Source organism: Saccopteryx bilineata, chromosome 10 (assembly GCF_036850765.1).
Source record: "Saccopteryx bilineata isolate mSacBil1 chromosome 10, mSacBil1_pri_phased_curated, whole genome shotgun sequence".
In the NCBI taxonomy this organism is placed as follows: domain Eukaryota; kingdom Metazoa; phylum Chordata; class Mammalia; order Chiroptera; family Emballonuridae; genus Saccopteryx; species Saccopteryx bilineata.
In genome coordinates this window covers 63,855,019-63,919,243 of record NC_089499.1, presented here as the reverse complement: position 1 = coordinate 63,919,243, position 64,225 = coordinate 63,855,019, and the positions used below count along the sequence as shown (strand labels likewise).

Here is a 64,225-nt window from a genome sequence, read left to right as displayed (position 1 = left end):
TTTTCAGACTTCTAACCAGGCCTAGGAGATGACATAAACCATGGAAAATGGTCTGAACTAGAACCTAGGAGACAATGCTGGTGGTGATGGTGATGTTAACACCTACTATTTAAGCACCTCTCCTGACCCAGCACTTAGACTGACTTCATCTTCCACACAGCCCCGTGCTGAAGTGCAGGTGTGACTATCATGAGCACTTTGCGGAAGAGAAAACCAAGGCTGAGGAGTGAGTCTGTAGCGAATGTCACAATTAGTAGTAATAGCTAATGTGCATTGATTGGGCACATGTCTGAGAGCCAGGCACCTTTGTACTAAGTACTTTTACATGTATTTTCTCATTTAATTCTCCTCACCACAATTACATGAGGTAGGTACTATAACCATCCTATTTCACAGAGGGGAAAACTGAGGCATAGAGAAATTAAGTAATTTGCTTGAAGTTACACACTAGTAACCAGAGAAGCCAGGATTCAAATCCAGGCCATATGACTCTAGAACTTGCACTATATTATGGTTAAGTAAATTGTTCTCATGGAATGGTCCCCTCAGATGAATGATACAGAGGGTACTCAAATAGAGCAATGACCAAAAAGTGTTTTTTCAAACTGTAAAGTACTTCAGTGGGAATAATCTAAACCTTACTACCCTCCCCAGGCCTCACATCTCAAGAAACCTTACTGGAGCCTCTCACTGATCCCTGCCAGGTTCATTCGAGCCATGAGCACCTCGAGGTTTTGAAGGACTGAGCAGTTGGGGTGCAACAGAGACAAGAGGCCAGACTACTTCACAGATCTGCGCAGTGCACTCGACTATTCGAGACTACACATCCTAGGCCCCACCACCCCACTGACCCTGCAGGTGGCAGTCCACGCAAACAGAAGGCTGCCCTCCCTATTCCAGGGCTCAACAAAGTCATTTCCTGTTGGTCCTAAGAAGGAGCCATAGCCCAGATCATAGGCCAGTAGAACTCAGGGATGGGTGGAAGAGAGGCCAGGGCTGGAGCAGGAAGACATACACCCTCCTCCCAGGAAACATCATCTTTGGCTTAGAGGTGATGGTGAGCTTGGCAAGAGCCTGGGCTGCCTTTATTTGCCCCACACCAGAGCCTTCCAGGGCTAGTGGGAGCAGAGCCTGTGGGCATAAGCCACTTGGTGATCAAGACGTGCCCAGGAGCCTAAGGCCCCGGCACCCTGATTGTGCCACCTTCATTTTCTCCTCTCTCCCCAGACTTGCTGATCAGGGAGGCACAGACCCTCATCACCTCTCTGAGGTTTCCAGTTAAGCTACCCAAACACTTTCTGAAGCATCATTTACAGGCAAGACGTGGGCTGTGCTGGGCACTGAGGCTATGGAAGTCAATGACACAGAGAAAGAACTCCAGACTTTAACAGAAACCTACCTCCTTCAGCATCACTCAGCAGAAAGACATTCCTCCAGCCATTAATAATGCTTTTTTGTTCCACATCTAACACTTATTGCTGTTGTAGAAGCCACTGAGTCATGTTTTATAAACCACCAGAAAGGAGTCGGTACACCAGCTCACCTAGCCCCTCCCTGAACAACCACAGTGCTGTGGTCCTCCATCTTTTCTGCCAAATCCAGGGAAACCATGCAGGGAGAAGGTGAAGGTGGTAGGTGGTCCTTACCACCTACCAGGGCTCTGGCGGGGAAACATTCCACTTCCGGGCTCAGTAAAGGAAGGCCGCCAAGCAGTGGTTTCCCTGCTTCAAGAGACCCAGAAAACCTGGACTGCTCCCTCTGGAGTTACAGTGGAAACCTCGAGGCTTGATGCAGGTTCAACTGGACAGCAGCTCTCTGCAGAAATTTTATCTGCTCAGGACTCTGATATTGACATATGTGGTAGGTGGCCTCATTGTTAAACATGAATGCACAATCATGGTGCTTCATCGTGTAGGTGATGAGCGTGGAGTTACAGGGCTCAACTACAGCTATAGAAACATGGGGGGATGAGTAAACAGAAAACTGCCACGACCAGCACAGGGAAGTGAAGACCTGAGTGGGGGCGATGGAGGATAAAAAAAACCCACAAAGACATAGATAGAGTTTGGGCAAGGTGGGACATTGTGCTCTGATGGAGACACAATGACACTGAGCCTGGAAAACCCATTTATTTTATACGTTTAAACAAGAGGCTATTGTGCTAGGGGAGTAGGGCTGATAACTATCTAACACTCTATCCCACAAGCATATGAGGACATCTTGAGTCTGTGGTAGCACTGTGTGCCTGCTGCCCTGCTTTTGGTGTCAATACCTCGAATAGCCTTCAAGTTGTTTAAGTGACCTTGCCCTGCCAGGTCACTCAAGGGTGAGCAGGGCCCTTCCTCTGCTCCCAGCTGCACATAGGCCGGAAGAATCCAGAGGCAGGGGCTCTGTCCAGAGAACCACAGGTTAGGCTTCCTGCCACAATGGACAGAGACACCCTCCATCAGCAGGTAGGCTGAGAACCAGTGCCCCCACCAAGCTGTGAAAAACTAAAAAGCAATGAAGAGCTGCATTTTAGTAAGCCCGGAAAAAATTATAGCTTTAAGATTTTTGAAAGAAACAATAACTTCTTTGACTCCATAATTAACACATTGACCAAGATTTTTTTTAATATTTAAATATTTTCTAAGAAACAAGATACTAAAAGCTTCTAAAATGTTAGGTGATTCTGAAAAAGTTTTCACAAAACCTGGCAGAGGAGGAAAGATTCTAAAAAATTATTTTCAAACTCTGCAGAAAGAAGAATCATGAGGTCAGGAATTGATGAAGGCCCCAAGTTGAAAGGGCAACGTCTGCTGCACCTGCTGCAATTGCAAAACAAAAAGAAACTTCTGAGGAAAGAAAGATGGGAATGGAGTAGGCGGACATTCCAGCTGCCACCTCCCAGGACCAAATTGGATTACAACTTAATTTAAGAACAATCATCCTGAAAAACCAACTTTGGACTAAACTAAGAGGACTCTTTAACAAGGAACACCAAAGAAGCCACACCGAGACTGGTAGGAAGGGCGGAGATGCGGAAAGGGCTGCCCTGCCTAGTAACAACAGCGGCTGAGGGTCTGGAGGGACTCTCATGGCGGGGTGGGATGCCCTGAGAGTTGTAAGTCCTCAGACCCAGGCCTGGAGCCCCAGCCTAGAGCCCGAGAGTCGAGAAGAGGCACCCAGGCAGCATTTAGCTGTGAAAAGAGCCAGGTTTCTGTCCGCAAGAAAGAGACACAGCTCTAGGATGCAGGTTTTATTTTATCCATTTTTTTTTTTTGTATTTTTCTGAAGCTGGAAACGAGGAGAGACAGTCAGACAGACTCCCGCATGCGCCCGACCAGGATCCACCCGGCACACCCACCAGGAGCGACGCTCTGCCCACCAGGGGGCGATGCTCTGCCCCTCCGGGGCATCACTCTGCCATGACCAGAGCCACTCTAGCGCCTGGGGCAGAGGCCAAGGAGCCATCCCCAGCGCCCGGGCCGTCTTTGCTCCAATGGAGCCTCGGCTACGGGAGGGGAAGAGAGAGACAGAGAGGAAGGAGAGGGGGAGGGGTGGAGAAGCAAATGGGTGCCCCTCCTGTGTGCCCTGGCCGGGAATCGAACCCGGGACTTCCGCACGGCAGGCCGACGCTCTACCACTGAGCCAAACGGCCAGGGCCTATGCAGGTTTTATTTTAAAAGGGTCATGCAGAAAACCTCGCTCACAGCCACTTCCCTGGGGCTCTGGTGGGGGAGAGCTAAGAGGACTGAGTTGTGAGAGGAGGGTGTAAAGTTGGAGGCCCAGGGAGAGACACTGTGGGGGATGGTCACTGGAAACCCCTGTGCTGAGTAGCTATTCAGTACCGCAGTCGCCATCTTTTTTGGGTGGGTCAGTCCCTTCTGAGTGGCATCAGCCTGGGGAAAAGCAACTGCTTTGCCCTCGGGAGTCATGGCAATGGGTTGTTCTGAGAGGCCAGGAAGAAGGGGGTGCCTCAGTGACTCAGTTTTCTGGTGTTGAGACCAGAGTTCCACCCCACACTCTCCTGAGTCTATGACTAGTGCTTCCCCCTCACAAGAAACTCAGTTGAAGCTGTGGGTGGGCAGGGCAGACCACACCTCAGGGTCTCAGAGGCCACACCCACCAGATTCCTGGGGCCATACCCTACTAAAGTCTGTGAAAAAAGTCTGGACAAACTGACACCCGGGGCAAAGGGGCAGAGGACACCCACAACCTTCCTAATTGCCAAATTGCCTCAGGCTCTAGACTCCAGCAGAGGTTTTTTTCAGTGGATGAGTCCACCAAGCAGCCAGCAGATAGGTTATAGGAGGTGAAACTCAGAGAAACTTGGCCATTTGAGCAACCAGAGTGGACCAGAGTTGGTAGAAGCCAGCTTAGGAGTGTAGCTAGGTATTTCCATGTACATCTGGGCCTATCAGAGGCAACCACAAACTCTGAATTGCTTGTAGCTCCAAAAAGGTGGCTGAGGGCCAGTCACAGGCACTGTATCCCACTGGTCCGCGCTGGGTTCCCACTTGGGAGGCCCAGGGCTGGCACATCCAGGGGTCAGATGCAGAAAGCATTGGGTCAGGACCTAACAACTTTTGCTAGAGTGGTATTCTAATGAAAATCTCCTCACACCTAGCCCAGATGTGGTGGTGAAAAAGAAGGAAATCTTACTTTTTGTGACAGCATGGATGGACCTGGAGATTATTATGCTATGTGAAATAAGCCAAGTAAAAACAGAAAAATATCATATGATCTCATATATATGTGGAATCTAATGAACAAAGTGAACTGAGGAACGTAATAGAAGCAGAGGAGGGGTCACAGGGACCAGAAGGACAGCAGTCAGAGGAAGGAGGATGAAGGGATGGGATCAGAGAGGGTAGAGGGATTGGTGCAACTATATATACATAACACAGAGATACATAGCAGAACAGCAAGTCCTAGAGGGAAGGGGGGAGGGAGTTGGAGGGAAGGAGGTATAAAAAAGGACACGGGTGGGGTGAGAGAGTTATGTTCAGTGGGACACATGAATCCATGTAAACAATAAATTAAAAATTAATAAAAATTAAAAAATTTCATGAGGGATTACACAGCAGAATCTATATTAAAGGCCTAGAATTAAAAAATTTTAAAAAAACTTATTTTTGTTTTCATATTCTTTCCATTTTTTATTCAATTTAGAAAGGAAAGACAAAGAAAGAGACAGAAAGAGGGAGATGCAGAAAGAAGCCAATGCTTAAGCCACCAATCACCCACTCAACCCGATGAGAAAAGCCTGGCCTGGAGGTTCCTGAACACCCACACCGTTAATGCCTGGGCACCAGGCCCCGTTAGGCACACGCACAAGCTCCGCGTGCCATCCGTTTCGTCCCTGTTGCAAGGGCCAGTGTCAGGCGCCTGGGCAGCAGTGCAGGGTCGCGTCCCCAGGACTCCTCCGCTTGCCTGGTAATGAGTGGCCTAAGCAGTGGCGCTGGGAGCCCCCAACTCTACGTGGAGGCGGAAGAGACGCCCCCCCGGCCCCAGGTGAAGGCGCGCTCCCTGAAATGCGGGAGTTCCTCCTCTCCCTGCTGCGCGGCCAAGGTCGCGCTGCAAGGACCAGTTTGCTGAGGAGCCTGGCGCCCGGTGATACCGGGGAGTGGCGGGACCGGCTCCTGGGCAGCGGTGTGCCCTGGGCGTGGCGGAGAGGAGAGGCAGCTCAGCACGCGCACCTGTAGGCGACAGCCCCGGCAGGGGTGGACTATCTATCAGGTTGGGGCAGTGGCCAGGGCCACCTCGAAGTGCTATACCTGCCTCGACCAGCGCGGGGAACTGAAGACCTGAGTGGGGGCGACGAAAGATGAGGTAAAACACAGAAACATTGATCAAGTTTGCTCCAGGAGTGCCATTGTGCTCTGATAGAGACACAGTGACTCCAAGCCTGTTCTCGGCCTGGCGATCTCTTGGGGCTTTGAACCTGGGTCCTTTCTTATCTGCTGTGTCCACGCTGACTCTGCTTTTGAGGTCAATGCCACAAACAGCCTTTCAGTTTTTTCAGTGAGGGGCCTGGCACTCAAGGCAGAGGAGGGCCCCTCCTTGGCTCTCAGCTGCGAGTAGGCTGGACGCATCCGGTGCAATGGCTCTCTCCGTGTGCCCCTGCATGTGTGGGGGCATGCGACCCTGGGGCCAAGGCAAAAACAAACAAACAAACAAACAAACAAACAAACCAAAAACTCCTCCCAAAAAACCAGAAAGAAAGAAAAGACGGGTGGAGGCGAAAGCCTACAACGCCCCATATTCCCAGGCGGTCCCCCGTCCAGGTACTAAAGGGGTCGCCCCTGCGTCCCTTTAGGAAATCCCGCGAGGTCGGGTGTTCAGGGCAGTGTGGCCGCAGACACCTGACGGCGGCCTCCCAGCGGCCCAGGAAGAAACGCCCGGCCTCCAGGTCTCCTCACAGCTCTGCACCTCGTGTGGGTGGCTACGTCCAGGCCCCCTGTGTCGCCCGCACTCGCACAAGCTCTGCACGGCACCGGTTTCTTCCCTCCGCCCCTCAGGCGGGCGGCTGAGGTCCGGCCTCAGGGACTGGATCTGTTTGAAGAGGAGCCTGGAGTTAGCTGCACAGGAATGGAGGGGAGTGGCAGGACCCGGCTCCCGGGCGGCTAGTGTGCAGATGGGGCCGTGGAGGAAGGAAGCAGCTCAGGCCCGGTGCTTGTGGGCGACCAGCACACACCTGAGTAGACTGCCAGGCTCCGCGGAGTGGCCAGGGCCACCTCGAAGTGCTGTGCCCCAGGCGTGTGTGGGGTACGCGACCCTGTGGCCAAGGGGGGAGTGAAGGGGGGAAGCGAAAACCTACAGCACCCGGTGTTCCCAGGCGGTCTCCCATCCAGGCACTAACCAGGCCGACCCTGCTTAGCTTCTGAGATCAGAAGACATCTAGTGCGTTCAGGGTGGTATGGCCATAGACATGTGAAAACCGCCTCCGGTGGCCTGGCCTTCAGGTCTCACTGCTTTGCGCACTAGGTGTCTGTGCACGCCAGGCCCCCTGTTAGGCACTCCTACAAGCTCCACTGCCATCTGTTTCATCCCTGCCGTTTTCTGTGGGCTGCCAAGAGAACCTCCTCAGTGCCCTGCCATTATTCCCGGGGCTGAAGGTGTGCCCATCCACCCAGACGGTGGGAACTGGAGCGAGGGTCAGAGGTCTCAGTGGCACAGCGACTTGCAGAAGTGTGGTCAGGGGAGAGCTGGGGATGGAACTAGGAGGGCCAGCCCAGGACTCCTCTGCTTGCCGGTAAGGAGTCTACTAAGCGCAGCGCTGGGTCGTGCTGCAAGGACCGGTTTGCAGAGGAGTCTGGAGTTAGTTGTATACCTGGCGCCCAGTGATAAAGAGGAGTGACAGGACCCTGCTCCTGGACAGCTGGTGTGCTTGGTGGTGTGGAGGAGTGGGGAGGCAACTCAGCATGCGCACTGTAGGCAACAGCCCAGGTCCAGGCACCTTTGTGCTCAGCCTGCATCTCACACTGTAGCTCTTGAGAGAAATCAACCCCCATCTCCAGCATTCATTCCAATTCAAGCTATCACTGGTTCTCAGCCTCTAGCCTGACCAGTAGTTCTTGAATCTGAAACTCTTTCTCCAGTGACCGTTCTAGCTCATGCTGTTGTTGGCATTCAGCCTGCAGCTCATACTAGAGTTTTTTTACCTCAGGCAGCCTCTCACACAGAGCTCTCATTTTCTTTTTCCAGGGCTGTAAAAAGCACCCAGCTGATGTCACCCAAAAATACAGCCATGGAGAGCCATATGCTAGAGAACAAAGACCACTCCTCTACCCCACCCTTCCACAGTGTTGGAATCTCCATACTGATCTGATTCAAATCTTGCCCACTATGCCAAATGTAAGGCTGTTTGTTGAAGCCAAGCAGGTTCGTACTGAATTCAGGCAGATGGTAGAGAAACTGTGGACTCGACAAGTGTCAGGCCATACCCATTTATTGGAGGCCTACAGAGACAGGAGAGCAAATAAACAAAAAAAATCCTTTTTCAGTGGAGGGGAAGGGATCAGGAAAACTGCTCCTCGTGGTGACAGCTGAAGGAATCAGGGAACCAAACCTCACAGTGGTGGGAAAGCAATCTAGCCGAATCACCCCTGATGGAAGGCACGCATACCTTTTTATAGACACACACATGGCTTTCTTCCACATGCTCATGCAATAATTGTGCAAAGTGCTTGCAGCCAGGAAACCAGGGAGCAAGCCTAACACACTAGTTTTTCCCACATCTCTGTGGGTTAAAGCATTGTTCTAAAATTAGAAGTTTGCCAGTTTGATCCCCTGTCAGGGCAACAAACGGGAAGCAACCAATTAATGAATGATTAAGTGGCACAACAAAGTTTGCTTACCCCTCCCCTCTCTCTCCCTTTCTCTTTCTGTCTCTATAAAATAAATAAATAAATAAGAACTGGACAGATAGCTGGAATGATTAGAACATCGTACAAAATTGCAGAGGTTGTTGGTTTGATCCCCAGTAAGGGCATATACAGAAACAGCTTGATGTTGTTTCCTGTTTTAACCTCACTGTCTCTTTCTAAGAGAAAGGAAGAAAAGAAAAGGAAAGGAAGAAAAGAAAAGAAAGTGTATGGCCAATATCCACAGCCACCATCACAGCCGCCTGACCAATGCAGGTTCACATTGGATTCGGACAAACGGTAATGAAACAACAGAGCCACGAACTGGTGGGCCATTTTCTTTAATCCTAGCTTGCACCCGGCAGGCAAGAAATACACACACTGGGCTCCAAAACCCACTCATTCAGTGCTCACAAAGCTACTGACTTATACAAGTTTCCTAGAATCAAAGGTTTCTAGCTCACTAGCCTCATTCACCTCTGTTCCCCATCTCCTTCTTTCTACACAATCTCTGCACTAACTGGCTTCTCACTCAGCACTCTGCCATCTTGGCTACTTCTCCTGGCCTCCTCCACATGGCCTCTCTCTGCTCTCCTCTCTGCTCTCTCCTCTAATGCTAATCTCAGGAACCAAGAGAACAAGCTCCCGGTCCGCCCCACTTCATAGTGCAGAAATCAAAACCTTTAATCTAATATACAAAATAGGGAAGTCTCTGATACAAAGTCCACCCCACATCAAAAAGGGTAGGAAAGGCTTAGTCCTAAAACCAAGCCCCAGGCTACAAGGATCCTGCCTGCCCACAGCCCACCTCAACACACATTAATATAATTATGCCCAATCCAAGCATAAGGGCAACTAATATCATCTGGGAGACAGGCTTCCATGTGGGCAGCACTATCTTTAACAAAGTGAGCATAATATATTTTATCTGCCCAACAGAAAGAAAGAAAAAAAAAGAAAGAAGAAATAAAGAAAGTAAAGTAAATCCAGTTGAACCATCAGTCAGGTCTAATTCTCCCAACACACCTGAGCTTTATTTTATTTTCTTCCCACCCTATTAAGTGCTGAAGGCCTGGGTAAAAGAATTGACTGCAGTTGATGCTGATGAACTCTTTCAACATGGCAGCAGTGAGACAGCAGAAGTGAGAAGGGGGTTTCTGTGAAATGGCTTGAGTGCCACAGAGCTTGGGAAAGAAAAGTGGAAGGATTGTGGTGGCAAATTCCAGCCTGAGATTTTCAAGACTGGGAAGTGATTGAAACTGAGCCAGGTAAAGGAGCAGTATGTTTGAGGAGTGTCAGGGGTGTTTGCAACTGTGAGAGTGTGCTGAGTGGGGCATGGAGAAAATTATAAACAAGGGCTGAGACTGGGCCAGGTAAAGGGTGTTATAAAGGCAGAGGTGGAGCCTGACCTGTGGTGGCGCAGTGGATAAAGCGTCAACCTGGAAATACTGAGGTTGCCGGTTCAAAACCCTGGGCTTGCCTGGTCAAGGCACATATGGGAGTTGATGCTTCCTGCTCCTCCCCCCCTTCTCTATAATAAATAAATAAAATCTTAAAAAAAAAAAGGCAGAGGTGGAAGTGGGGCTTTGTTCATGACAGGTTGGTGATGGAGAGACCAGGGGTAAAGAGAAAAATGGTTGTGGTATGTCTTTGGAAGGATGACTGGACCCTTGTGAGAGATGTTCTGAAGAAGTTGGGAATGGAAAGGATTGAATATATGATGTTTGTGTGTAAGATTTGGGAGGTGTTTATCTAGAAATAAATGGAGAAGGGTGTAAGGCAGACTGTCTTTGCATAAAATAAGAATAGATATTTAGGGAATGGGGAATTTGTCAGATTTGAGGACAGAATGGAGAATGATTCATGGAGAGTGAAGAATTGGAGTGAGTGAAGTTGGATGGGCAACAGGACAGTGTGCTGCGTAGTGGAAGAAGTTTGTGTGTTTACCTTTCCCTTGGTGAAAGGAATTGTGAGCAAAGTTAAGCAGCATCAGCTGCTGACGATTCTAATTACCAGGGCTTCCGATTTTAATAAAGTGGTAGTGGCATCAGAAAATTGTCATTTGCTGATGAAGAATTGGATTTGGCTGAGAGTTCAACTGGATTTACCCTGGATTTACTTACTAAATTACCTCTCTTGTTTGTCTGGCTTATGCAAAATAAACAAATAAATAAAGACAAAATAGAAAGACTCATGTCTCAGGGCTGTGGTAGAACCAAGGGAAGTCTTCCAGATTTTAGCAGTGCATCAATGTGTTTATAGTATTTCTGTGTTGCAGCCCTACATGCTAAAGTGGAATTGTGAAAGTCTGGAAAATGGAGCAGAAAATAAAAAACTGCATGTAGGCAATGCTGGAGAATTCCCTTCCTCCACACCCTCACCAGCTCTGGTTGTTCACTGATTTGTTAGTGAAAGCTCTTCTGACAGGTGTGAAGTAATGTCTCATAGTGGTTTTAATTTGCATTTCTCTACTGATTTGTGACATGGGGCATTTTTTTATAGGCCCATTTTTAGTGGGGAGTTATTTGAATACTCTAACACTTCATTTTCTGAGGTTTATAGTTTCCAATTGTGTTTTGACTTCCAATTGTGTTCAGCTTGATGTTTCACAAATTTAATGGAGTTAAGCAGGAACTGCTAGGAGTCAGCCACTAAACTGAGTGAGGTGTAAGCTAGTCTGCCCCTTAAGCAGGCATAGGGTACCTGAGCTGCCTGTCTGACCCACATGGCACTTGCACATTTTCATCATGGTGCACACTTAGGGTAAGCTTTACCTTGTCAGAAAATGTACTTGAGATAGTGCGTGCTGCTTCCGGTCATGCTGAGGCCATTTAAATTGCTCCAGCAGCCACTTGCTAAGCATTGTCATGGAACTGAGAGAAAAAGGTAAGACCAGAAAGAGTCAGTATACAGAGAAGCAGCAGAGAATTGTCCTAGTATATATAATATTGTGGGTTTTTAAAAGATTTTTTTTGTGGTGTAAGGCAGTGAGAGTTTGTTTGAGAATTAAAATCATAAGTTTATTTATGCTTTGCTTTATATTACAAAGGAACTAAGCATATATGTGACAATTAGTAAATATGTCTTGTGAAATATTAAAAATAATTGTGCTACCAGTAAATACAATTCAACCAACAAGTAGATTGAATTTGTTTATGAATATTAATGTAAAGAATATTGGCAAACCAGATAATTTACAATTACTTAATTTTAGTTTTTACCAGAATTAAAATTTTCTTAAAGGTTTAGCATACTAATATACATCAGTAAAGCTACAAAAAAATCAATTGCAAAATAAAACGAAGATATGTTCTGATTGAATTAGAATGTATGATATACTGGGATATGTTTTTGAGAGAAAGGGAATTAGTTTTGTCTTAAAGTAAGGATTGTTGTTTCAGAATAATAAAGATTTTTTTAAAGGGCAAAAGGTGACTATAAAAGAGAAGGTGGGAGAGGGGAGACAAGATGGCGCTGGAGTAAGCAGATGCACCAGCATCTACCTCCCAGAACCAATGTGGATTACAAACTAATTTTATGAACTATCAGCTGGAAAAACCAACTTTGGACTAAACTAAAAGGACTCTTCAACCCAGGAACGCAGAAGAAGCCACCCAGAGACTGGTAGGAAAAGCGGAAACGCGGAGAGGGCTGCCCAGCTTCTCGGAGCGAAGGGCAGCAGGGAGAGACTCGCGTGGCGGGAAGTGAGTTTAGCAGAGGGGAAAGGGTCCTGAGCCCCAGAAACAAAGCCCCAGCCTGCCGCCCCAGAGCCCAGAAGAAGCGTAAGGACAGTATTTAGCTGGAAACAAGTCAGGATACTGTTTGTGAGAGAGTCTGATTTCTCAGACCCAGGATCCTTCTTAAAGGGACCACGTAGAACATCTCTCTCACAAACACTCACCTGGGGCTCCTGGGGACGGGAGGAGAGAGGAGAAAACCACAGTAACAGGAAGAGAGTGCAATCTAGGAGGCATAGGGAGAAACATTTTGAGAGATAGCCACCCTAACCCCTGAGACGAGGCACTCCCCAAAGCTGAAGTGAATATTTCCCCCGGAAACAGCAATACCAGCAAAGGGAAGCAGGAGAGCAGCCAAACAAGCTCCCCCGCAGCACTAAGAGCAGAGTCGCATAGAAGGAGGGAGCTTTCGGGTCTACAGTAGTGAGTCTTAGGGTCCGAGCTGCAACGCCCCCACCCACGCGGCTGAGGGCGCACCGGAGAGCGGAGAGCAGGCGGCAGCGGGAGACAAAAGCGCAGTTCTGCTGGCAGGGGCGGAAGCCGACTGGCCACCAGTGGGCTCAGGTGTGAGCTCAATCTTGCCTGGCTAGGGAGAAGGGGGCGTGCAAAAGCGGTCAAGCTCAGCTGCCGGCAGCCTGTAATCCAGCCTCCGGGAGAAGGGCGGGAAACCCAGAAAGGGTAGAAACCAGCCCCGGGGCAAGGGCAGAGGAGCACATCCCTGCCCCACCCGTGCAACCCAGGCTTGTGGTCTGACTTGGTAGCCGGCTCCTCCCGCGAGGGTGGAGCCAAAAGCCCAGAAGAGGCGGAGTTGCGCTACGAAGCTGAGCTTGGGCACGCAGCCCTGTCTGGTGGTAGAGCCAAGGCTAGCAGCTGTTCCTTGAGTGGGATCATCCTGCAAAGGCAGGGCAAAAGCTCGGAAACAGGCGGAGACCCGCAGCTGAGCAAAGGTGCTCGCCAGTGCCCTCAGAACCGAGCATAACGTCACACACGGGGGCGGGGCAAAAGCCAAAGCCACCAACCCTTGTGCACCCGAGCACTTGATCACAGCCACTCTCGTGAAGAGAAAATGCGGAGGCAGAGAAATACAACACAAATAAACCAAGAGAAATCCCCAGAAAAGGACCTAAGTGAATCAGATATAACCAAATTACCAGATGCAGAGTTTAAAATAACGATTGTTAGGATGCTCAAAGATATTAGAACCACCATAGATGGCCATTACGAAAACCTAAATAAAGAGATAACAAATATAAAAAAGGACATTGAAATAATAAAAAAGAATCAGACAGAAATGACAAATACAATATCTGAAATAAAGAATACAATGGAAGGAATTAAAAGCAGGATGGATGAAGCAGAGAATCGAATCAGTGAGTTAGAGGACACAATAAATAAAGGCACAGAAGCAGAGCAGAAAAAAGAAAAGAGACTCAAAAAGTCTGAGGAAACTCTAAGAGAGCTCTGTGACAACATGAAGAGAAATAACATCCGCATCATAGGGGTTCCTGAAGAAGAAGAGAAAGAACAAGGGATAGAGACTTTGTTCAAACATATTATAATGGAAAACTTCCCCCAATTAAGGCAGGAAAACATTTCACATGTTCAGGAAGCACAGAGAACTCCATTAAGGAGAAACCCAAAGAAACCAACACCAAGACACATCATAATTAAATTACCAAAGCTAAATGATAAAGAGAAAATATTAAAAGCTGCTAGAGAAAAAAAGACTATCACCTACAAAGGAGCCCCCATAAGGATGACTTCTGACTTCTCAATAGAAACACTTGAGGCCAGAAGGGAATGGCAAGAAATATTCAAAGTAATGCAGAAGAAGAACCTACAACCAAGACTACTTTATCCAGCAAGGCTATCATTTAAAATTGAAGGAGAAATAAAAAGCTTTACAGACAAAAAAAACCTCAAGGATTTCACTGCAACCAAACCAAGGCTGCAAGAAATGCTAAGGGACCTGTGGTAAACAGATCAAAGGAAAAAAAGAATATAGCAAAAGAGAAAAACAGTTTTAAAGAAAAAAAATGGCAATAAACAATTACATATCAGTAATAACCTTAAATGTTAATGGATTAAATGATCCGATCAAGAGACATAGGGTAGCTGCATGGATAAGAAAACAGGACCCATACATATGCTGTCTACAAGAGACACACCTTAAATCAAAAGATGCACACAGACTGAAGATAAAAGGATGGAAAAAATATTTCACGCAAATGGAAATGAAAAAAAAGCTGGGGTAGCAATACTTATATCAGACAAAATGGACTTTAGAACAAAGACCATAGTTAGAGATAAAGAAGGTCACTACATAATGATAAAGGGAGCAATCCAAAAGGAAGATATAACCATTATAAATATCTACGCACCTAATATAGGAGCACCTAAATATATAAAGCAGACTTTGATAGACTTAAAGGGCGAGATCAACAGCAATACTATAATAGTAGGAGATTTCAATACCCCATTAACATCATTAGATAGATCCTCAAGAAAGAAAATTAACAAAGAAACAGCAGACTTAAAGGACATATTAGATGAACTTGATTTAATAGATATCTTCAGAACTTTTCACCCTAAAACAGCAGAATATACATTCTTTTCAAGCGCTCATGGTACATTCTCTAGAATAGACCACATGTTAGGGCACAAAAGCGGGCTCAACAAATTTAAGAAGATTGAAATCATATCGAGCACATTCTCTGATCACAATGCCATTAAACTAGAAAACAACCACAATAGAAAAATTGAAAAACATTCAAACACTTGGAAACTAAATAGCATGTTATTAAATAATGAATGGGTTAACATTGAGATCAAAGAAGAAATTAAAAAATTTTTAGAAATAAACGATAATGAGCATACATCAACTCAAAATTTATGGGACACAGCAAAAGCAGTCCTGAGAGGGAAGTTTATAGCATTACAGGCATACCTCAAGAAGCTAGAAAAAGCTCAAATAAACAACTTAACCCTGCATCTAAAAGAACTAGAAAAAGAACAGCAAGTAAAGCCCAGAGCTAGTAGAAGGAAGGAAATAATAAAGATCAGAGCAGAAATAAATGACATAGAGGCTAAAGAAACAATACAGAGGATCAATGAAACCAGGAGCTGGTTCTTTGAAAAGGTAAACAAGATCGATGAACCTTTAACGAGACTCACCAAGAAAAAAAGAGAGAGGACTCAAATAAATAAAATTAGAAACGAGAGTGGAGAAATAACAACTGACACAACAGAAATACAAAATATTGTAAGAAAATACTATGAAGAACTGTACGCCAAAAAACTAGACAACCTAGATGAAATGGACAAATTCCTTGAATCATATAATCTTTCAAAAATCAACCTGGAAGAATCAGAAAATCTAAACAGACCAATTACAACAAATGAGATTGAAACAGCTATCAAAAAACTCCCAAAAAAGAAAAGTCCTGGGCCTGATGGCTTCACAAGTGAATTCGACCAAATATTCAAAGAAGAACTAACTCCTATCCTTCTCAAGCTATTTCAAAAAATTCAAGAGGAAGGAAGACTTCCAAACTCCTTTTATGAGGCAAGCATAATTCTGATTCCAAAACCAGGCAAAGACAACACAAAAAAAGAAAATTATAGGCCAATATCCCTGATGAACTTAGATGCAAAAATCCTCAATAAAATATTAGCAAACCGGATCCAGCAATATATGGAAAAAATCATACACCATGATCAAGTAGGATTTATTCTTGGGAGGCAAGGCTGGTACAATATTCGCAAATCAATCAATGTGATTCATCACATAAACAAAAGAAAGGAGAAAAACCACATGATAATTTCAATAGATGCAGAAAAAGCATTTGATAAAGTCCAGCACCCATTCATGATCAAAACTCTCAGCAAAGTGGGAATACAGGGAACATACCTCAACATGATAAAGGCCATCTATGAAAAACCCACAGCCAACATCATACTCAATGGGCAAAAATTAAAAGCAATCCCCTTAAGATCAGGAACAAGGCAGGGGTGCCACCTTTCACCACTCTTATTCAACATAGTTCTGGAAGTCCTTGCCACAGCAATCAGACAAGAAAAAGAAATAAAAGGCATCCAAATAGGAAAAGAAGAAGTAAAACTATCATTATTTGCAGATGACATGATATTGTATATAGAAAACCCTAAAGTCTCAGTCAAAAAACTACTAGACTTGATAAAAGAATTTGGCAAGGTGGCAGGATATAAAATCAATACTCAGAAATCAGAGGCATTTTTATACACTAATAATGAACTGTCGGAAAGAGAAATCAGGGAATCTATCCCCTTTACCATTGCAACCAAAAAAATAAAGTATCTAGGGATAAATCTAACCAAGGAGATTAAAGACTTGTACTCGGAAAATTATAAAACATTGATAAAAGAAATCAGGGAAGATACAAATAAGTGGAGGCATATACCGTGCTCATGGTTAGGAAGAATAAACATCATTAAAATGTCTATATTACCCAAAGCAATTTATAAATTCAATGCAATACCAATGAAAATACCAATGACTTACTTCAAAGATATAGAACACATATTCCATAAATTTATATGGAACCAAAAAAGAACACGAATAGCCTCAGCAATCCTGAAAAGGAAGAAAAAAGCGGGAGGTATCACACTTCCAGATATCAAGTTATATTATAAGGCCATTGTACTCAAAACAGCATGGTACTGGCATAAGAACAGGCACATAGATCAATGGAACAGAACAGAGAACTCAGAAATAAACCCACAGCTCTACGGACAACTGATATTTGACAAAGGAGGTAAGACAATACAATGGAGTAAAGACAGCCTTTTCAACAAATGGTGTTGGGAAAACTGGACAGCTACCTGCAAAAAAATGAAACTAGACCACCAACTTACACCACTGACAAAAATAAACTCAAAATGGATAAAAGACTTGAATGTAAGCCGTGAAACCATAAGCATCTTAGAAGAAAACATAGGCAGTAAGCTCTCTGACATCTCTCGCAGCAACATATTTGCTGATTTGTCTCCACAGGCAAGTGAAATAAAAGACAGAATAAACAAATGGGACTTTATCAAACTAAAAAGCTTCTGCACAGCTAAAGACAATAAGAACAGAATAAAAAGACAAACTACACAATGGGAGAATATATTTGACATAGCGTCTGATAAGGGGCTAATAACTAAAATTTATAAAGAACTTGTAAAACTTAATACCAGGAAGACAAACAATCCTATCAAAAAATGGGCAAAAGAAATGAATAGACACTTCTCCAAAGAGGACACACAGATGGCCAATAGGCATATGAAAAAATGTTCAACATCACTAATGATTAGAGAAATGCAAATTAAAACCACAATGAGATATCACCTCACACCAGTCAGAATGGCTCTCATCAATAAAACAACACAGAATAAGTGCTGGCGAGGATGTGGAGAAAAGGGAACCCTCCTGAACTGCTGGTGGGAATGCAGACTGGTGCAGCCACTGTGGAAAACAGTATGGAGATTCCTCAAGAAATTAAAAATCGAACTGCCTTTTGACCCAGCTATACCAGTGTTAGGAATATACCCCAAGAACACCATAGCACTGTTTGAAAAGAAGAAATGCACCCCCATGTTTATGGCAGCATTGTTCACAATAGCAAAGATTTGGAAACAGCCCAAGTGTCCATCAGAGGACGAATGGCTTAAAAAGCTTTGGTATATATATACTATGGAATACTACTCAGCCATAAGAAATGATGACATAGGATCTTTTACAACAACATGGATGGGCCTTGATAACATTATACTGAGTGAAAGAAGTAAATCAGAAAAAAACTAAGAACTATATGTTTCCATACATAGGTGGGACATAAAGATGAGACTCAGAGACATGAACAACAGTGTTGGGGTTACAGGGTGGGGGGGAGAGAGGGAGGGTGTTGGGGGAGGGGAGGGGCACAAAGATCATGGCTTTTCAGCATTTGCCATATTCCCCCCTTAATCTATAGACAGACAGCAAATATTTACGTATGGTGTTCCCAGTATAAAGACTGCTGTCTTAGGGACAAATGCTGATAAACTATTTCAGCAGTTCCTCCTTCTTCAAAGACTTATAAGTAAACATAGAGCTCTATGTTTCATAGGACATACTCAAGCTCACTCCATGCTCCCTGGAGCTTTAGCACAAGGGAATGCCCCCCCCTTTTTTGTGTTTTTTTTTTAGTATTTTTTCTTTTATTTATTTATTTTTTGTACATTTCTGAGGATGGGGATGGGGAGGCAGTCAGACAGACTCCTGCATGCGCCTGACTGGGATCCACCTGGCATGCCTACCAGGAGGAATGCTCTGCCCATCTGGGATGTTGCTCTGTTATGACCAGAACCATTCTAGCGACTGGGGCGGGGGCCATCGGGCCATCCTTAGTGCCCAGGGTGGATTTGCTCCGATGGAGCTTTGGCTGCAGGCGGGAGGAGGGGGGCTGGGAGGAAGGAGAGGGGAGGGAGTGGAGAGGTAGATGGGCGCTTCTCCTGTGTGCTCTGGCCGGTAATCGAACCCGGGAATCCTGCACACCAGGCCAATGACTCTGACGGGTCTACCATATCATGCTTTTTAATTAAAAAAAAAAATTTACATTTCTTTTGAATGCTGATGAACAGGAGACACCAAATCTTTTTCGCCTGCAAACTACTACCTTCTTTATTAGATCTAGCTAATAACACTGTTCTGTCTTTTTTCCAAATAGCTCCAGATATATGGAAAAGATTTATATAGGCGGAAGGGGATCCTCAAACTCCTCAGCGAGATCTTCTGAGAATGGCTCTTAAGATACCTAGAGGCAGAAAAAGCCCAATATAGATCAGGGGGAACTACCAGCTTTTAGGATACACCCTTAAAGGCTCCAACACCCCAAAGGGGTCTCATAGGATGCCATCTGGGTCCTGCTTCAATAGTGGAAAGGAAGGTCATTGAGCTAAAGCCTGCCAGGCTTACACGCCTCTGCTGTGAGGAAACAGGGACACTGGAAGGTGGGCTTCCCCCTCGCTCCTCTAAGGGAGGGTTCAGTCTCTTCCAGCCCTGCTCCAGCCACCTATGACCTAACCTTGCCCAGAAAGCTGGGGTTTGCCACTGAAGGCTGAAGGTGCCCAGGGCCATCGGCCCCATCTACGACACTGTGGACGAGCCTCGGGTATTTCTTCCAAGAAGCAGGTAAACTGATCTCATTCGCACAAGGGCCACTTAACTATGTCTTGCCTGAATAGTCAGGTTTTTTATTCTTCCCTCAAAGATCTCTGTTGTGGGTGTTGATAGTCCTATTTTCTGCTGCTTTGCTTAATATATAGTGTTTCTTTATCCCTCCTACCTCAATGCCCCACTCACATTTCAGGCTGGGACCTACTCTTAATTTAGAGCTCTCTTTCCTCCTTTTGCCAATTTGTATTATGAATTTACCTTTGCCACCCAGCTTAGTGTATCCCAAGGTTCTCTTTACCAGGCCACAGTCACAGAGCTTCAGGGAAAAGCAACCTGGTCTCAACTCTCCAGGCAGAGGAGAACAGGAGCTCCATATCCACGCATGCTGCAAATGGCTTTTTCCAGTCTACCTGAATCATTACCAGCTAGAAGCAGCAGTCATTGGGACTTGGACATGAGCTGCAAAGTATAGAATGGTGACAACAATTCCAGTGCCATGCGGACTTTTCCTGTGGGGAACTTTCCTGGACTCCTGCTCCCTGTGACAGCTCCTAACAGACTGAACTGTGGTTGGGTTGCATTTTTCAGGGATTTGGCATGGTGATGTGGTCAACTTGGTCTTGGGGAACATGTTAAGGACACTACTCATTTATGGATTCTTGCTGTATTCGCCAAGAGTTTGCTTAAAGGCTCTTAATCACTGTAAAAAAAATAGAGGACTAGATGAAGAAGATGGGGCACATATACACCATGGTATATTATTCAGCTAGGAGAAATGGTGACATTGGATCACTTATAGCAGAATGGTGGAGTCTTGGTAGCATTGTGCGGGGTGAAATAAGCGAATCAGAAAAAAACAGGAACTGCAGGATTCCATACATTGGTGGGACATAAAGGCGAGACTAAGAGGCATGAACAGGAGTGTGGTGGCTATGGGGGATGGGAGGAGGGAAGGAGGGAGAGGGGGAGGGGGAGGGGTACAGAGAGAACTGGATGGAGGGTGGCGGAGGACGATCTCTCTTCGGGTGATGGGTATGCAACATAACTAAATGACAAGATAACCTGGAAATGTTTTCTTTGAATGTATGTACCCTGATTTATTGATGTCACCCCATTAAAATAAAAATTTATTTATTAAAAAAAAAGAGAAGGTGGTAGAAGATTTATGAGAATAAGAGAAAAAAATCTTATATATAGTTAAGCTGAGTAAAATTAAAATTAATTAAAGAGATACAAACATGAATAGCAACCTGTTATAAATGCAAATTTGGAGATGACGTCAGAGTAATGGCAGAGTAAGAAGCGATACCGATAAATCTCCCCCAAAACTCAACAAGATCTTCAACCAGAAACAGAAAAACCTATACTTGGAGCTTCCAGATTCTTCGCAATACACCCAAAGGTATGATTGAGTGAAAAATTGGCTAAATATATAACCAAACCCCGAAGGAAATAGGGAGTAAGAAATGCTCCGCCTTCCTCACTAACCTAAACAGGGCGGCTTTCTCTGGTAACTGTGAATATAGAAACTGAGGTGGGCAAAGGGGGTGAATAGATCCAGGCCGCCGCAGCAAAAACTGCCGAACCAGGCTGTGGCTCAGAGATCCAAGCCGAGGAAAATCTGATCCTGTGGCAACCCGGGCAATACAAGCTAACACTCGCGCCAAACCCAAACAAAGAAAGAAAAGCAGAGCGGCCATTTTACCCGGTCTCCTGGTCGGTGCGCAGTTAGTGGAAGAGAGATTTCTTCCTAAGCCGCGGAAGTGGGTGCCCGTGTTGCCCCACGGAGAGGCAGGGTCAGAGGCCTTTCTGTGGGCTGAGGGCAGAGTCTCTGGGCAGCCCCAGCGCCCTGGGAAAGCCACGCACGGGAGGGAGTGAGAACTACTTCCAACGGTGGAGATTTTCCGTGCTGGAGGCTGTTTCACTCAGAGGGAACCGCGGCCGGCCTCATATCCTGGTTTGCGCGCGCAGATAAGGAGTGAGCGATTCCTCCGAGTGCCTCGGCAGTGCGTGCCCGTGTTATCGCACAGAGGGGCAGAGTCAGGGGCCTTTGTGTGGGCCAAGGCGGAATCTCGGGCCGCCCCAGCACCTTGCAAAAGCCGCACACGGGGACAGAGCGAGACTCAATTCCAACGCTGCAACTTTTCCCTGCGGTTGGGGGTTTCACTCAGAGCGTGAGACTGCTGGCCGGATATCCTGGTTGCAGACAGTGAGTGAGAGTTTCCTCCAAGCGCCCCGGAAGTGGGCGCCCGCTTGTGTTACCGGATAGAGTGGCAGAGCCAGAGGTCTTCGAGTGGGCGGAAAGCCCGCCTGATTATGCTAGCAGCTCTGACTGACTGAGCCTTACCCAGAGCCCTGTGCTGAGTGGAAATAGAGTGGGGAGTTGCCAGCAATTAGAGCCTCTTATTATCCAGGCAGAGGCAGCAGCAACCCCATACCTGGACTATCAGGCTACTAATTGAGGAAGGAAAGACTAGGAGAAAGGCTCCAGGAACACGGACTCTCTCACTGTCGGAGCCTATAAATGCTAATGAGCCTCGACTCCCAATGAGAATAAAGCACAATACATGACATTGCCATAGAGACTTATCAACTGCAAACCTCTACCTGAGCGTGCCAAAGGGGCAGAACCCGGGGTACAGAGTCACCGACCAGGAAGAGGGAGAGAAAAGAAAAAGCAAGAAGATAACCTCTCAAAATCAAGAATAATCTGCAGACTTTATAACCTGTCCCATTTTATTATATTTGTTCGTTTGTTTCTCTTATCTTCATTCTTGAGACTTTTTTTTCCTCCTCCAATTTGGCTGATTAACTCTCTACCGGTCATACTCTCTCCTCTCCTTGAACTACACTACCCATAAGTGTTACATCTCCCATTATCATTTCTCTTCTCTTCCTTTCTCTCTATGAGGGTTGCACTCCAAAACCCTTAACTCTCTCTCTCTCTCTCCTTTCTTTTTTCTTCTTTTAGTGGTTCCCTCTTTTTTTCTCTCTCTCTCTTTCTTTTCTCCCTCTATATTAGTTTCTTCCTTTCTCCTTTACATCTCCTCTCATTCAAACCTCAATAACAAACAAATTATCTTATCTGGGACTCAAACCTATGTTTGTGGCATTTTGGGGGGTTTTTACTTCACCTTTTTAACTCACTAGCAGTGCTCCCATCCCTGGCTCTCCATATTATCTAGTTCTTGTTCCACTAAATACAATAGTAAGTTTTAATTTGTCCCCCCATTTTTCCATTTTCCTCTTATTCCTCTCATCATAACTCTTAGAAAACCAACACCTAAAAGCAAATCATTTTATTCTTGACCCAAATTTTTTCCTTATTTGCTTTTTGTGGGTCCATACGCTCTTTTTTTTTTCTTTTTTTTTTTTTTTTTTTTTTTTTTTTTTTTTCTTTCTCTCTTTTTTGCCCCTTTATTACTTTTCCCCAATTCAGGCCCTCCATCAAAGGCATTGTTTGTTATAACTCACAGTCCACCACAAGATTTTCTCAAGAAAGAGGGGAGAGGAGAGGAGAGGAAAAAAAGAGGGGGGGAATAATTTCCTTTTTTAAAAAATTTTTATTTTATTTTATTTTTCTTTATTTCATTATTAATTTTTTTTTAAAAAAAACAACTCTTTTCGATTTGTTATTTTTTTATTTTTTTTAACTTTTTATTCTTTATTAAATCTCATTAATACTATCAACAAAACCACCCTCAGATGCCATTAAGGAAGAGAAAATCAAATATCATGGATACAAAAGAAAGAGAGGTAACACAGCTAGATGAGGAAAAATATATGGAGAAAAAATTTAATATATTGGAAACATTGGAGCTAAATGACAGAGAATTCAAGATAGAAATCCTAAAAATCCTCCGAGATATACAAGAAAACACAGAAAGGCAATATAGGGAGCTCAGAAAACAACTCCATGAACACAAAGAATATATGTCCAAGGAAATTGAAACTATAAAAACAAATCAAACAGAGATGAAAAACTCAATTCACGAGTTGAAAAACGAAGTAACAAGCTTAGCTAATAGAACAGGTCAGATAGAAGAGAGGATTAGTGAAATAGAAGACAAGCAACTTGAGGCACAACAGAGAGAAGAAGAAAGAGACTCAAAAATTAAAAAAAATGAGATAGCCCTACAAGAATTATCTGACTCCATCAAAAAGAATAACATAAGAATAATAGGTATATCAGAGGGAGAAGAGAGAGAAAATGGAATGGAGAACATACTTAAACAAATAATTGATGAGAACTTCCCAAGCCTGTGGAAAGAACTAAAGCCTCAAGTTCAAGAAGCAAACAGAACTCCAAGTTTTCTTAACCCCAACAAACCTACTCCAAGGCATATCATAATGAAATTGACACAAACCAACAGCAAAGAAAAAATTCTCAAGGCAGCCAGGGAAAAGAAGAATACAACATATAAAGGAAGGCCCATTAGATTATCATCAGATTTTTCAGCAGAAACTCTACAAGCTAGAAGAGAGTGGACCCCAATATTTAAAGTCCTGAAAGAGAGGAACTTTCAGTCACGAATACTATACCTATCAAAGCTATCCTTCAAATACGAAGGAGAAATAAAAACATTCACAGATACAGAAAAGATGAGGGAATTTATCATCAGAAAACCCCCACTCCAGGAATTACTAAAGGGGGTTCTCCAATCAGATACAAAGAACAAAAAAAAAAAACAGAGCCACAAGTAAAAGCTCCAAGAAGAACACAATAAAACCAAATTTAAACTGTGACAACAACAAAAAGAAAGAGGGGGAGAAGACGGAGATTAACAGTAGCAAAGGACGATGGAGTGCAAAAGTACTCACAAAATAGTTCGCTACAATGAACAGGGTAGGGACCCTTTTCATTACTCAAAGGTAACCACCATTGAAAAAACCACCACAGAAGCACATGAGATAAAAAAGATAGCAACAGAGGAAAGATGTATGGAATACAACCAAATAAAAACAAAAGATAGAAAAACAAAAGAGAAGGATCAAACAAGACACAAAACTAACAGAAAGCAAGATATAAAATGGCAATAGGGAACTCACAAGTATCAATAATTACACTAAATGTAAATGGATTAAACTCACCAATAAAAAGGCACAGAGTAGCAGAATGGATTAAAAAAGAAAATCCAACTGTATGCTGCCTACAGGAAACTCATCTAAGTAACAAGGATAAAAACAAATTCAAAGTGAAAGGCTGGAAAACAATACTCCAAGCAAATAACATCCAAAAAAAAGCAGGTGTAGCAATACTCATATCGGATAATGCTGACTACAAGACAGGAAAAGTACTTAGAGACAAAAATGGCCATTTCATAATGGCTAAGGGGACACTGAATCAAGAAGACATAACAATTCTTAATATATATGCACCAAACCAAGGAGCACCAAAATATATAAGACAGCTACTTATTGATCTTAAAACAAAAACTGACAAAAATACAATCATACTTGGAGACCTCAATACACCGCTGACGGCTCTAGATCGGTCATCCAAACAGAGAATCAACAAAGACATAGTGGCCTTAAACAAAACACTAGAGCACCTGGATATGATAGACATCTACAGGACATTTCATCCCAAAGTGACTGAATATACATTTTTCTCCAGTGTACATGGATCATTCTCAAGAATTGACCATATGTTGGGCCACAAAAACAATATCAGCAAATTCAGAAAAATTGAAGTTGTACCAAGCATATTTTCTGATCATAAAGCCTTGAAACTAGAATTCAACTGCAAAAAAGAGGAAAAAAATCCCACAAAAATGTGGAAACTAAACAACATACTTTTAAAAAATGAATGGGTCAAAGAAGAAATAAGTGCAGAGATCAAAAGATATATACAGACTAATGAAAATGACAATACGACATATCAGAATCTATGGGATGCAGCAAAAGCAGTGATAAGAGGGAAGGTCATATCGCTTCAGGCATATATGAACAAACAAGAGAGAGCCCAAGTGAACCACTTAACTTCCCACCTTAAGGAACTAGAAAAAGAAGAACAAAGACAACCCAAAACCAGCCGAAGAAAGGAGATAATAAAAATCAGAGCAGAAATAAATGAATTAGAGAACAGAAAAACTATAGAAAAAATTAATAGAACAAGGAGCTGGTTCTTTGAAAAGATCAACAAAATTGACAAACCCTTGGCAAGACTTACCAAGGAAAAAAGAGAAAGAACTCATATAAACAAAATCCAAAATGAAAGAGGAGAAATCACCACGGACACCGTAGATATACAAAGAATTATTGTAGAATACTATGAAAAACTTTATGCCACTAAATTCAACAACCTAGAAGAAATGGATAAATTCCTAGAACAATACAACCTTCCTAGACTGAGTCAAGAAGAAGCACAAAGCCTAAACAGACCTATCAGTAGAGAAGAAATAGAAAAAACCATTAAAAACCTCCCCAAAAATAAAAGTCCAGGCCCTGACGGCTATACCAGCGAATTTTATCAAACATTCAAAGAAGACTTGGTTCCTATTCTACTCAAAGTCTTCCAAAAAATTGAAGAAGAAGTAATACTTCCAAACATATTTTATGAGGCCAACATAACCCTCATACCAAAACCAGGCAAGGATGGCACAAAAAAAGAAAACTACAGACCAAACCAATATCTCTAATGAATACAGATGCTAAAATACTAAACAAAATACTAGCAAATCGAATACAACAACATATTAAAAAAATAATACATCATGATCAAGTGGGATTCATCCCAGAATCTCAAGGATGGTTCAACATACGTAAAACGGTTAATGTAATACACCATATCAACAAAACAAAGAACAAAAACCACATGATCTTATCAATAGACGCAGAAAAGGCTTTCGATAAAATACAACACAATTTTATGTTTAAGACTCTCAACAAAATGGGTATAGAAGGAAAATATCTCAACATGATAAAGGCCATATATGATAAACCATCAGCTAACATCATATTAAATGGCACTAAACTGAAGGCTTTCCCCCTTAAATCAGGAACAAGACAGGGTTGTCCACTCTCTCCACTCTTATTTAATGTGGTACTAGAGGTTCTAGCCAGAGCAATCAGACAAGACAAAGAAATAAAAGGCATCCATATCGGAAAAGAAGAAGTAAAGGTATCACTTTTTGCAGATGATATGATCCTATACATCGAAAACCCCAAAGAATCCACAAAAAGACTACTAGAAACAATAAGCCAATACAGTAAGGTCGCAGGATACAAAATTAACATACAGAAGTCAATAGCCTTTCTATATGCCAACAATGAAACAACTGAGAAGGAACTCAAAAGAATAATCCCCTTTACGATTGCAACAAAAAAATAAAATACTTAGAAATAAACATAACAAAGAATGTAAAGGACTTATATAATGAAAACTATAAACCATTGTTAAGGGAAATCGAAAAAGATATAATGAGATGGAAGAATATACCTTGTTCTTGGCTAGGAAGAATAAATATAATCAAGATGGCTATATTACCCAAAGCAATATACAAATTTAATGCAATTCCCATCAAAATTCCAATGACATTTTTTAAAGAAATAGAGCAAAAAATCATCAGATTTATATGGAACTATAAAAAACCCCGAATAGCCAAAGCAATCCTAAAGAAAAAGAATGAAGCTGGGGGTATTACAATACCTGACTTCAAACTCTATTATAGGGCCACGACAATCAAAACAGCATGGTATTGGCAGAAAAATAGACACTCAGAACAATGGAACAGAATAGAAAGTCCAGAAATAAAACCACATATATATAGTCAAATAATTTTTGATAAAGGGGCCAACAACACACAATGGAGAAAAGAAAGCCTCTTCAATAAATGGTGCTGGGAAAACTGGAAAGCCACATGCAAAAGAATGAAACTGGACTACAGTCTCTCCCCCTGTACAAAAATTAACTCAAAATGGATCAAAGATCTAAACATAAGACCTGAAACAATTAAGTACATAGAAGAAGACATAGGTACTCAACTCATGGACCTGGGTTTTAAAGAGCATTTTATGAATTTGACTCCAATGGCAAGAGAAGTGAAGGCAAAAATTAATGAATGGGACTACATCAGACTAAGAAGTTTTTGCTCAGCAAGGGAAACTGATAACAAAATAAACAGAAAGCCAACTAAATGGGAAATGATATTTTCAAACAACAGCTCAGATAAGGGCCTAATATCCAAAATATACAAAGAACTCATAAAACTCAACAACAAACAAACAAACAATCCAATAAAAAAATGGGAAGAGGATATGAATAGACACTTCTCCCAGGAAGAAATACAAATGGCCAACAGATATATGAAAAGATGCTCATCTTCTTTAGCTATTAGAGAAATGCAAATCAAAACGGCAATGAGATACCACCTCACACCTGTTCGATTAGCTGTTATTAGCAAGTCAGGTAATAGCAAATGTTGGAGAGGCTGTGGAGAAAAAGGAACCCTCATACACTGTTGGTGGGAATGTAAAGTAGTACAACCATTATGGAAGAAAGTATGGTGGTTCCTCAAAAAACTGAAAATAGAACTACCTTATGACCCAGCAATCCCTCTACTGGGTATATATCCCCAAAACTCAGAAACATTGATACGTAAAGACACATGCAGCCCCATGTTTATTGCAGCATTGTTCACAGTGGCCAGGACATGGAAACAACCAAAAAGCCCATCAATAGATGACTGGATAAAGAAGATGTGGCACATATACACTATGGAATACTACTCAGCCATAAGAAATGATGACATCGGAACATTTACAGCAAAATGGTGGGATCTTGATAACATGATACGAAACGAAATAAGTAAATCAGAAAAAAACAGGAACTGTATTATTCCATACGTAGGTGGGACATAATAGTGAAACTAAGAGACATTGATAAGAGTGTGGTGGTTATGGGGGGGAGGGGGGAATGGGAGAGGGATAGGGGGTGGGAGGGGCACAAAGAAAACAAGATAGAAGGTGACAGAGGACAATCTGACTTTGGGTGGTGGGTATGCAACATAATTGAATGACAAGATAACCTGGACTTGTTATCTTTGAATATATGTATCCTGATTTATTGATGTCACCCCATTAAAAAAATAAAATTATAAAATAAAAAAAAATAAAAAAAATAAAAATAAATAAAAAAAAAAATAAATGCAAATTTGGTTCTATTTTACTTTGTTAAAGAAACAAACTTCTATACTGTGTAGCACCAGATAAAATATTATAAATTTTTTCTGCCTATAAAGCAAGGATACTATGGTTTTTTTTTAATTTATGTTACTGATTTCTATTTTTTCAAAGAGGTCTTTGATTACTATAGGAAACAATCTTCTCAGTCCTAAGAACCAAAGATCTTGTAAGGTCGGTGGATAGAGGGCTGGTCACGTGGGGAACTTGGGCTCCGGGAACTTTGGGTAGGACCGCCCACAGTCAAGCGCGCGCCAAAAAGAAACTTCCTAGGACTCCTTGGAAACAAAAGCGATTGACTGTCAGCCAGTAAGATTTCTCTACGTCATATTAGCCCGACTGCCCTAGAGGGACCCCTTTTTAAATATACCCGTGCGGTCTCTCCATGTGTGATTTTTTCCTGACCTCCATCTTGCACGCCAGTGAGTCTCGTCCAGGGAACACTTTGTACTGAATAAAGCCTTTTGAACTTACCACACTTGGTGGCTCCGAGACCTGTTCCTTCCTTCTCGGTGGGGAAAAATACCTTACATTTTGGTGCCGAAAACCCGGGAGGAGTCAGAAGTCTGCAAGGACCGCTCCTCTCCCCTTCCCTCCGAGAAAGAACCAGGACCTCCAATTTTTCACCCACTTCAGCGCACAGTGTGGTAAGTTCCCCACCTCCAGCCTCCCCTGCCTCAGTTCTCTCCTCTGAGAATACCTGTCCGAAACCACAGCTGCGTCAGGGACTTCTCTTCCGACAGAGTGCATTTGCTTTAGAGACGTCCGGAGCATTTCCACTCTACCTTTTCCATCCGTGGCTGGACCATGAGTTTTTAGGATGCTAATACTCAAGTCTGACCACTCCGAGAACTGAGGGTGATTATGGGGGCAAAGGGATCCAAATCTGACTCTAAAACACCCCTGGGGTGCCTAATCCGGAATCTCTCAAACATTGATCCATCCCTGAAAAAGGAGAAACTAATCTTCTTCTGCAGCATAGCCTGACTAAATTACCCACTGGATAACCAGACCAGGTGGCCTCAGGAAGGGACTTTCAATTTTAACATCCTTACTGATTTACAGAACTATTTCCAGGAGGCTGGGTGAGAAATACCTTATTATATTCAGGGGTTTTGGCATCTGTGTTCTCGTCCTAAACTCTGTGCCGGTTGCTCTACACCGCACATTCTTTTGGCCAGAGAAACCTCAGCTAAACCCTCCGCTCCAGATTCCTCCTCCTTTTCCAACTCCCCTGAGGAACTCTCTTCCCCTCCTGCAAGACTCCCTCGGCTCCCTCAGTCCCATCGGACTCCTCCCCACTCTTCGCTAGATCCTGCTTCCCCACCTGCAAATGATGCTCTCTCTCTCTCCTCTCCAGTCAGCGCTCACACCCAATCTCACTCCAGGCCACAAGAGGAAGCCAACCTCCTATGCCCTCTCCGCGAGGTGGCCGGAGCAGAAGGAGTTGTTCGGGTTCATGGGCCTTTCTCCCTCTCTGATCTGTCTGCAATTGAAAAGCGCTTGGGCTCTTACTCTTCTAATCCTACCAACTATACCAAGGAATTCCAATATCTCACTCAGGCATATGACCTCACTTGGCATGATCTCTATGTTATTATGTCTTCTACCCTTACCCCCGATGAACGGGACCGAATCCAGACGGCAGCGCGAGCTCATGCAGATAAGGTCCACGCTTCAAACACTCAAATGCCGGTGGGCTCAGAGGCAGTTCCTGACATGGACCCCAACTAGAATTACCAGGCAGAACAAACAGGTAGGAGATGACAAGACCAAATGATTGAATGTCTTGTAGCTGGCATGCAGGATGCAGCACAAAAGGTAGTTAACTATGACAAGTTAAGGAAATTACTCAGGGACCTGAGGAAAATCCAGCTCTCTTCTTAAATCGCCTCACTGACGCTATGGTCCTCCACACTCATTTAGACCCTACCTCCAATGCCGGGGCCACTGTATTAGCCACTCACTTTATTTCCCTATCTGCCCCGGACATTCGGAGGAAACTTAAAAAGGCAGAAGAGGGCCCCAGACCCCTATCCGAGACCTGATGAACATGGCATTTAAGGTTTTTAACAGTTGAGAGGAACAGGCTGAGGCTGAACGCCGGGCCCGCATGCAACAGAAAATATCACTCCAAACCCAGGCTCTTGGGCGGCCCTAAGGCCAGAGCAACAAGGGCAAGGCACGGAGGGTGCTCGACCTAGGTCCGGGCCACCAAGAGGATCCCCACCAGGAGCTTGCTTTAAGTGTGGCAAGGAGGGTCATTGGTCCTGGCAGTGCCCCTGCCTGAGGCCGCCCACTAAGCCCTGCCCTAAGTGCAAGCAGCCTGGTCACTGGCGGAGCAATTGTCCCCTTTTGGCAGCAGGCTCATCCTTGATGTCTCTACGTGGAGGACAGGCCACTCAGATGGGAGGCCAAGCCAGCCGGGCGGGGCCATCATTTGAATTCCTAGGCCTCGCAGACGACTGATGCGGCCCGACTCGGAGACCCTCATTGCTCTCTCTGAGCCACGGGTGATGCTACAGGTAGCTAGTGAGTAAGTCCATATCATTTCTTGTGGACACGGAGGCTACCTTCTCTGTTTTGCCATCATACTCTGGACTTCTAGTTCCCTCACAGGTCTTGGTTATGGGAGTGGATGGGACCCTTTCTTCTCCTCTTTGCACACCGCCTCTGACATGCAGTTTGGACGGAATCCCCTTTTCACACTCGTTCTTAGTCATGCCATCGTGCCCTGTACCCCTTCTGGGTCGAGACATTCTATACAATCTCGGAACCACTATCCAGGTGACAGCATCTTCGCACCTACTCCTACCACTCCTGACTAAAGACTCTCCCACTACCACAGATCACCCTAACCCTGTCACACCTCCTGTTCCACCAGATGTTGTCAACCCTCAGGTCTGGGACACTTTTACCCCTGTGGTAGCAAACCACCACCCACCTGTACACATCTGCTTAAAGAATCCCTCCCAATTTCCATCTAGGCCCCAATTCCCTATTTCAGCAAGTCACCGCCAGAGCCTTAAACCAATAATTACCCGCCTCTTAAACCAAGTCATTCCCACGGACTCTCCCTGCAATACCCCCATCCTTCCTGTTCGAAAACCTTCAGGAGCTTATCGCCTTGTACAAGACTTACGCCTAATCAACGAGGCGGTATTTCCCCTCCATCCAGTAGTCCCTAATCTCTACACATTACTGTCACACATTCCCTCAGACACCACTCACTTCACGGTCCTAGATCTCAAGGATGCCTTCTTTACCATTCCTCTACACCCTGACTCTTACTTTCTGTTTGCCTTTACTTGGACTGATCCGGACACTAATGCAGCCCAGCAGCTTACGTGGACCGTCCTGCCCCAGGGGTTCAGGGACAGCCCACACCTGTTTGGACAAGCGCTGGCTCGGGATTTAGCTGCATGCGATCTCGAGACTAGTACTCTCTTACAATATGTAGATGACTTACTTCTCTACAGTCCCACCCTGTCTGCCTCAAGAAGACACACAGCCACCCTTCTTAACTTTCTTGCCATGAAGGGATATTGTGTCTCCCCTACTAAGGCTCAACTTCACTCTCAGTCTGTAGTCTATCTGGGCATTACCTTAACTCCCAGCACCCGAGGTCTCACCCTAGATCGAACTCAGACCCTCCACAGTCTTCAGCCACCTACCACCACGGATCAGATTTTTTTTTTCCTCGGTCTAATAGGCTTCTTTAGGCACTGGATTCCCAATTTTGCTCTCTTAGCCAAACCCCTCTACGAGGCTGCAAAGGAGACTCCTATGGGACCTCTCACATGCCCTAACACTGTCAAAAGGGCTTTCTCTACTCTTCGAGACACCCTCATCTCCTCTCCCCCTCTCGCTTTACCCGACTCCAGGCGCCCCTTGCATCTTTTCACTGATGAAAAGCACGGTAATACTGTTGGCGTGTTAACTCAATCTGTGAGGCCTATAATACCGCCCCGTGGCATATCTCTCTAAACAACTGGACACCACAGTCAAAGCCTGGCAGCCCTGCCTTCGGGCACTGGGCACAGCAGCTGAACTCACCAAGGAGGCTACTAAGCTCGCCCTTTCCAAACCCATCACTGTCTTCTCCTCCCACAGGCTCACTGACCTCCTTTCACACAAATCTCTTTCTCTGTTAAGTCCGTCCCGCCTATAAGAATTTCACCTCCTGTTCATCAAAAACCCTTCAGTCACTCTCTTACCCTCTCCTAGACTCAACCCAGCCACTCCACTGCCAGCTCTAGAGACACTTCCGGAACCCACCCACTCTTGTATGGACCTAATAGATTTCCTCAACAGACCTTGAGATGGATTATCAGGTTCTCCTTTAAAAAATCCAGATCTAATACTCTTTGTAGATGGGAGTTCTGTACAGAAACCCAATGGATGACAACAGGCAGCCTACGTGGTGGTCACCACCTCCTCCACCCTAGAAGCTCAATAGCTGCCAGAGGGCACCACCTCCCAGAAAGCAGAACTGATTGCTCTCACGCGGGCACTCACTCTGGCCCAGGGAAAACGCGAAACTATATATACTGACTCTAAATATGCTTTTCTTATCACCCACAGCCACTCTGCCCTCTGGAAGGAAAGGGGCTTCCTCACTACCAGGGGCTCCCCCATAATCAATGCTACCCTCATTTCTAAACTTTTGCAGGCATTACAGCTTCCCGCTGAGGTGGCTGTGGTACATTGTAGGGGCCATCAAACCTCTCAGGACCTGGTGGCCTTGGGAAATGCTCAGGCCGACACGACAGCTCGAAACCTCACCCTGGGAAACTCCCCCTCTCCTCTCATGTTTCTCTCCACCTCCTTGAAACCTCCCTACGCTCCTGAGGAAGAACAGACCCTCCTCAGAAAGGGTGGAGACGTGTGCAACCAGGGATGGATATTTCTCAGAGATAGAACTGCCTTACCACCAGGACAGGCTGAAACTCTCCTTTCTGATATCCACTGTTCCTTACAATAGGGCCAAAAGCTTTCTGTCAGTTCTTACAACCACTCTTTTTCTTCCCAGGCCTCCAGCAGACTATCGAAAAGGTACACGCAGCATGTGCTCTCTGTTCCAAAGCCTCTACACAAGGGGGACTCTGCCCCCGCTTTCCCACTCACCAGCTGAGGGGGCACGTGCCAGGCCAGGATTGGCAAATTGACTTCACGCATATGCCCCCTCACAAAAAACTCCGTTATCTCTTAACCTTTGTTGACACCTTTTCAGGATGGATAGAAGCCTTTCCAAGTTCTTGAGAAACAGCAGACACCGTTGCCTCCATTCTCACTGAAAATATCATCCTGCAGTTTGGACTGCCGACTACCATCCAGTCAGACAATGGCCCGGCCTTCACTGCCCAAATAGTCCAGCAGGTCACCACCTCTCTCAACATCACCTGGAAACTCCACATACCCTATCATCCTCAATCATCGGGTAAGGTGGAAAGGGCCCATGGCATCCTGAAGGGTCAGCTAACTAAACTTTCCATTGAGACCAGGCTCTCCTGGCCAAACCTCCTTCCCCTGGCACTCACCAGAATCAGGGCAACCCTGTGAAACCCCATTGGACTTAGCCCCTTTGAGCTGGTTTATGGTAGACAATTCCTAATCAATCACAGCTTACCTGTCAACCCCCCTCCTCTTGCCACGTATCTCCCCTTTCTGTCTTTACTTTGCCATCTTCTCAGGGAACACGCAGACCAGACCCTTCCTCCCATAGGGGGTCCGGATGAAACACACCCGATGGTCCCCCTCCAGCCTGGAGACAGGGTTCTTCTGAGGGAGCTCCAGCCTGGCTCCCTGCAGCCCAGGTGGACGGGACCCCATACGGTAATACTGACTACTCCTACTGCAGCTAAGCTCCTAGGACAAACACCTTGGTACCATGTCTCTCGCCTCAAGCTTGCTCCCATACAGGATTGCTGGGAGTCAGAACCACTGGGCCTTACTCGTCTGTAGCTCACCAAAAAATTGGACCATGCAGACCCTCCAGTTGTTCCTGTCCCTCCCACCAGGAACCTGCCACCAGAGTGAGCTGAAGCAGGGAGCAATGCTGTTCAGTAAGACTGGCCTGATAAAAGAGGCTTCAATCTAAACTGTCTGTAAGAAAAATTAAGCAAAAATCTCTCCTCTTACAACCTGCTTAACTCCTAATAGCAGCCACCTATTCTTACCTGGGCTGCCCCTATCCTACCTAAATCTTCTTCTAATTATCAGCATATAACTCATATTTGTCTCTCTTTTTTTACAAATTCTTACAGAACTGCACCAACGAAGTTTCTCAACTCATGGCCAAACAGATGTTCCTCCGGACACCCCTCAAAACCACCACCTTCCGATCTCCCCCTCCCCACGACGCCCCTATTCAGGAGGAAGTAGCCAGACGGATAAGCGGCGCCCCTTATTAACACAAAAAGATCGGAATGTAAGGTCGGTGGATGGAGGGCTGGTCACGTGGGAACTTAGGCTCGGGGAACTTTGGCTAGGACCGCCCACAGTCAAGCGCGCCAAAAAGAAACTTCCTAGGACTCCTTGGAAACAAAAGCGATTGACTGTCAGCCAGTAAGATTTCTCTACGTCATATTAGCTCAACTGCCCTAGAGGGACCCCTTTTTAAATATACCCGTGCGGTCTCTCCATGTGCGATTTTTTCCTGACCTCCATCTTGCACGCCAGTGAATCTCGTCCGGGAAACGCTTTGTACTGAATAAAGCCTTTTGAACTTACCACACTTGGTGGCTCCGAGACCTGTTCCTTCCTTCTCGGCGGGGAAAAATACCTTACAGATCTGATAATCATATATCAATCCAGTGCTGATGTGACAGGACCCTTTTCCCAACACTCAGAAATAAAAGCTTCAGTGATTGCATGCTGCACTCTTTCAAGTGTAATGGTGGAAAGGGTCATGCCTAAAAGAGGGGTATCCAGTCGCTACAGCTTTTATTTATGTCACTATCTGTGATCACAAAACCCCCAAATGACTCAGGGTGCACACCTTTGCACAGATACATGACCACAAGATGGTGAAGTAAACCATAATCTCTCAGGTGGGTCCACATCTCACTACAAGGACCCTGAGCTGATGTGAAAAGGTCCCCAAATCTAACATAAGAGAACCAGGCCATATACTCAGAGAACTCGAGCCAGACATGACAGGACTCCCTCCTCTCTCAAGTGGGACACATCCTCACAAGCACAGGGCCCAGATACAATATGTCAGAGTTCTATACTCTCACAAAAAGAAGATAGTTACAAACACTCAGAGAATCCAGAGTTGATGAGACAAGACTCATACTCTCTGGTGGGAACATTGCACACACTCCAATGCATACATTCAGTATATGCTCTTCTCTGCTGCCATTCATCTAGGAAATAGCACCTATTTACTAAGCATCTTCTGTTGTCATTCTGCAAGGGCTCTGTGAATCACCAGGGCACCTTACATCATGCCTAACTTAGGATGATTACATATTGGTAGTGGAAGGATGCAAAGTGCACATAGCATGAACCATTACTCTTTCATGTGGGTCTTCTCACCTTTGTAGCCGAATACAAATCTCCTGTGACAGGGCACAATATTCTCTCAGATAAAAACAGAAATTTCCCCAAAGTAACAAAACCCAGAGCTAATTTGCCAGAAACCCATTAGCAGAGAATAGCAAGCAGATTAACTGTTTCTTAACTCTTACATAATCTATTCATTAAAACTAAAAAGCTACTATTACTGAAGCAAATTTCTAGCTTTTGGGCTCCTCTATCAGAACCAAGGCCTGAGTTAGGATGCCTCACGCTATTCCCTCTTTTCTGTAATATGTCATTGGAAGAGCTTTTCTAACTTTGGTCAGCTTAGGGCTGGTGAGAGCTTCTTTTAGTACTTCAAAGCCCTCTGTTATTCTCTTTCCCAACTTAAACTAGTTGACCCTTGTTGATCACTTTACTTTAAAGCCTTATAGAGGGGCCTGCCCTTTTTTTTAATATTTTAAATTCTATAATTGGCATATCCACTTAATTCTAGGAATGTTCAGAGCTGTTTCTGAGTGGTGGGCTCAGGAAGGCCTAAAACGGCCTATATTCTACTTGAAGATAACAGTTGTTCTAGGAGTTAATACAAGGCCTAACCATTCTAATATTTTAAAAATATTTATGCTTTATCCCTTTTTTATGTAGAAATTAAATGTAATGGGGTGACCTTGTTTTTTAGGAACACACAGGTTTCATGTATGCATCTCTAGAGCATGTGAACTGTTCACCTGGAAACCACACTCCCCCCATACCTCCCTTCTGCCCTATGATGCACGGTCCACCCTGCCCCCATGCATCCCACCACACCCCAAACTGCAAGTGGGGCTCACATACAAAAACCTATTTATATAATTTACTGTGTTAATAGAATGAAAGGGGGGAAGCACATGACCATCTAAAAATACAGAAAAATCATTTATTTGCAAACAAATGCATGTCCATGTTCAATGCAGCATTTTTCATGGTGGCCAATACATGCAAACAACCAAAGAGTTCCTTAATAAAACATTGAACAAAAATGATATAATACCTATGTATGATTAAATACTACTGAGTCATACTTATGCATATGCAACAACATGACTAAACCAAGAGACTATTATAAGAAGCAAAATAAGGAAGTCAGAGAAAGTTAAGGACTATATGATTGCACACATATGTGGCAGAGATACTTAGACTAACAGACATAGACAGAAGTTAAGTGGATACCAAAGGAAGGGGGTGGGAGAAAGGGGAGTAAATGGGACTTTTGTGATAAAAACACTCAACAAACTAGAACTATTCAATAGAAAAGAATTTCAACATGACAACAGGCATTTACCAAAAACCAACAGCTAGGGCACATGGCAACTCTATACTTATTTTCTGAGAAAATACCATACTGTTTTTCATAATGGATATACCAGTTTACATTTTCCTTTTTAAATAAGATTTTATTTATTTATTTTAGAGAAGAGAGAGAGAGCAGAGGGAAGGACAAAGCATCAACTCTCACATGTGCCTTGACCAGGCAAACCCAGTGTTTTCAACTGGCGACCTCAGTGTTCCAGGTCGACACTTTCTTCACTGCACCACCACAGGTCAGACCCAGTTGACATTTTCACCAACTGTGAAACGGTCCTATTTTCTCTACAACCACTCCAAACCTTTTATTACCTCTCTTGTTGATAACAGCCAATCTATCAAGTGTGAAGTGGCATCTCCTAGTTTTGATATGCATCTCTTTGTACATCTCTTTGTTGTTTGTATCTCTTCATGAGAGAAGTGTCTGTTTAGGTTCTCTTCTTATTTTTTAATTAAATTGTTTGTTTGTTGTTGAGCCTTGTGAGTTCTTTATATATTTTGAATATTAAGAGCTATTGTTTGTGAATATCATCTTTCTTTTGGTAGGCTGCCTTTTTCTTTATTGTTGTCAGTTTCTTCAGCTGTGCAGAAGCTTTTAGGTTTGATAATGTTCTAATCTTTTATTTTTGCACTTACCTCCCTTCCCTTTGGGATCAAATTTATAAAAAGGTCTTTATGGCTGAGGTTTAGGTATTTAGAACCTATGTATTTTTCTCTGTATTTTATTGTTTCAGATCCTATATTTAAATCTTTGATTTATTGTAAATAAATTTTTATGCATAGTGAGAAACTGTAGTCAAGTATCATGTTTTGCATGTGGCTTTAAAATAATCTAACACTGTTAATTCAAGAGGCTTTCCTCCCCCTTCATTGTGTGTCTTAAACTATTTTGTAAAAAGAAATATATTTGCTCATTTATATGGGGTTTATTTCTAGGCTTTTGATTCTGCTCCATTATTCTGTAATTAATTAATTAATTACTGAATTACTTTCTCATTTATTTATTTTGCCAGTAGTATGCTGTTTTGATTATCATGGTTCTGTAGTACACTTAGCAGTGAGGTAGTATAATACCTTCACCTTTCTTCCTTTATCTCAGGACTGCTTTGACTACTTGGGGGTTCTTTGTAGTTTTGTACAAGTTTGATGATTTTTTTGTTGTTGTTTTTTTGTTTTGTTTTTTTTTTTTTTCATTTTTCTGAAGCTGGAAACAGGGAGAGACAGTCAGACAGACTCCCGCATGCGCCTGACCGGGATCCACCCGGCACGCCCACCAGGGGCGACGCTCTGCCCACCAGGGGGCGATGCTCTGCCCATCCTGGGAGTCGCCATGTTGCGACCAGAGCCACTCTAGCGCCTGAGGCAGAGGCCACAGAGCCATCCCCAGCGCCCGGGCCATCTTTGCTCCAATGGAGCCTTGGCTGCGGGAGGGGAAGAGAGAGACAGAGAGGAAAGCGCGGCGGAGGGGTGGAGAAGCAAATGGGCGCTTCTCCTGTGTGCCCTGGCCGGGAATCAAACCCGGGTCCTCCGCACGCTAGGTTTTTTGTTGTTTTTTAAAAAAATGGATGAACATTGAGAACATTATACTATTGTGTGTGAAATAAATGAATCAGAAAAAGCTAAGAACTATATTATTTCACACGTAAGTGGGATATAAAACTAAGGCTATGGACAGAAATAAATATAAAGTGGTTATTAGAGCATGAAGTTCTTGAGGTAGGGGCATAAGGAGAAAGAAGTATATATCTCACATAGGTGGGATATAAAACTGAGACTCATGGACATAGATAAGAATAAAATGGTTATCTGGGGGAGAGGGTGGGGCAAAGGGAGAAATGGAGAACAAATATATGTTAATGGAAAATAATTTGACTTTAGCTGGTGAGCCCACTATGCAGTCAGCAGCTTAAGGGCAATAGAAATATTCAACAAGACACTGACCAGTTTTCTCTGTGGTGGACCATCAGGCCAGGGTGTACATGTCCCAGGTTTAATTCCTGGTCAGGGAACATAGGAGAAGTGACCATTTGCTTTTCTACCCCTGCCCCTTTTCTCTTTCTCTCTCTCTTTCTCTTCCCCTCCTGCACTCCTGCAGCCATGGTTTTATTGATTTAAGTGCCTCACTCTGGGGCACTGAGAACGGTTTTGTGGAGCCTTTGCCTTAGGTGTTAAAAATAGCTCGGTTGCACAAATGACCCCAAATGGACAGAGCATTGGCCCCAAATGGGGGTTGATGAATAGATCCCAGTTGGGGCACATGTGGAAGTCTGTCTTTCTATCTCCCCTCCTCTTACTTGGAAAAGAAGAAAGAAAAAGAAAGGTTCACTGAAACTGTGTGTGCCCTTGTTGATCAATGTCATCACATTAAATTTACTTTTTTTTCTTCTTTCCCAAGTAAGAGAGGGGAGATAAAATGACAGAATTCAGCATGTGCTTAGACTGAGATTCACTGGTCAACTCCTGTCTGGGACCAATGCTCTGGCCATCTGGGGCCATGCTTGCAACTGAGCTATTTTTATTACCTGAGGTGGAGGCTCCACAGAGCCATCCTCAGCACCCAAAGCCAATGGTTTCGGGAGCCTCTGGTCTTAATGGCTTGCTTCTCCTTAGGCATGGGACCTATAAGCTGCCCTATAAGCAAGTGAGCCAGTTACCCCCAGCACTCTTGTCCTTTTGTGCCTGGACAAAAGGACAACTGTGCCCTATGTGTTGGGACTACATGGAGGAAGGGAGCTTTGATTCCTTGGACACACTGCCTTGGATTTATTGGCTTTTGCAATGCAGTGCTGTGTGGGAGGAGAAATGCTGGTGGCCTGCTGCCTGCTGGAGATATGGAGCTGGTGGGGGAGGCCTTTTGGCCATATCTACCTGGAGTGTTGTGTTCATCATGATGATTCAGTGGAGAGTAGGTTGTGGCTTCAGTCCCACAGAAATTTTTCTAAAAACCAATATTTAGATTTTGTTGAATAATTTTTTTTCTTTTACTATATGGTCTTAGAACAATTGTCTTTTCTCATTTAATTACTTTTCTGGTTTTTTGTTTGACAGACAGTGATTTTTGAGTGTTGTGGACATTTTGGATATTATATTCTATTGATAATAGTTGAGATTCTGTTTAATCTTTTTTAGTAAGCAGTCTTCCTGTTGAAGACATATTGGCCAGGTGGGTGTATATGGTCAGCTTCTCATTGGGCCCTGCTGACATTATCCCAGAAAAAGTGGAGTGCTTACTCTCACTGGCTTGCTGCAAATGGATGAGATGAAATTTTATCTCCCCCTTGGCTTTTCCCCAACAAAAACGGGATATTAACTCATACAGCTTTGTTGCATATGAGCTCAATTCCACGGAGTCCCTCTGATACCACATGAAGAAGCATTGGCATTACTCATGCTGGCTTTCTGCTGCAGGAGAGTGGAGAGATCTCTGCTCCCTGGGAGACCCTAGCATACCAGAGAAGGGGAGAGAAAGCGGAGTGAGGACTTGCCCCACTCCCTACCACCTATTCCTTTTTGTTATTGCTCAGTAGGGGTAGAAGTTCAGCTGCTGTTACTACTACCCATTGACATGCAAGTGGTAGGAGATTTTTTTTAGTAGTTTATATAAAAAATAAAGTTGGCTTAAAGTTTCCTTTATTTAAGTTCAGGTCAGTGGAGATATTGAGGATTTTCCCCCTTCTTTCCAGTTTTATTGAGGTATAATTGACAAAATTTTAAGATAGTTAAAGTTTAGCTCTGGTGGGTGGATTATTTGGTTGTAATGTCATTCTGATATCGCCAAGGTTGTGGGTTCAATCCCTGGTCAGGGCACATACAGGAATCAACAAATGAAAGTAAATGGAACAACTTGTCTCTCAAACTCCCTCCTCTCCCTCTTTCTCCTCCCCCTCTCCCTCCTCCTCCCCCTTTTCCTCCTTCCCCTCCCTCTTCTTCTCCTCCTCTAAATCAGTAAAAAGTTCACGTCATGACTTGATATACATATTCATTGTGAAAGAATTTCATCTATTCAATTAAAGCACTCATCACCTTATATATTTATATTGGCGAGTACATTTAAGTTTTAATTTAGAACATTTTTTTAAGTTCTTTTTTTTTAAGAGAGAGAGAGAGAGATAATGGGAAGGACAGAGAGAGGAAGGAAAGAAAAGCATCAACTCATAATGCTTCACTTTAGTTGTTCATTGATTGCTTCTCATATGTGCCTTGACTGGGGTGCTTGTGTTGAGACAGCAACCTTGGGCTCAAGCCAGCAAACTTGGGATCATATTGCTGATCCCATGCTCAAGCTGGTGACCTCAAGGTTTTCAACCAGGCACCTCAGTGTTTCTGGTTGATTTTTTATCTACTGTACCACCACTGGTCAGGCTGCCATGTTGTACTTTAGATCCTCAGATCTTTTTTATGTTATAGCAGAAAGTTTGTACCCTTGTACCAACTTCTCTGTTTTCTCCATCTCCCAGACCCTGGCAGCTTCCACTCTGTTTTTGTGAGCTTGAGATTTTTTAATTTTAGTTTCCACATGTTAAGTGAAACCATGGAGTAATTGTCTTTGTGTGGCTTATTTCACTTAGCATAATGTTTTAAAGATCTATCCATGTTGTTTTCAAATAGCATATATCACTTTTTCTTTCTTTATCTGTTGATGGACACGTAGGTTGTTTACATATTGTAGCTATTGTGAATAATGCTGTCATGAGTATGGGAGTGCAGGTCTCTCTTTGATATCCTGTTTTCATTTTCTTTGGCTACATACCCAGAAGTGAACCTGCTGGATCACATGGTAGTTTGCTTTTAATTTTTTGAGAAACCTCCACACTATGTTCCATAGTGGCTGCATCAACTTACATTCCCATAAGCAGTTCACAAGGGCTCCCTTTTCCCCATCCCCTCACCTTGCCATGTGTTATCTCTGTTTGATGAGAGCTGTTCTAACAGATGTGAGGTGATAGCTGATTGTGGTGTTTGGATTTGTGATGATTAGCGATGTTGAGCACCTTTTCATGTCCTTGATGGTCAGTTGTATATCTGTGGGAAAATATTCAGTCCCTTTGCCCATTTTTAATTGTATTTGTATTTTTGCTACTGAGTTATGTGAAGTCTTTATACTGTACACTTTAGATATTAACCTGTTTTCTAATATATGATTTGCAAATATTTTGTCCCATTTTATTTCATAAGTTGCCTTTTCATTTTGTTGATGGCTTCCTTTGCTGTGCAGAAGTTTTGTAATTTGATGCCATCCTACTTGTTTATTTAAAATCACTGTCAAGACTGATATCAAGAAGTTTACCCCCTTTATTTTCTTCCAGAAGTTTTAGAGTTTAAGGTCTCTTAAAAAAAAAAAAGATTTATTTAGTGATTTTATGGGGCAGGAATGAGAAGTATAGCTGCTTCACTTTAGTTGTTCATTGCTTGCTTCTTGCATGTGCCTTGACCAGGCAAGCCCAGGGTTTCGAACCAGCAACCTCAGCACTCCAGGTCAACACTCTATCCACTGTGCCACCACTAGCAAGGTGAATTTAAGGTCTTAGGTTTGAGTCTAATCCATTTTGTGTTGATTTTTGTGTAAGATAGGGGTCCAGTTTTATTCTTTTGTATGTGGGTGTCCCATTTTCCCAGCACCATTTATTGAAGTGGCTATCTTAAGGACCTTTAGGTACTACCATTTTATAGTTTCTGATATGAAATGATAGAATCATGGCTCACTGAACTCTTGCTTCAGTTTCTGTTCTGTGTGAGGTAGTATTAGATGGTTTCTGCTCTCAGGAATATTATGTTGGTGTTTGGGAGACTTAAGTAAACACTTAATTTTAAAGATTGAAGGGATGCTCAGTATTGATTTTGCAAATGAAAAATTTACAGGTCAAGGTTATTTAGCTAAGATGTTTTTTCACCAATTCAACTTTTTTATAATTATTGTGACAAAGTAAGACATGGACATGGTTAGACTGTCAAACTATATAAATTGTTTTACATACTAACAACTCATTTAAAATCACAAATCTCTAAAATGTGAAATGCTAACTATATTACTTTATTAGAAATTTTAAAACAACATAATGGCTAGGAAGCTATTAAGAGTGCATATAATCATGTCAGGTAGGCCATTATTTCATAATAAGACATTACATTACCTTATTCAATCTTGCTTAAGTACAGTTTTGTTTAAAAGAACTGCCTCTTTAACATCTCTTCTAGAATGACTTAGAAGCATCTCTAATTCACATAGCTGAAATTAAACTCATCTCTGCAGTTTCCCTACAACTTCTTTTTTTTTTAATTTTTTTATTTTATTTATTCTTTTTTTTAAATTTTATTTATTGATTTTTTAGAGAGAGAGGAGTGAGAGAGAGAGAAGGGGGAGGAGCAGGAAGCTTCGACTCCCATATGTGCCTTGACCGGGCAAGCCCAAGGTTTCGAACCGGCGACCTCAGTGTTCCAGGTCGACGCTTTATCCCACTGCGTCACCACAGGTCAGGTCACAACTTCTTTTTTTATATATAGTTTTTTGGGGGGTTTTCCCAAACCCTTGTGTCTAGGGCTGACTTTCAATAGATTGCAGCGAGGGAGCTGCTTTGCTACATAGGAAACCCCGACCCATACCTCTTCTTAAAAGCTTTTTCTTATTGTGTAATCACTAGTTTTCTAAGCCAGAAACTTGGGAATGACCCTTGTTGCCTCTTCTAATACATCTCTGTACCCAGTCTGTGATCTTCTGGTGATATTTTGTTTGTGATGTCCTTGTCTTATGTTTTTGGCAACAGAGTAATGTTGGTCCCTTAAAAAGAGCTGTGAAATGTTTTCTCCTCTGTTTTCTAAAGAGTTTGTGTGAGGTTTGTATTATTCTCCTTGGGAGAATTCACTATTAAAACCAGCTGTGCCTGGATTTTTATTTATTTTTTATTTTTTATTTTATTGTTTTAACATTGATTCATGGACTTTTCATTTTAGAAGATTTCAAATTACTAATCCAGTTTCTTTATTTAATATCCTTATGCATATTTAGTTTCTGTTTCTTCTTGAATCAGTTTTGATAAATAATATTTGTCTAGGAATTTGACAAGTTGTCTTAACATGTTAGCTTAAACATATTCTTAATACTCTTAGCTTTTGATATCTGATCTTTAAAAATACTAACCAATTCTTACTTTGTAGGCCATACAGGAACAGGCTGGACCTGATTTGGCCTGTGAGCCTTAGTGTGCCCATCTCTGGACTAATAACTGATCTGTCCTTGAGAATGTTCCCTCTGTGCTTGAAGAGAATGTGTGTTGTACTATTTTTGTATGGAGTGTTCTTTGTCAGTTACATCAGGTTTTGGGTAGTATGTTGTTCAAAGCTTCTGTATCCTTACTAACTCAGTTTAAAAAAAATGAGTTCCTGAGGAATCAATATTGAAATCTTCAACTGAAATAGTTGAATTTTCCATTTCTTTTAATATATTAGTTCTTGCTTCATGTATTTGTTAGGCACATAGATATTTATAATTGTCACAATTTCCTGTGACAACTGACCCTTTATCATATAAAATGTTTATCTTTGTGTTTAGTAATATTCTTCATCTGAGAGCTTCCTCCACCCCTTCCCATGTCAACATAGCCACTCCACTTCTCTTATGATTACTGTTTCTATAATACATCTTTTCCCCTCCATATACTTTTAACCTGTTGTGTCTTTGAATCAAAATGCTTATTTTAGACAGCATATAGTTGGATTTTGTTTTATCCATTGACAATATGTGCCTTTTTATTGGAATGCTTAGCCCATTTATATTTAATGTAAGTAATGATATAGTTGACTATAGGTTGGCCATTTTCTATTTATTTTATAGCTATGTTATGTCTTTTTTTGGTAATGGTTTTTACCTAGCCTTTTTCATTAACTAGTATTTTTAATGTATTTAAAAAAATTTTTTTTGGTTGCTGTAGCAATTGTAGTCTTTTTCACAAGACACTTCTGGGTAATACTGTATTAATTTTCTTAAAATATAGCAACTTTGCTCCACTATAGATCCATTCCATACTTTGTACAGTTATTGCTATATTATTCTATTTATATGTTTAAAATAATTATTGCTTTAAACAATCTTATGCTTCTTTTAAAGAAAGTAAGAGGAAAAATAGTTTTTTATGTCTTCCCTCGTGTTTATCATTTCTAGTGCTTCTCATTTCCTTCCTGTGGATTTGAGTTTCAATTCTTTTCAGCCTGATGGATTCCACATAGTATTTTTTGTGGTATAAATATGCTAGTGACAACCTCTTCATTTTTGTTTATCTGGGGATATTTTTATTTTGTCTTCATTTTGAAGAAGAGTTTTGCTTGATATAGAAATCTTGATTTACAATCCTCTTTCAATTCTTTAACAATATTATTTAATTGCTGTCTGGCCTCCACTGTTGCTGATGAAGTCAGATGTTTATGGTGGCTTTGTCTGGTTGGCTCGGTGGATAGAGCATTGGCCCAGTGAGCAGATGTACCGGGTTCAGTCCCTGGTCAGAGGCACACATGAGAAGTGACCATCTGTTTTTTATCCCCTCTCTCTCCCTCTTCTCTCTCTTTTACTCTCCCACAGCCAGTGGCTTGATTGGTTTGAGCGTTGGCCCTGGGTGCTGAGGATAACTCGGTTGATTTGTGCATCGGCTCCAGATGGGGTTGCCAGGTGAATCCCAGTCGGGGCGCTTACGGGAGACTGTCTCACTACCTCCCCTCCTCTCACTTAAAAAAGAAAGAAAAAGAAAAAAAAAGATGTTAATGGTATTATTACCCTGTAAGTCAAGAATTGCTTTTCTCTTGCTTTAAGATTTTCTTTGCATGTCTTTGTCTTTCAGCTCTTTGACTGGTATCTTTAGGTTTAGTTCACTTTGCATTTATCATATTTGAAGTTTTTCTAACTTTTGAATCTTCAGATTAATGTATTTCATAAAGTTTGGAACATTTTTGGCTTTTCTTTATATTTTTTACTCCTGACTCATCTCCTGGGACTCCCATTACATTTGTGTTGGAATTCTTGACGTGGTTCCTTTTTTAGGTCTATTTTCCTCTTTTAGATTGGATACTTTTAAATTATCTATCTACAAGTTCACTTGAGCCTGTTATTGAACCCAGATATGTAATAAAATTTTTACTATAGCTATTGTACTTTTCGTCTCTATGGGTTATCATTTTAGTTCTCTCTTGAGACTTTTCTGTATGTTTTGAGGCATTGCCATTGTATTTTACTTTATGCTTTGAAAGGTTTTTTTTATTCTTGGAAATATAGCTGCTTTGAAATCTTTGCCTACTAACTTTATAGTTTGGGCTCAGTTGATTACTGACTGATGATTTTTTACCCCTGAGGTTAGGTTACAATTGCCTGTTTCTGTGAAGGTTTCCACAACTTGACATCTAAGGTAATATAGTGACTCTGAATTCTGCTTTATTTTTCTATGGGTTGTCGCTATTTTTTAGTAGCTTGCTTAGACTTAAGTATGAAAGCTGTCTTCTGTGCAGTGTGTTGGCACTGATGTCTAAAACATATATTTGTTTGTTTGAATTGTTTTGCATGGCTTCCTGGGGGTTGCTCCTGTATCTGCATAGCTTGGTAGTCAGCCTGGGCTTTGGCAGGAGTGTGGTCAAATATCTTGAACCTATGAGCCTTACAACCACTAATGATTTATCTCTGTGGTTTTGGAATCACATTCAAAGTTGCAGCCAGTTTTTAGTTTATACTTGGCCTTTTGTTTTTGCTAGGCTTTCCTGGGTCTTCCTTTTATTTTTATTTATTTATTAATTTTTTTTGGTGACAGTGACAGAGAAACAGATAGGGACAGACAGACAGGAAGGGAGAGAGATGAGAAGCATCAACTCTTTATTGCAACACTCTAGTCACTCATTGGTTGCTTTCTCATATGTGCCCTGACGGCCGGGGGCGGGGGGTGGTGGTGCACAGCAGACTGAGTGACCTCTTGCTCAAGCCAGCAACATTGGGTCCAAGCTGATGAGCCCTGCTCAAACCAGATAAACCCGTGCTCAAGCTGGCAGCCTCGGGGTTTCGAACCTGGGTCCTCCACATCCCAGTCTGATGTTCTATATATTGTGCCATTGTCTAATCAGGTATCTTGGGTCTTCCTTTTAGTTGGCCAGGTATGTGTGGAAAGTTTGTTTTAGTCCTTCTCTGACTCTCATTTTCAATATCTCATGTTAATTGGGGGGGGGGGTGCTTCTGCTTGGTCTGTGATCCTAACCTCAGGACAGCAAAGCTGTTTTTTTCTGAGATATCTACCTTTAAAGCTTCTGTTTTCATATTTGCTCTTTTCCTGCATTTGATTCTACCTCATATGGTAGCAAAGCTGCTGTTTCTGTATTTTGAAAGTTTATTAATTTCAGAGAGAGGAAGGGGGGGAGAGAGAGAAACATCATTTTTTTGTTCCACTTATTTATGCATTCATTGGTTGATTCTTGCGTGTGCCCTGACTGTAGATTAAACCTGCAACTTTTTTTTTTTTTTTTTTACAGAGGCAGAGATAGACAGGGACAAACAGGAACGGAGAGAGATGAGAAGCATCAATCATCAGTTTCTCGTTGCGCCTTGCGACTTCTTAGTTGTTCATTGATTGCTTTCTCACATGTGCCTTGACCGTGGGCCTTCAGCAGACCGAGTAACCCCCTGCTGGAGCCAGCGACCTTGGGTCCAAGCTGGTGAGCTCTTTGCTCAAGCCAGATGAGCCCGCGCTCAAGCTGGCGACCTCGGGGTCTCGAACCTGGGTCCTTCCGCATCCCAGTCCGACGCTCTATCCACTGCGCCACCACCTGGTCAGGCGAACCTACAACTTTGGCATATCAGGACAATGCTGCAGCCAGTTGAGCCACCCTGTCAGGGTCTAAGCTGCTGTTTTTATGGCCAGTCCCCATTCTAGTAAAATTAACCTTGCAGACCAGACTGTCGGGGTGGGAGTGGGAAATCATAAGATCATCCTCAGGTGAAAGGCCAGTGCCTCCCACTGTTTTTACCTGAAACTCTAGTGGTTTTTATAGAGTAAGCACTGTATGTGTATGTGTATGTGACAGTTTTGTCCAGTTTTAGATCTGTGCTTTGAAAACAGGATTTGCTTTTCATTCTTTCATTAGTTGAAGTTGGCTAGCTGTTTATTTTTTCTTTTGTACATTCAAAGCCCCTTTCCAAGTGCTCAATCGCCAACTATTGTATTGGCTACTACATTGGACACTGTAGATATGGCACATTTTCATTATTGTGGAAAGTTCCATTCATTACACAGTGATGCTCTAAAATCTTTGATGCAAATGGTAACTAATAATAATAGCTAACACTTTTTGAGTACTTACTGTGTGTCAGATTTTACAGTTATTAACACATGTAGTTTTTCAACATATCTTAAGATAGGTACTATTATTATCACCCCATTTATATTAAGACTCCAGTGTTACGGAACTACTAACCCAAAGCCACATAACTCAGAGGGGGTGGGCTTGGAATTGAAACCTAATTGGTCTGGTTCCTGAGTCTGTGTCATTAATTATTTTGTTATATTTGCCTCTTTGATAAATGGTGCTTGGTTTCTGACTTTAAAAGTTTTTAACGTTTGGCTGGCTTTGAATGTTTGATTTTTTGTGGGGGGGTAAATGATTCTTTTCATATTTAAGTTTCTCAAACTTTTTATTAATGTCTGAATTTTATCATATGCCATTTTAGTATTTATATAATAACCACATGGCTTTCTCCTTTAGTTGTTTTGATGGGATTATTTTGTTAATGTTCCTGCTGTTGAATAGTTGAATTACTGATGTAAAGCTTGGTTGATCATATTTTTCTGACAGATTGCTAGGTTAATTACTAACATTATATTTAGAAATATAGAATCAAGATATTAGAATGGTCTGCAGTTTTCTTCTTTTCCATTGTCTTTGTCAACTCTGAATATTAAAATAATGGGCTTTTAATTTTGCCTGGTCAGGCAAAATTGACCATTTTAAAAAATAGTTTTCTGATTATTTTTTGTCTCTTCTCTTCTGGGACTCCTCCAATTACACATACAGATGATTACACATATAGATGAAATGAATTGAGATTTTCTTTTTATATTCTTATTCTAGATGAACTTAAATAATGATGGAATGCTGGCCGGTCTGTTATTTAAACATTACTTTCCTGTAAAAGTAGCTTGATTTGGATTTTTTTTAAATGGCAGTTCTGTCCAAATGGTATGCTAATGTCTATTTCAGTTTTTATTTTAACATTTAAAAATTTTTATTGGATCATAATCTCGACATGGATTGTAAAAATTCCCTTTTTAATTGGAAGTTCTTTTATTTGTTTTAATAACAAAATACAACATTACATTTTCTCAGTATTCTAAGGACATACCAAACAATGTATTTTTAAAAACCTGGAATATATAAATAGCTCTTAAATTGTATCATCATTTCCTTTTTGTTTTTCTTTTTTCAGCCCATTAAAAAAGTATATGAAAAATTTCAGTATACTTTTATTTTTATCATGGTCTCCTTTCACTTTAATACTTTAAAGCAGGGGTCCCCAAACTTTTTACACAGGGGGCCAGTTCACTGTCCCTCAGACCCTTGGAGGGCCGGACTATAAAAAAAAAACTATGAACAAATCCCTATGCACACTTCACATATCTTATTTTAAAGTAAAAGAGCAAAACGGGAACAAATACAATATTTAAAATAAAGAACAAGTAAATTTTTTTTTTTTTTTTTTTTTTTTATAATTTTATTTTTTTAATGGGGTGACATCAATAAATCAGGATACATATATTCAAAGATAACAAGTCCAGGTTATCTTGTCGTTCAATTATGTTGCATACCCACCACCCAAAGTCAGATTGTCCTCTGTCACCTTCTATCTTGTTTTCTTTGTGCCCCTCCCACCCCCTATCCCTCTCCCATTCCCCCCTCCCCCCCGTAACCACCACACTCTTATCAATGTCTCTTAGTTTCACTATTATGTCCCACCTACGTATGGAATAATACAGTTCCTGTTTTTTTCTGATTTACTTATTTCGCTTCGTATCATGTTATCAAGATCCCACCATTTTGCTGTAAATGTTCCGATGTCATCATTTCTTATGGCTGAGTAGTATTCCATAGTGTATATGTGCCACATCTTCTTTATCCAGTCATCTATTGATGGGCTTTTTGGTTGTTTCCATGTCCTGGCCACTGTGAACAATGCTGCAATAAACATGGGGCTGCATGTGTCTTTACGTATCAATGTTTCTGAGTTTTGGGGATATATACCCAGTAGAGGGATTGCTGGGTCATAAGGTAGTTCTATTTTCAGTTTTTTGAGGAACCACCATACTTTCTTCCATAATGGTTGTACTACTTTACATTCCCACCAACAGTGTATGAGGGTTCCTTTTTCTCCACAGCCTCTCCAACATTTGCTATTACCTGACTAGAACAAGTAAATTTAAATCAACAAACTGACCAGTATTTCAATGGGAACTATGCTCCTCTCACTGACCACCAATGAAAGAGGTGCCCCTTCCGGAAGTGCGGCGGGGGCAGATAAATAGCCCCAGGGGGCCGCATGCGGCCCGTGGGCTGTAGTTTGGGGACCCCTGCTTTAAAGTTTTATTATTTAGCTGTTGTTTTTGTTTCTAGATTACTGTTCTCTTTGAAATTATTTTTATAGTTTTTCCTTCATCATAGTAATGGTATTTTATTTTTGTTATATTAAACATTTATTTTATATTTATTTACTGATATCTGCAATCTCTGCTGTTACTTTTCCCCCTCAAAGTTTATCACTGGTGTTGGTTTGATTATTCATGTGTGGGTTTTCTTGCTTTCACTGCTTTAAAGATGTTACTCCCTTAATCTCTGGTTTTCATAGATTCTGATGATAGGTCATTGTTATCTTTGTTCCTTTGTATGTAATGCTTTTTACTTTCTTTTCTGCTTCTAAGATTTACTTTTTATTACTGGTTTATAGTAGTTTGATTTTGTTATGTATTTTGTCATGGGTTTTTTTTGTTGTTGTTGTTGTTTTTGTATTTTTCTGAAGCTGGAAACGGGGAGAGACAGTCAGACAGACTCCCGCATGCGCCCAACCGGGATCCACCCAGGATCCACCCGGCACGCCCACCAGGGGGTGATGCTCTGCCCCTCCAGGGGGTGATGCTCTGCCCCTCCAGGGGGTGATGCTCTGCCCCTCCGGGGGCGTCGCTTTGTTGCGACCAGAGCCACTCTAGCGCCTGGGGCAGAGGCCAAGGAGCCATCCCCAGCGCCCGGGCCATCTTTGCTCCAATGGAGCCTTGGCTGCGGGAGGGGAAGAGAGAGACAGAGAGGAAAGAGAGGGGGAGGGGTGGAGAAGCAGATGGGCGCTTCTCCTGTGTGCCCTGGCCGGGAATCGAACCCGGGACTTCTGCACACCAGGCCGACGCTCTACCACTGAGCCAACCAGCCAGGACCTTGGCATGGCTTTGTTTAGAGGTATTATCCTTAGGCATTATTGAGAGCCTCACATCTCTGGATTATTGTTTTGTTCAAGTTGGAAAAAATTGGCCATTTTATTTTTTTATTTATTTTTATTTTTTATGTTTTTTACAGAGACAGAGAGTCAGAGAGAGGGATAGATAGGGACAGACAGACAGAAATGGAGAGAGATGAGAAGCATCAATCATTAGTTTTTCGTTGCGACACCTTAGTTGTTCATTGATTGCTTTCTCATATATGCCTTGACCATGGCTACAGCAGACCAAGTAACCTCTTGCTCAAGCCAGTGACCTTGGTTCCAAGCTGGTGAGCTTTGCTCAAACCAGATGAGCCTGCGCTCAAGCTGGCGACCTTGGGGTCTCAAACCTGAGTCCTCTGCATCCCAGTCTGACGCCCTATCCACTGCGCCACAGCCTGGTCAGGCAAAATTGGCCATTTTAAAAAATAGTTTTCTGATTATTTTTTGTCTCTTCTCTTCTGGGACTCCTCCAATTACACATACAGATGATTCTTGAACAACACAGTTTGTATTGCATGGGTCTACTTATATGTGGATTTATTTTCAATAAATCGAGTTGGCCCTTTCTATTCACAGGTTTCATATTCATGGATTCAACCAGCTGTGGGTGGAAAATAGTATTTTCACATTTCCTTTTGAAGATGTCTAACCACAGATTGAAAATACTATCATATTTTGAATCTGGCTGGTTGAATCTGAGGATACTAAGGGCCATAGAGTCTAAAGTTTCAACTGTGCAAGAGTTGATACTTCTAAACCTGAATTGTTCAAGGGTTGGTTGTATATTAAACCACTTGATATTGTCTCATAGGTAGTGAGCTTCTATGGTTTCTTCCCCTACAATTATGTTTATGTTCATGCTTTGTTTTAGGTTTTTCTTAATTTTACTAGTTTTTTCTTTATATATTTTGGAGCTGTCTTGTTAAGAGTATCATATGATTATAATTACATCTTTTTGAGAATTGACATTTTTATCATTATAAAATGTTTAGTTTTCTTTGTTAAAAACTTATATATCAGTATAGCTCCAGTGTATCTACTGTTTCCATGACATTTGGGGGGGGGGGGGCAGAAACAGAAAGAGAGGAACAGACAGACAGGAAGGGAGAGAGATGAGAAGCATCAATTCTTTGTTGCAGCACCTTGGTTGTTCATTGATTGCTTTCTCATCTGTGCTTTGACCAAGAAGGGAGTGTCCACAGCAGAGCAAGTGACCCCTTGCTCGAGCCAGTGACCATTGGGCACGAGTGAACAACCATGAGGTCATGTTTATGATCCCATGCTCAAGCTGGCGACCCCACGCTCCAGCAGGAGAGCCCACGCTCAAGCTGGCAACCTCAGGGTTTTGAGCCTGGGTCCTTCACGACCCAGTCCAACGCTCTATTCACTGAGCCACCACCTGGTCAGGTTCCATGACATACACAGCTCACAAAAATTAGGGGATATTTTATAGCTTCATATTCATTTTGAAATATCCTCTAATTTTTGTGAGATTTTTTTTCATCCTATTTGTGTCTCTGATCTAAAGTGTGTTTCTTATAGAAGTGTATAATTAATATATTTTTATACGAATCTGGCAACTTCTGCCTTTTGATTGGAGTATTTAATTCATTCTTTACTGTTATTATTGATACTATCAAATCTGTGTTTGTTTTCTAATGTAACTCAGGTATTTTTTTGTTGTTCCTTGGTTCTTATTTGTCTTCTTATGTCTTAGATGTTTTCTTTTAAAAGATTAATTTATTGATTGATTTGTGAGAGAAAAATATTGATTTGTTGCTCCACTCATTCGTGCAATCATTGACTGATTCTTCTGTGTGTCCTGACTGGGGATTGAACCAGAAGCTTTGGCTTACTGGAATGGTGCTCTAACCAGACGGAGCTACCTGGGCAGGGCTATAGTAAATAGATCTTTTTTAGTATTCTATTAAAGTTTTTTTGGTGTTTATTTTTTTAACTCTTACTGTTAATCTAAGTAATTGCTGTAGGGATTTCAGTACATATTATGTATATTGGTTTATCACAGTCTATTTTAGGTTACTACTGATTTGATTTCAGTAAGATATAGAAACTTTGTTTAGTATGGCTCCTTTCCTCCTCCCTACTTTGGCCTGTTTATACACTGCTCACAGAGATTAAGGGATCAGGGATGCGCAGATAGTCTAGTACTTTCAGCCTTTTGTATAGTGCATTCTCACCAATGAAATAAAAGTTGGTTTTGCATGTCATTTGCATAACCAAAGAGCTTTCTTTGACTTGTCATTTGCTTTTCTGATCTTGTTTAATTTTAAAAAATCAAATGGCCTGACCTGTGGTGGCACAATGGATAAAGCATTGACCCGGAAATGCTGAGGTCGCTGGTTCGAAACCCTGGGTTTGCCTGGTCAAGGCACATATGGGAGTTGATGCTTTTGACGATTGCCAGATGGGAGTTGATGCTTTTGAGTTGAAGGTGGAGCTCCTCCCCAACTTCTCTGTCTCTCTCTTCTCTCTCTCTCCCTCTCTGTCTCTCTCCTCTCTAAAATGAATAAATAAAAAAAATTTAAATAAAAAAAATCAAATGCTTTTTTATTGCTTCATATTCATTTTTAAATATCCCCTAATTTTTGTGAGCAGTATTTATGTTATATTTGTGTTATAAATCCAGCAACTGTTATAATTATTATTGATAACTCTTATGGTTTTAAAAGAAGTGTAAAAAAATGGAAAAATATAATCTTTTATAGTAACTTCCATGTATTTACCATTTTTGATACACTTTGATTTCTGTCGATTTGAGTTATAATTTGGTGATATCTCCTAACTCCACTATAACTCCATTTTCTGTCTTCTCCTTTGTACTATTATTGTTTTATGCAATTTTCTTTTGAATCAGTTAAAGAAAGAAATAATAGGTCTATACTGTGTTGTATATTTACCTATGTAATTTAACCATACCTGTGTTCTTTATTTCTTTATATGCATTTTTTCAAATTGTTTTTATTTTTGTTACAATTGACATATATTATTATATTAGTTTCAAGTGTAGTCCCCAGTGATTAGACATTACATAACTTGCTAAGTGATTATCCTGATAAATCTTGCACCTGGCTGACAATATACAGTTATTAGAATATTATTGACTATATTCTGTATGTTGTACTCAACATCACCATGATTCTTCTATGATAACTAGTTTATTCTTCTTAATCCCTTCACCTTTTCCCCCCATCCTCTCAGCTCCCCTCTCATATGGCAACCGTCAAAATGCTCTCTGTGTCTATCAGTTCGTTTTTATTCTGCTTGTTTGTTCACTTTGTTTTTTAGATTTACCCATTGATATGTATTGCTACTTTGTTGTTCATATTTTTTATTTCTTTTTCTTCTTAAAGAAGACCCTTTTAATATTTCATATAAGATGAACTCTTAGCTTTTTCTTGTCTAGGAAACTCTTTATCTGTCCTTTGATTCTAAATTATAGCTTTGCTGAATTGAGTAGTCTTGGTTATACATCCTTGCTTTTCATCACTTTGAATATTTCTTGCCAATACCTTCTGGTTGCAAAGTTTCTGTTGAGAAATCAACTCACAGTCTTATGGAAGCTCCCTTGTAAATAATTGCTTTTTTCTTGATGCTTTTAAGATTCTCTGTCTCTAACCTTGTGCATGTTAATTATGTGTCTTGGTGTGGGCTTCCTTAGATTCATCTTGTTTGGAACTTGCTATGCTTCCTGGACTTGTCTATTTACTTTCACAAGTCATGGAAGTTTTCTGTCATTATTTTTTCAAGTAGGTTTTCAGTTTCTTTCTTTTCTCCTTCCAGCACCCACATGATGCTAATGTTGGTACACTTGAAGTTGTCCCAGAGACTCCTTACACTATCTTCATTTATTTGGATTATATTTGCTCTTCTGATAGGTTATTTTTTGCTTCCTTATATTCCAAATCTCAAATTAGAATCTCAGCTTCATCTACTTTGATTCTCTGTAAATTATTCTTAATTTCAGTTAGCGTATACTTCATTTCAAAATAGTCCTTTTTATGTTTGAAGTTCTAAGTTCATTGAGCATACTAATGACCAATGTTTTGTACTCTGTATCTAGTGGATTGCTTCTCTCCATTCTGTTTAGTTCTTTTTTTGGAGTTTTGTTCTGAACTTTGACTTGGAACATGTTTCTTTGTCTCATCATTTTGGCAGCCTCCCTGTTTGTTCCTTTGTGTTAGGCAGAGCTGCTATTAATACATCTTTTAGGATTGGTAGAGTAGCCTAATGTGGTAGGTATTCTGTAGGGTCCAGATGCAGAGATTCCCTGATCACCCAAGCTGGGCACTTAGGTGCACCTCCCCTCCTGTGTGGGCTATGTACAGTTTCCTCTTATATATTGTGTCCGTAAAATCATGGTGCACTTTTGACCGGTCACAGGAAAGCAACAAAAGACAGAAATGTGAAATCTGCACCAAATAAAAGGAAAACTCTCAGTTTCATACCTATTCAGTGCAGTTCGATGTGGGCTCATGCACAGAAAACTAGAGATATTTTCTACATTACACAGAGTACTTGGCTCAAGATACATGCATAATCAAAGAGCCATTGTTAAACAACCAGTCTATGTTCTGTCATGATATCCCCAGCCTTTATAAAATTCCAGATAGCTAATTCATATAGATGAACCCAGAAGTATCCTAGAACTGAAATGAAATGTTTCTCTGTACTTTCTGTTATTCTGCTCTTAATATTAAACTGTATCTCATACTAAGCTCCAGAAGATATTCTAACATTAATTTGAACTCAATTAGCCTTTCTCTATCTTTCCCTATCAGAAGTGTCAGAACATCATTTCGGTCATTTAGAAAGCATTATGTTTTCACTGTGTACATCACTAAACATACTTTGTCAGATGTCCAGCAATTTCCTGAAAAATATTACACTATAAACAAGTATGATATGTTTTCAGTGACATGTATAATGAATTGCTGAAATGCATTGTCCACATTCATCACATTGTTTCTTTCACCTTTTACAGACACAACTCAAAACGTTCAGCTCCTGTCCTATCAGAGAGTGTCGTGATCGCATTTGGATTCCAACTGAAACGTAAAACCCATAGTAGATTTTGCTCCTTAGTAAAGGAACAGCATTTGGAAAAGCACATTGCAGGTAAGACATGTGTCTCTATTAGTACTAGAAGAAAGTTCGTCAGTGTACCTTCTTCCTTTAAAGCAGACAGCAGACATAAAATATCTTTAAAGCCTTCTGTAGACTTTAGAACTCTCTGTAACAACCACAGCATACAAATGTTCAAAAGTTACCAGATATCAACCCTTTCTTTCCACGTTTTACAAACACCACCGGAATTAGTAGTCAAAATTACTGTAGTATTTAATAGAGTTACCCAGTTGTCTGTCTGCTCTTCAGGAGAAGCAGTGCTTGGCAATTTTTTGATACTCATTAGGACTTGTGATAGTACTCAGTTTTGTTACACAGTAATGTGTGTACACCAACTGTGCTTAGACTCTCAAACTGATTGGAACCCTGTGGTTTCAAATTACTGTTACTGTACTTTTCGTAAGAACTTGTACAAAGATCATTCATACTTCCGAAGATATTCTATTCTTCCAGGACACCAGTTAATGCTTTATTACACATCAGGTTTACCTGTTCGTTGTATCCGGGTTTTTGCTAAATCCAGTTTCAAGTGTTCTGAGTTAGCTTTGCTCATGTGCACGTTATTTTCTACTGGAAAATTATCTTCAGGCTTCATGATTACATAGTCTGTATTTCCTGCTCAGGGAGATCCTCAAAGCTTAGGTTAGAGAAAGTCTTCTTTTACCTAACAGTGCTTCACTTATGTACTGCACTTTTACCAACACACAGAGTTCTATGTACAGTGTGTCCGTAAAGTCATGGTGCACTTTTGAGCAGTCACAGGAAAGCAACAAAAGACGATAGAAATGTGAAATCTTCACCAAATAAAAGAAAAGTCCTCCCAGTTTTATTCCTATTCAATGCAGTTCGATGTGGGATCAGATTCTTTAGGGCTCCTTAGGTAGCTATCCCGTATAGCTTCTACAGACTCATCACTGACTGATGGCCTACCAGAACGGGGTTTCTCCACCAAACTGACAGTTTTCTTCAACTGCTTATCCCACCGAGTAATGTTATTCCTATGTGGTGGCGCTTCGTTATATATGCGCCGATATTCACGTTGCACTTTGTTCGAATTAAGCAAGCCACAGAACACACTGAATTTTCCTCTGTACCATCCACATCTTGACTGGCATAGCCGTGGGCTGCTCTGCTGTGTACACGGTGTTACGTCATCATCTGCACATGTACACATGCGGCCACATCATCCTACAGAAACTGGGAGGGTTTTTCTTTTATTTGGTGCAGATTTCGTCTTTTGTTGCTTTCCTGTGACTGGTCAAAAGTGCACCATAACTTTACAAACACACTGTATATATATATTCTACTTTGTCTTCCTGGCTGGCCTACCACTCGTGCATATTACAGCATTTTTACCTACAAATATATATATGTACAAATATTTTACATATACTGAAAAAGTTGAGATCTAGCCACTGATGTGAATATGAATCAATTCAAAGAATTCCTGAGACTGCCGCTGCTCAATGCTCAATTTCAGGCCAAAAGCCTGAAATTCTTATTAAAGCAGTTCTACTTCATCTTCTTGTGGTTTAATGGGAACATTGCAGCATCAGGACAAAAGGCTGAATGCTTTCTAGGGGTAGCTGCTTGCTGTGCCATCTGGTGGTGTAGGAGCAACATTGCAGCACAGCAGCTCCCTGTGTTATGCTGGCCTGCTGCTTCTCTACTTGGCTGTGTTCTGGCATCAATAACTTGACTCGAGAGTAAAAATTTACGGAAAGTGTTGTTCAGACAAAATCAAAGCCAGCCTGGGAGACTGGTTACAAAACTTTATTAACCTTACAAAGAATTTCGGCTGGCATTACATTGCAGCATCTACAGAAGTAGCTGAGCATTTGACTAGAACAGTGATTTGCAACCTTTTGACTCTCATGGCATACAAAATAATTATTAAAATTATGCAGAATACTATTCTAACAAGGTATAATTTTGATTTATTCACACCAAATGACTATTGTTGTGTTGGTTTTGTTATCATATTTAACTTGACTATATAAAGGAAAAGAGGTCAGTGCCCCTCACTAAATAGTCAAGTATTGCAAATTTTAAGAATTATTGTGGCACAGTGTTTGAAAATCATTGGTCTAGAAGAATTTTGTTCATTCCCAAGAGCATGCTCATGGGCCATTTCTCTAATCACAGAAAGGACCATCAAGGAGACACTGTAACATGATTTTGAAAGTGATATTGTGGAATGACCCATAACCATGGGCCACAGAAACTCATAAGTGGAGATAGGAAGGCAATAACTCAATTCAAAAGAATGAGAAATATAGAGTCATGGGCTATGGGTCAGGACTATGCCACACTCTTCTCATAGGTCTCCCAAATTTTTGGAAACACTCAACCTCATTCAGGTTGCAAGACTCATTTGCAGTTCGAATTTAATAGGGCTCACTTCAAAGCCTGGAGAGGAAGAGAGAGTGGCTTACTGGTGTCAATATTTTGTATGGTGTCTCGTAAGATTCAAGAAGGCCTCATATAGATGTTATATCACAGTGCAATTATGTGGTTTTCTAGCATTTTACATTCAACTTCTGGAGGTCCCAAAAGACAGGAGACAACCCCCCTGTAGAAACAAGACACCTACGAGGTCTTTTCACAGATGATGCCACATGGTTTTTAGAGGGTCTGGGGTGCTGAATATCAATAGAATAAAAGCAAACATTCTTTCACCTAAGAGACACCCCAAAGAGCTTCTTAATTTTTCCAAGGACAAGCCTTCGTATACAACTGTCTGTGAGTCTTTTAAAAAACAGCGATCAGAATTGTTACTTCATTTACAAACACCCTGTTGGATGCCAGGTTCTAGGTTGCATGTGAATAATGCAGAGACAGAAGGCGCAAGGTATGGTGGCCTGTGCAGCCATGTCTGGAGCAAGTGACTATCACCACAATTCTTTCCAATAAATGGTGTGCCTGAAAATTGCAGTCTTCTCTTATGTCCTTCAGCCACTGAAGCTTCTGTGTTACATCTCAAGCTCACCCAATCACATGCTATTGTAAATCTTTTTCCCCCCCAATATTTTTTCTAATGGCTTCATGCTATGCTTCCTGCTGGTCTCAAGTCAAATGTGATCTCGTCCTCGGGGAGGCATCCAGGACACCCTACCTAAAATTACTCTCCTGCCCCTCCTGACTGTTTTTCTTCATAGCCTCCTCAGTTTGTGGAATATAACATAATTCCCTGTGTACTTTTTTCTGTCTCTAAGTGGAATGGAGAGTCTTGGTGTGTGTAGTGACTCACTGGACACCTGGCACACAGAAGTTGCTTAACAACACATGCTCATTGAAAAAGTACAGCCTGGTGTGTGGCTTCACATCACTGGACACAGTCTGAACCCATAACCGTGGGCCACAGAAACTCGTAAATAGAAAGATGGGAAGGAACAGCCCTGGCAGGTTAAGTCAGTTAGAGAGTCATCAAAAAACACCAAGGTTGTGAGTTTAATCCCCAGCCAGGGCACATAAGTTATAGGAGAATAAATTGTGGAAAAAACAAAGCATTGTGAGAAAGATAAGGATTACACCTGCTATGGGAAATTGTGGGTACATCGTATATTGTGGGAATGAGCGAAGTGTGTTAGAGACAGGGTCATAGGCGAGAATGGAGAATTGTGGGCCAGTAGGAGCATATGGGTCATGAGAAAGAAAACTGTGGTCCAGAAAATAGAATGGTGGGATAAACTGATAAACTGATAAACATATTACATTATTAAGTCCAACCAACACATATAGACACACACAGAAACAATTTTTATTTTACCAACTGATGGGATGGTGGAGACATAACAGAGATAGATGTGATTATGAATCCCATTCCAAGGGATCCTGAGACTTTCACTGCCTGACAGAGCCTGAGGGACCTAAGGCTGAATGAATCTCTGATCAAAGCCGCCTTACGGCAGCCTCTCGAGGAACAAAGGACACTGCAGTGCAGCCACGCCCTGTGCCCCACTCACCTGCTGCTGCCCCTTCTGCAACCTTCTGACATCATCAGGAATTGTGGGAGACAGAAAACATGGTGGAAGAATTAGAAGCAGGATGACCACTTCAACTATGTTCTGAATAAGATATGATGCTTGGAAGTGTTTCCATGACAGCTTCTGTCCCCTACACACTTGTGCCCCCCGACGACACTCGCTTATGTGCTGTAACAAAGGTTGTGTACAGCCGAGCCCGCATCTTCATGGCCAGCTCCTCTCCTTGGCAACTGCAGGGAAGGGCTGCTGTCTTCAAAGCATCTTCCACCCTTTTGGCTCCGCCCACAACTCTGCCTGTATCTGCCCTTCTTCCACAAAGCACAGTGTTAAACCAGCCCTTCTGCACCCTGCTGTGCAATGGGAGCATTGCAGTGCTACACTGGGACCAAAGTCAGAATTCGTGATCCATTCAGGATTAAGGCACCCACTCACGGTGCATGAAGTACACTGCAGCTCAGCCTCCCATGTGCCCTGTTTCTCTGCTGCTTCTCCCCTCTGCTACCTTCTGACAATATCAATAACAATACCTGAGAGTATTTTTCTAAAAGTTGTCAATTGACACATCTGTCTTCAGGGACTGCAAAAAATAATATTCTGCTTTGTCTACCTGGCTGGTGTGTAAGTAAAGTGCATATTACATTATTAAGTCCAACCAACACATATAGACACACACAGAAACAATTTTTATTTTACCAACTGATGGGATGGTGGAGACATAACAGAGATAGATGTGATTATGAATCCCATTCCAAGGGATCCTGAGACTTTCACTGCCTGACAGAGCCTGAGGGACCTAAGGCTGAATCTCTGATCAAAGCCGCCTTACGGCAGCCTCTCGCGGAACAAAGGACACTGCAGTGCAGCCGCGCCCTGTGCCCCACTCACCTGCTGCTGCCCCTTCTGCAACCTTCTGACATCATCAGTAACTTTAGCCAGGAGCATTTGCTATACAGCTGCCCCCCAGCAGAGCTGTGTGCCATGCCCTCAGAAAATGGCATCCTGCTACTCTGCATGATGGGTCTGCTGGGTAGAGCTTCGTCCCAAGGCACAGACGTTTCTGGTTCTATCCTCAGTCAGGGCACAGGGACCTGTATCACTTTCTCTCTCCACCTTCTTGTCTTTCTGAAGTTTGTTTTCTTAAAAAAATATCTTTAAAATAAAATAATATTTTACTTTTCTACAGATGCCTGGCTGGCCTGCATCACCAGTAATTATTACAGTATTTCTGCCTACACACATACACACACACACACACACAATTTTTATTTTGCCAACTGATGAGAAGTTGGACACCTAGGCAAAAATGAGAGCATAAATCAGTTCACAGAATTTCAAAAACTGTCATTGCTCAAAAGAGCAAAAAATTAAAGGCTAAATTCTCATCGAACCTGCCATTCTCTACCTTCTAGTGGGACAATGAAAACACTGCAGCACCTCTCAGAGACCAAATGCTGAATTCATTTTAATGCGCGCTGCTTCCTGTGCAATCTTGCGGTGTACGAACAACATTGCAGAACAGCAGCTCCCTGTGCCCTGCTAGCCTGCTGGTTCTGCACGTGGCCGTCTTCTGGCATCCTCAGTACCTTTACTGGGAAGCATACGCTATAAAAGCTGTCACACGGCAGACCCGTCTTTAGTGTTTGCTGAAGAAAATTGTCTTCTGCATTGCTCCAGACACCTCACTACTTGGAACTGCAGTGCATTTTACAATATTTCTGCCTACAAATATATTTATATGTATTTTTTAAATGTTGGAAAGGTTGAGAACGAGGAAGTGGTGTGAGCATGAATCAATTCCAAGGATACCTTAGTCTGTCAAGTCTCACACATGATGGGGCTACAGGATAAACTCTTGTCAAAGCTGCTCTTCGGTGCCTGTGACGCCATGGGCACATGGCAGCATCCCCTCAGGACCAAGACCTAAACTCTCACCATCGGCAGTTGCTTCCTTCGCCACCTGGCAGTGAGTGAGCGACGTGGCCCCACAGCAGTCCCCGAGTCTGGTCACTGCTGCTGCTTCACTCTGCCACCTGCAGACCCCAGTAACTTTACCCAAGAGTGAAAATTTGCAGAATGTGTTATACAGATATAACCCAAGCCAGACTGGGAGACCGGTTACAACAAATTTATTAATTTTACAATGGATTTGCAATTGGTTTTACATTGCAGCATCTACAGAAGTTGCAGAGCATGTGATTAGAACAGCAATTTTCACCCTTTTGTGTCTTGTGGCACATAAACTGATTATTAAGATTATACAGAACACTAATTCGACAAAAATGATCGTTAAATTTTTATTTATTCACACCAATTGGCTATTGTTATTTTGCCTGTTGTCATTTTATTAGTTTGACTATCTAAAAGAAAAAAGTTCAGTACCCTTCACTAAATAGATAGGTATTGAATACTTTAAAAATTCTTGAGGCACACTGTTCAAAAATCACCGGTCTAGAAGGAATTCGTCCATCCCCAAGACTGTGCTCATGGGCCAATTCCCTATCACAGTAAAGACTCTCAGGGAGACGCTGTGACATGATGACGACAGTGAGCCTCTAAAATGCTCTGTCTGAACAGAGAAGAGATGGAAAGGCAAGACTGCGATTCTAAAGCATGAGGAAAGCAGTGTCTGCGTATACGGGTCAGGATGTGGCCACACACCTCTCATAAATCTCCCTGAATTTTTGGAAAAGATTCGACCTCATTCAGGCTGCGGAATTGTTACAATGTGGATTTTGATGGTGCTGGCATCGGACTCTGGAGAGGAGAGAGAAAGTATTGTGATAGTATCAATGTCCTGGGAGGTGTCTTGCTAGCTTCAGGAAGGTCGCATTTAATAACAAGGTCACAGTGAATTTCTACTTGCTAGCCACCTATATTCATGTACAGGAGGTCCCAAACAGGAAAAGATCACTTCCCTGTCAAGCAAAACACCTCCAAATTTTCTTTTCACAGATAATGTCACATGATTTCCAGGAGGTCGTGGGAGTAGGTTATCAATAAAATAAAAGCAAATGTTCTTTCTGCTAAGAGACATTCTGAAGGGCTGCATAAACTTTCCAATAACACATCTTTGAAGAGAACCGTGTGTGAGTTTTTAAAACAGGTGTTCAAATCACCCTGCTAGGTTCCAGGTTCCAGGTTGCATGTGAAGAATTCAGAAATGGAAGCCAAAAACCACGGTGGCCTTTGCAGGTATGCATGCCTCAAGTGAGTGCCCTCCACAGTAATCATCAGCACCCCTGCTCCCTTCATTAAGGGGCTTGGCTGAAAAGTGCATCCTCCCCTCGTGTCCCCAGGCCACC

General features: G+C 42.2%; 1 protein-coding gene, 1 non-coding gene and 1 pseudogene across 4 annotated transcripts; 1 reads left to right on the top strand and 2 right to left on the bottom strand.

Annotated features, from left to right (window-relative positions):
• Positions 1 to 3,569: 3,569 nt before the first annotated feature.
• TRNAG-GCC (transfer RNA glycine (anticodon GCC)) lies at positions 3,570 to 3,645 on the bottom strand. Its single transcript has one exon. It is a non-coding gene; the product is annotated as a tRNA-Gly (tRNA).
• Positions 3,646 to 6,795: 3,150 nt separating this feature from the next.
• Positions 6,796 to 6,913, bottom strand: LOC136314758 (5S ribosomal RNA; annotated as a pseudogene).
• Positions 6,914 to 28,849: 21,936 nt separating this feature from the next.
• Positions 28,850 to 35,172, top strand: LOC136314331 (uncharacterized). 3 transcript variants are annotated; one of them, XR_010727301.1, is made up of 5 exons: positions 28,850 to 29,092; positions 30,087 to 30,201; positions 30,808 to 30,981; positions 33,759 to 33,885; positions 34,712 to 35,172. XR_010727301.1 is itself a non-coding variant. In XM_066245081.1 (4 exons), exons 2-4 carry the CDS (start codon positions 30,103 to 30,105, stop codon positions 35,014 to 35,016), a joined length of 531 nt encoding a protein of 176 aa, XP_066101178.1. In that variant the 5' UTR covers positions 28,850 to 29,092; positions 30,087 to 30,102; the 3' UTR covers positions 35,017 to 35,172. The 3 variants fall into 3 exon arrangements, 2 of the variants coding, with proteins under 2 accessions (XP_066101178.1, XP_066101177.1); XM_066245081.1 differs by lacking the exon at positions 30,808 to 30,981; XM_066245080.1 differs by lacking the exons at positions 28,850 to 29,092; positions 30,808 to 30,981 and having other exon boundaries at positions 29,883 to 30,201.
• The last annotated feature ends 29,053 nt before the right edge of the window (positions 35,173 to 64,225 follow it).

Coding starts and splice junctions, on each gene's coding strand:
- LOC136314331 (XM_066245080.1), top strand. CDS start 29,905: ATGGGCCTTTCTCCCTCTCTGATCTGTCTGCAATTGAAAAGCGCTTGG. Junction 30,202..33,758: donor TTACCAGGCAGAACAAACAG/GTAGGAGATGAC, acceptor ATCATCCTGCAG/TTTGGACTGCCGACTACCAT. Junction 33,886..34,711: donor CTATCATCCTCAATCATCGG/GTAAGGTGGAAA, acceptor AAATTCTTACAG/AACTGCACCAACGAAGTTTC.